Below are 72089 nucleotides of genomic sequence, written 5' to 3'. Positions count from 1 at the left end.
ATATTTTAGAAACATCAAGATAGATATTCAAAAGACCTTTAGACAGATAACTCACAAATTATCCAGCTAAATGGCAAATATGTTATATTCAGCCACTTATTCGGCTAAATTATAGCCAGATAAGTAGTTAATTTAGCCATATAATTTAGCCAGATAAAAAAGGGGTGTGTTAGGTGCATACCTGGGAGGGTTGAATAATCTGGCTAATCTAACTATGTCTGGCTAAGATAGCCAGATAACTTTAGTCTTGCTACTAAGCAGGAGTAAAGTTATCCGGTACTAAGCAGGTTTAACGTTATCTGGCCTTGTGTGGCTGAATAATGTGCTACTTAATCAGATGTCTTTAAAAGATATCCAGCTAAGTAGTTCTGTCATTAAAGAATGAAATCAGAATATATAATAGACCAGTGGGCCAATCCCTTCCTTCCCCACCAAATTATCTTATAAAGGCCTTATATGGCCATGCTCTGCTCACCCATAACAATTTCAAAATATAGAAAGTTTCCCATCCCGGTATATATAAAATTATATATCAGCCTTCCTCCCTCCTTTCCGCCCACCCACCCGCAAGGATTTAAAACATCGCAGCACTCCGCCTTCCCTTGAACCTCCCCAACTTCCTGATACCTTTTTGTGCATTGCCAGGAGAAAGTTGGTTAGCAAAACCTGCCCCTCTTGACGGGAGGTGGCGGATGTGAAGGGAATAAAGCAGAATCCATGCCATTTCTGCTCCTCCTGCCAGGGAGGAGTCTGGTTGAGAGAGAGGAAGAGCAGTGAGAATAAAGAGGAGATGCTGGGCACTGCCAGTGCTCAGATTCTTCCATCTGGCTTGTGCAGTACCATTCCCTCTCCTCAGTAATCTCCCCTTCAAAGTTATGGTGAAGCTGTTCCCTCATCTCAGTCTAGATAAGTCTGTAGAACCTTACAGGCTAAGGACCAAATTGTAAAAGCATTGCTCGCTCTAAAAGGCTCATATGTGCACCGCATGCGAGCGACATGTATTTTAAAAGCCAGAAGTTACACGCAAACATGTATGTGAGTAACTAAAAAAGGGGTGGAAAAGGGGCAGAATTGGGGGTGGGGCATGGGGGTTCCAGGGTGAGGATAACTGTTATGTGCATAAATCCGTATTTTATAACCAGAGGCCACAGTGCACAGCGGTTTGTTAGCTGCATAACTGTACTGCTTCTCCAGATGAGATGCAAGTCTGTAGATCTCGTGTTTTTTTGGCCTTACATGACAGGATGAGTGGTCCTGGTCAATTGAGGGGAATTAAGGATGAAGAATCGGAGGGTCTGGTTGATGTCGAGATTAATTGAGTTAACTGGTGGACTAATTGGAAAAACTGTGAATGTCCTTCATGCAAGCATGTTTTAAAATCTGCTTATATACATACTTTCAAGCCATCTAAGTCCTATGGAAGATAAGCGAAGTAGGTTTGCTCAAATAACCTCTTAAAATTATCAGCATAGTTATGTAGTAGGCCTGTTTTAAATATGCATGCAAGTGCATACATGATATAAAATTCAAGTGTATCTTTGCTTGCATGCCAATGTACGCATATATGGACATAGGCATTCTTGTTTTAAATTTAGCCTGTTATGTTAAAATGAGGGCATATCCACCCATACACACCCATATCAGCGTGCAAGCGGAGATATGCTTGAATTTAAATCAAGCCTTGTCTTGATCTGTGGCCTATTTAGGCCTTTCCATTGTCTTGCTTCTCAGGGCCTTCCCTACTTAAAGCTGCCATTGAGCCTTTATGTTCCATGTTCTGTGTTGACCTTGTCCTGCCCTGTCCTGTTCTTTCTTAGTCTCCTGTTCCAGAACTTGTCTGCACTGAAGCTCCATTTCCAGTCCTTGCCTACACTCAAGCCTCAGTTCTGGCTCTTACCTAAAGTCTGTTCCTGTTGAAGCCTTGCTCCAGACTCATCAGGCTGTACTGCTGCCACAGAACCCAGGGCTCAACCTGCATGAGAGAGAGCTGGTTAGGCAGAAAACTGGCCTTAGTCTTGCCCTGCAGTACTGTGCCACTCTGAGGGTGGTGTTCCCTACATCCAGCCAGGATATGAGCTATAACAAGACCCTGACAAAATGCATGGTAGAGAGAAAGGCAACCAAAATGATAAAGGGGATGGAACAGCTCCCCTATGAGGAAAGGCTGAAGAGGTTAGGGCTGTTCAGCTTGGAGAAGAGACAGCTCAAGGGGGATTATGATAGAGGTCTTTAAGATCATGAGAGGTCTTCAACGAGTAGATGTGAATCAATTATTTGCACTTTCGAATAATAGAAGGACTAGGGGCATTCCATGAAGTTAGCAAGTAGCACATTTAAGACTAATCAGAGAAAATTCTTTTTCACTCAACGCACAATAAAGCTTTGGAATTTGTTGCCAGAGGATATGGTTAGTTGAGTTAGTATAGCTGGGCTCAAAAAAGGTTTGGATAAGTTCTTGGTGGAGAAGTCCATTAACTGCTATTAATTAAGTTTACTTAGGGAATAGCCACTGCTATTAATTGCATCATGTAGCATGGGATCTTCTTAGTGTTTGGGTAATTGCCAGGTTCTTGTGGCCTGGTTTGGCCTCTGTTGGAAACAGGATGCTGGGCTTGATGGACCCTTGGTCTGACCCAGTATGGCAATTTCTTGAGCTCTTATGGTAAATTGCACCGATACCAGTTATATGGGTGTAGTAACACTGCTAAATTACAACTCACACAGCTGATTTTTTAATAGATTGTAGTGGAGAGATATGTTCATCGGGAGACCTATGAGAAGCAGGTTGCAGTAGTCTAAGCAGGAACTGAGAGCATGGATAAGAAGGGGACAGATTTTGTTGACGTTATAGAGCAGTGGTTCTCAACCCAGTTCTTAGACACACCCAACCTGTCTGGTTTTAGGATATCCATAATGAGTATGCATGACATAGCTTTTTTTTGTCTCGCCCCTTCGTAGAGCCCCTAGGAGGCCCCGTGCCTTACTCGCGGAACAACCTAAATCTTCATCAAAGGCAACAGCCAGCAAAGACCCAGATTTAACCGTCTCTGCCATAGGGAATAAAAGTCCACCTCTCCAGCAAGCGTCCAGCCTCTCCAGCAAGCGTCCAGCACGCGTCCAGCCTCTCCAGCAAGCGTCCAGCCTCTCCAGCATTCGCCCAGCACGCGTCCAGCCTCTCCAGCAAGCGTCCAGCCTCTCCAGCATTCGCCCAGCACGCGTCCAGCCTCTCCAGCAAGCGTCCAGCCTCTCCAGCATTCGCCCAGCACGCGTCCAGCCTCTCCAGCAAGCGTCCAGCCTCTCCAGCATTCGCCCAGCACGCGTCCAGCCTCTCCATCATTCGCCCAGCAAGCGTCCAGCCTCTCCATCATTCGCCCAGCAAGCGTCCAGCCTCCCCAGCATTCGCCCAGCAAGCACCCAGCCTCTCCAGCAAGCGTCCAGCAAGCGTCCAGCCTCTCCAGCAAGCCATAAACATTCATACAACATAGACCCCACAAATGGCCCCATTTTTCACAATTCCAATTCTCCAACATAATACTCCACCTAAAAGAATTTCTGTCCGACATGCCCAACAACACAACCTCAAATCCCTCTCTTCAATTTCAGTCTCTCCTTCCACACAACTTCTAGGCCTCACCCTTTTCTCTTTAAGCCTCTTCAACGCTCAATCCCTTACAAAAAAGTCTGTAATATTGAATGACTACCTCATCGAGGTAAAACCGGAGATATGTGCAATTACGGAAACATGGTTAAAACCAGCAGACACAGCAATAATTAATCAACTCCCTACAGAGGCGTACGACTTCTTCTCGCTACCTCGTCATAAAAAAAAGGGAGGAGGCATTCTTTTAGCAACTAAAAAGGACCTCAGATTCTCGCTACAGCAATCCAATCCCAACTCAAAACTTGAATTCGGCTTCTTCACCTCAGACAAGCTACAAATCCTTCTCGTATATGCCCCCCCAGGACTCTTGGAATCAGATGCCTCACCACTGGTTGAATTAACCTCTTCCCTCATCAACTTTGACTCGCCAGCCATCATTCTAGGGGATTTCAACATGCACGTTGATAACCCTACTCCATCACCTAACTGTGAAACTCTCCTCACTGCTCTCACAGCGCTAGGCTTCACTCAAATAGTTAATAAACCCACCCACAAAGCCGGCCACACGTTAGACCTGATCTTCGTTAACGCTGCAATCAAGTCAGTTTCTACACCTAATTGCACAAAGGTCCCGTGGTCAGATCACTTTCTCATAACTACTTCATTCTCTATAAAAGATACCAACCCGGCTTGCATTCCTTTGCCCTCCTTCAAATACAGGAAAACTTGCTCCCCTGAAGACCTTAATAATCACCTATCTCCACTACTCCACCAACTGGACCTTACTGATCCGAACGCAGCACTTCGATCATGGAACACAATTACCGAAACGATAGCCAACAAGCTATGCCCGCTTATTACAAAAAAACCACACCAGAATTCCTCCAAAAGACAGCCATGGTTCTCAGCAGAATTAAGAAAGCTCAAACTCCAACTAAGACAAAATGAGGCTAAATGGCGCAAAAACCCAGGAACCATCACCCTTTCAATCTACAAATCATCCCTGCATCAATACAAATCAAGCACCCTAAGATCCAAGAGGGACTACTACGCCTCGAAGATACACGACCTTATTTTCGATGCCAAAGCCCTCTTCAGCTATGTAGCCAACCTCACACAAGTAAACCAACCTGAGATTACACATGACCAAGCTCAATCAAAAGCAGAAGAACTAGCTCTTTTCTTCAACAACAAAATCAACACTCTCCTATCGCAGCTCTCCAAGAACCCCACTGTTCCATTAACTACTCCTCAACCCTCAATCAACTACACTCGGTTAGAAGAACTTGACACAACTTCATCCGCTGAGATCCAAAGAATTCTTAGGAAAATGAAACCATCCTCTCATCCCTCGGATCACATCCCAACCAAACTACTACTAGCAATTCCAGAATCTATCTCCAAATCCCTGGCAGACATCATAAATTGCTCCCTCACACAAGGACTCTACCCGGACAACCTCAAACTTGCCTCACTCAAACCCCTTCTCAAAAAACCAAATCTAGACCCAAACGATCCTAACAATTTCAGACCGATAGCCAACCTCCCATTCATAGCCAAGATAATGGAAAAATTGGTAAACTCTCAACTTTCAAACCACATTGAAGACAACAACCTTCTATTTCCATCACAATACGGATTCCGTAAAACCTTAAGCACGGAAGCCCTCCTCATCTCTATGACTGACCACATCATCCTAGGATTAGACAAAGGACAAGCCTTCCTTCTGATACTACTCGACCTCTCGTCTGCATTTGATACGGTCAATCACTCCCTTCTCATCAACCAATTATCAGCCATAGGTATTTCAGGCACTGCCCTATCATGGTTCAAAACCTTCCTCAGCAACAGAGGTTATAAGGTCAAGATTCATAATAAAGAATCCTCTCTACACCCCGCAGCCGTAGGAGTCCCTCAGGGCTCATCCCTGTCTCCTACCCTGTTTAACATTTATCTGTTACCCTTATGTAAACTTCTCACTGACCTCAATCTCAAACATTTTCTCTACGCTGACGATATTCAGGTCCTGATCCCCATCGAAGAATCGCTCGCAAAAACAATGTCGCACTGGGAATCCTGCCTCCAAAACATCAAACAACTTCTTACAAGCCTCAACCTGATACTAAACTCATCAAAAACGGAACTTCTACTCATCACTCCAGAAAACAGCTCCATCACATACACTCATCCTACCGTACTAAGCACTACACAAGTGAGAGATCTAGGAGTTCAAATTGACAATCACCTAAATATGAAAGCTAACATCAACAAAACCACCAGAGACTGCTTTTACAAGCTCCAAGTGCTGAAAAGAATACGACCTCTCTTCCACACACATGACTTCAGAACGATCCTACAATCAATCATTTTCGCAAAGCTGGACTATTGCAATACCATCATGCTTGGTCTCCCTTCATCACACACCAAACCATTACAAATGGTACAAAATGCCTCCGCCCGTATACTCACCAACACAAGGAGAAGAGAACACATAACACCGATCTTGATGGACCTCCATTGGCTGCCCATCCACTTCAGAATAATCTACAAGGCCATTCTCACCATTTTCAAAAATATCCATCAATTAGCCCCAATCGATCTCCATATTCCCCTCCGATTACACCATTCCATAAGACCGACAAGAGATGCTTACAAAGGATCACTTCAAGTACCTCCAGCCAAGACTACCAGACACATCACGCTTAGAGATCGGGCATTCTCCACAGCCGGTCCAACATTATGGAACTCCATTCCCCCGGATCTTAGAATGGAACCCAACATCTCAACATTCAAGATAAGACTCAAAACGTGGCTGTTCACACAGGCCTTTCCTAACTCCAACCCCATCTAATCTCCCTTCACGCAACAAGCTCCGCTAGTATTAGCGTTATTAGCCACCTTTCAAAATGTTATTTATACTTATATTTCAATATCTAATCTTCTTTTCCCTTCTCATTCCAAGTTATTGTTGTCCTTGTTATATGTAACTGCTCTTTTGCACTTTTGTTAAATGGTAAAGTTTCACCCCTGTTTCTTGTGAACCAGCATGATGGGACCACTGTCTTGAATGTTGGTATATAAAAAACTTAAATAAATAAATAAATAAATAAATAAATAAATACAATGTAGGCAGTGTATTAAAATCTGTCTCATGCATTTTCATTGTAGGTATCCTGAAACCTGGCTGGCTGGGTGTGTCCTGGGAACTGGGTTGGAAACCACTGAACTAGAGAGAGAAACAAGGAAACCAATATTGAAAAGTCACTGAATACTATTTAGAGAGATAAGTAGCAACTTATCTGGCTAATTTATGGTTGCTGAATATCTGGCTATGTTAAGTAGTTAGCTAGATAAATTATGGGTGGGCAGTGGGCAGATTGGGATGACACTGCCTATCTGGTTAACTTAGCCAGATAAGTAGTGGTATTCATTAGACCTAAAAGAAGCAGTTGCTAAAGTTAAAAGTTTGCATGAGTTTAGTGGGAGGAAGGATGGATGTTTTCGCCTTGTAGTCTGGATCATACAAACAAACAAAGAAAATAATGACACCTGACTACAGCTTACGTGAAAGAATGAAAAGCTATATTTACTGTATAGAATGTGCACAAAACAGACTTATAAGAATGCTTGTGACAATGTAAACAAAGTAGGATATATGTGACTGTATATATATAAAATGCACAATAAGCAAGATTAACAATTTATAACATCATCAATGATAGAATCCCCTGTGAATCTCTAATCATACACACCATAGTGAATACTAAGATTACAAAATAAAGGGCTACTAACTGTGCCTACAATGCAAAGTATACATCTAACCCAAATAAGAGATCAAATGTTTTCCATAGCAGGCTCCAAGCTGTAGAATTCTCTACGAGAGACAATATGTCTATTAACAGAAGAGCTGAAAACCTCTTCAAAAATGCATATGTTCTAACATAGTACATCAATTTGCAGAGAACTACAACAACTGAATAATCTCTGACTAATATATAAAGACAACTGAAATGGAAATTATGTAGCACAAGCTACCATATAAAATCTCAAGTTAACATGTTTTTAAATATTTTAAGTTTATTGTTGCCCTTTAATATGAAGGTCACTCTTGTAACATATAGGGGTAGATTTTCAAAGGGATATGCGCGTACCCCCTGAAAACCTACCCCAAACCCCCCCTGCACGCGCCGAGCCTATTTTGCATAGGCTCGGCGGCGTGCGCAAGTCCCGGGGCTTGCATGGAGGGGCGTGTCAGGGGGCGTGTTGGGGGTGTGCCGGGAGTGACGTGGCGTTTCGGGGGTGTGTCGCGAGTGACGCGGCATTTTGGGGGCGGCGCCGCGGCCCCCGGACCAGCCCCCAGACCGGAACATGGAGCGCAGCAGCCGGCCTGGCGCGCGCAAAGTTACGCCTGCTGGAAGCAGGCGTAACTTTGCTGACAAAGGTAGGGGGGAGTTTAGATAGGGCCAGGGGGGTGGGTTAGGTAGGGGAAGGGAAGGGAAGGTGAGGGGGGGTGGAAGGAAAGTTCCTTCCGAGGCTGCTCCGATTTCGGAGCGGCCTCAGAGGGAACGGAGGCAGGCTGCGCGGCTCGGCACTTACAGGCTGCTGATTTTGGGCAGCCTTGCGCACGCCGACCCCAGATTTTAATGGCTACGCGCGTATCTATTAAAATCCCGCGTACTCTTGTTCGTGCCTGGTGCGCGAACAAAAGTACGCATGTGCGCAGATTTATAAAATCTGCCCCATAGTATTTTGCGGACCTATATTATGAATGTTGTTTTTGTAAACCTCTTTGTATTCTTTTGGAATGACAGTATATAAAATGCTTAATTAATTAATTAATTAATTAATTGACTTGATAGATAGACAGATAAATATATATAAACAGCCTATCAATAAGCTGCCACTTTCCTGGAAAGATATTTCCTCATTTTTCCATCAGATGTTGACTTGCTAAACAGGATCTCTTTTGAGGAGAATGGACTATGCAGGGAAATCTTTAGCATTGCCAAGATTTGTCTTACTAATCTGCTTAGACTCAGCTCCCAACAAGAATCCATTTGCCCCACTGTGTATCAGGGTTTTTATGTCCTTTTGGACTGCACATGTGCTGAACAGTTTCTTTGTTTCCTAGCTCTCCTGAAATATTGCCAAGCTACTGATAAGATAAATCACTGCATGTGTCAGGACAACCCTGAAATGGTAGATGTCTTGTGGTTTATTCACTACCTCTAAACGCCATTTTGTATAGACCTTCTCTCTCACATGTGTGTGACTATTAACTTTGTAAAACACATTCTGTGGGACATCCAGGATAATAACCAAAAATCATTAGAAGTGTCATCAGTGTAATCACTACTGTGAAACCAATATAAGAATGTGTGTGCCCCAAAAGCTAAAAGTGTACTCATATCCATTAGACATGTCCAGTTTATACTGTCTATAATCTATTACTTAATCAAGAAGTTTCACCATAAAAGTACTCTAGGCAGGTGCCAAGTATTTTCCAATTCTCAGCTCAAGCAGAGTTGCTCGATGCTATTGCACCACTGGAGCATAGCTTCGAGAGAGGTTTCTCTCTGTCTTTAGCAGATATTCACATTTCTCTGTTGTTTTGAAGGTTTAACACATTTGCATAATCTGGATAAATGAGGTAACATCTTGAATTAATTTGACTTTTTGGTATTATTGATTAGAGGTTTCTCTCTGTCTTTGGGGTTTATATTAGATTTGGTCCTCCTACTCATGTTATTGTGTCTTCTTTGAGTGTATAAAATGTTTTTAATATATTTAATGAAAACATTTGATATCTTTTAAGTTCTAACTTCTTTTGTTTATGTACTTCTGTTCAGATTATATTTTAAAAGTTATATGTTTTCAATATATTTATTATATATATTATTCTTACAGCCCCTGATGCAGCCATAAAGGCAAAACTCTGCCAGAGTCGGGCATTGTTACTCTTAACCTGGACTAATTAATTTAAAAAAAAAAAAAAAGTTTACTTTCCAAGGCATCAGTCTTGTTCTTTTTCTTTCACATCTGTGGCTATGCTTGACTGATTTCCGATTTGTTTCTTTGGACCTTCCTTATTTCAGATAATGTCTTTCTCTCCTTGGAAAGATGTATTGAGCTTTGGCGATGGGAACTTGAATGATCTCTTACCATCTGAACCTTTCTTTAAAGATGATGAAGTCTTTGAAGACCACTTAAATCTTTTACTGTTATTGATCATATCTTCCCACTTTTTTATCAGGAGCAGCTTACATGCATCAACTCTATTGGAATGCTGTTGGTATAAATGGATTCCCAGAGTGTTAAGAATCAACAAACCCCCAAATTTATTTAAGGAAGATCACGTGTTTTTACGATCATGGGAAGCTATTCTAAACAAATGTTCCTTGGACCTCATGATTTTGATTATTAAGACATCTAAGAAGAAAGAAGAGGAATTTAAGGAGGAACTTGATGCCGATTTGGAATATTTAAAAAAGAATGATCTTTGTTAGGGATCTGCATTCGTTTGTGATGAAATAGGAAATAGAGATGATATTTTCTATTTCATCGCATTTTGGGGGAGCGACAAAACGATAAGAAACCCCACAAAATTTTGTGTGGTTTTCGTATCGTTTTTGGGGAGGGGAGAAAGGGCTCAGTAAAAAAAAACCCAAACCCACTCCAACCCTTTAAATTTAATTAATTGCAACCCTCCACCCTCCCGACCCCACAAGACTTGCCTGACCCTCCCCCCAAGACTTATAGAAAGTCCCTGTGGTCCAGCAGGGTCCTGGGAGCCATTTTCCCCTCTCAAAATGATGTACAAAACCTGCCACAACCCTTCAGATTTAAAAAAAACAAACCTCAAACCCATCCCAACCCTTCAAATTTAATTAATTGCAAACCCCCCCAAGACTTGCCTGCACCATCTTAAAAAATGGTGTCGGCCATCCATTGCTCCTACCATGTGACAGAGGCCGACCAATGGCACATGGTAAGGGCAAAGGGCCATCGGCTCCATTTTGATTTGTGGCAGCTGAAGGCCCGAGAGGGGGAGATCACTCCTGGGGGCCCTCTGGACCACCAGGTACTTTCAGTCCCTAAAAGTATGCCACCCCCTATCAGCCAAAATCCCAAGTGAGGAAAAGGGCCATGAGGACACCCCCCCCCCCAAGTAGTTAGCCTTTTAAAGGGTAACAGATTTCACTCAAATATGATTTGTCCAAACAAGACAGGCCAGAGTTCCTGTGCTAGCTAGATGGAAGAAGAATGCTTAGCCCATCATCACTACAGAGTTCCCGTGCCAGCTAGATGTAAGAATACTACTCACTACAGAGTTCTTGTGATGGCTTGCTGATGAGAGTGGTCTACTATCATCATGTGTTCTCCTGCTGCTTGCTTCTTATGCCTTCTACTATGCTCTGCTCATAATTCTATCTCAAACGCTATACAGTTGTGAAGGTTTCATGGAAGAGATATGCATAAAAGAAGATACTCTCCTGATGCAAGCACATATGAGTGCCGAAACGCTGCAGCATCAGGAGAATTGCAATAATATATACCGGTAAAAAATGTCAGAGAAACATTGAAGCGGACACTGGTTACACTGGAGAAATATGATGGCATTTTGGTAGGATTAAGATAAGAAACACCTGGAAGACCGCAGGAATGTGACTGTGATTGTATTTAAAGAGCAAACTGGGAGCTTCAACACCAAGAAGAAGATTCAAGGATTCTTAGAAGAAATATGATGGTTTAAACATCGACAAACCAGGCAGAGTGTTATATAGCCACTATTTGAACAATTGGGATATGAGAAGTTCTTTACCACTTGTGTTTAGGACATGATAAGCCTGCTATGTTAAGCATACAGCTCAAACATTATTGCTTGTTCTCTTTTGGAAACATGATTGATGTACTCAACAAGCTAAGTTTAAGCCTGCTTGGAACTATTTAATAACTGCTTGAACATTTGATGATATTAGGACTAAGGATCCCTTGTAGCGGTTGTTTCCATGAGACTATTAATAATATTAGAAGGATATGGATGTATTATTGTTTTGTTGATCACTATAAATTGCTGGAAGAAAATTATATTTGATGAATGAGGTGAATGTTTGGTGTGTATGTTAGGGAGTTTGTATGGGTATGTGCATTGGAATGGTATGAGAAGAGATAATTTCAGTTAGATTTAAAGTGTTTCTTGGTCTCAAATGAATTTTGCTATAATACTTTTTAAAAATGTTTTGAAGTGTGTTATACATGATGTGATATTAATAACATATTCAAGTTTGTGCTTAATAAGTTTACATATCAGGTTTATTAATGCTGTTTTGTTTTTTAGTATTGTGGGATATCTTAAGATGAACACAGATGTCAGCTAAGGAATCAGGCTGGAAATGTGGAATCTGTGATTGATGATTGTAAGTGTCAACTAGTAACTTCAGCTTGTGCCTTTAAGCAGCTGAGGTACTAGTGATTTTTATGACTTCTAGAACACTTGGCTCCATGCTCTAGACTCTGCTGGAGTTCCATCATACCTAGGTCACTGTCTCGCCAACATGTAAAAGCTAGGACAGTGTCCAGGGCATAGCTGAGGCAAGCAAGAAGGTGCCAGTTATGGCAACCTCTGTATACTGTATTGCCAGTCCTATAAAAAAGCTATGGTGATTCATTACTCTTTTAGACTGGCAGTCACTATGAAAAGATTAGGCCAGCCACATCTCTTTGGTGTTAGATTTATTTAGTATGTACATTGTCTACTATATTCTCTTGCACCTATTTCTCCATGATGACTAGGTGGCCTAACTAGGCCTAAGTGGTTGCTGTGACACACTGACCCAGACAGAGGACCTGTGAGTACAAGAAAGATAGAGATGAGACCAATTCAAAACATTCTCCTGGGCTCTCTTCTATGGAAGGGGGAGGAGTAAATAAGGACTATCAGGCAAAGTAGCGTTGGATGACGCTTTGCTAAAGCTGACTTCCAGTCCATGTGGTCTCCCCAGCTTCTGCAGAAGGTCAAATGCAGGATACTGGGGTAGATCGGGAATGACATCTACTGGGAGACCATGGTGTAAAACCAGATTATAGAATACATAGCAGAGCAGCACTATCTCAGAGACTCGGGAGGGGGAGGGGGGGAGGGCATATATTAAAGCTCCCCCTGATTTGTGCAAACAGGAAAACCTACTTTTCAGAACTCTGAAGGTACATTCTATGACACAGCGGGTATGACATAAGGCCTCATTGTACCTCATCTCCGCTGGCGTTTTTGGAGTATTGATCTCACTGCCAACACATAACATGCTATCAGACAAAAGAAGCTAGGCTCTAGGCTGACAGGAGCCTTAAAAGGCTATTGTCAAGCTCTAAGTCCATGACACCTTTTCTGTGACACAATATGAACAATCTAGTACATGCTTATGCTGCATCAGTTCTTCCTGAATGGAAAACAGCTTCTGAGGTTCCTATCCAATGTGTCCATATCACTCACAACCAGGCTTTCAGGAGCCATTTCTTGTACTCCTCTAACACTGAAACTATACAACTCAGCTGCCACGACATAAAAGAAAGACAACAACCTTGTGGTATGATTGTGCATGTCCCTGGCTGTTCTGCAATCTGTCCTCCAGAGATACACAATTTACTGACATGACACAGAGACTCTTATAGGGCCAAAATGCACAACCCCCAGCTTCTCTTTAACCTGTGTGATGGTCAAGGCTAACTGAGGCTGACATCCTGGCTGATAGATCAAAAACAGGGCACATCTGACCTGGGAGTCTTTGCACTGTGGACACCAAATGGGTTTGAATTATTAATAAACCCACAACATGGACCTTTGCAATTGATTTTGCAACACACCTGTTGGATTGTGTTTGAATTACTAATGACATTTCAACACCCCAAATGTGAGGATTTGATAAGTCACTAGTTTAAAGTAAACCAGTGAGAAGTATGTAGTCCCTGGTCACACACAGAACTTTCTGGCAAGTGTATTCTTTGGGAATTCAATATTAGCAGGCCTTTCCAGCAAGGAGAGAGAAAGGCAGGCCCTGGCTCATTGGCTTATGATCTAACTGTACAAGTCACATGTCATGTCCCTATGGTGTCACATCCCTGACAGCCCCCCATGTCATTGCAATTTACTGGAAACCAATAGCCAGAGAAAGACTAGAGAAAGAAGCATTACTCTTACCTACAAGGCCGTCTTCAAAACATTCAAAAAGGGTGAATTGCCTACATATAAAAGGAAACATACACAGCTCCCAGGAACCTGGCGACCATGAGGATGTGCATTCGAGTGACACAGACCACTTGCATGTTGATGGAGTAGAAGAGCTTTCTGTTGTGGTAGATCTCCTCCCTGCAATGGGGTGGGATGTTGATGACTACGAGTGCAGTCGATAGCTTCCAGAACATTTGGAAAGTTGGCAATGGCATAAAACCCTCTCTTCAATTCCAGCAAATCCTGCTTTTCACAAGGAAATGCTATGTATTGATTAATGTGGGTACGTATAGCTGTTATAACCTGGCCCAGACAGCGGTAAAATGAGATTTGGGTCATTCTCCTGATGGCCCTGACAGTCATTTGAAAAGAGCCAGTTGTCATGACATTGAAGGTGCAAAACGTTTGGTGAGGCCCAGTATAGTATGAGACCTTTCCGTGATCCAGAACCCCTCTAAGTTTTCATATAATTCCATGATAGCCTGAGAGCTGAGGCAATACCTGCTAACCACATTTTCCTTTGGAATGCCCAGCCAGTTCATGGATGAAAGATAGAGATGTGAATCGTGTGATCGATCGTCTTAACGATCGATTTTGGCTGGGGGGGGGGGGAGGGAATCTGATCGTCGCGGCTTTGTTTCTTTTTTAAATCGTTTAAATCGTAAATCGGGGGAGGGCAGGAAAACCGGCACACTAAAACAACCCTAAAACCCACCTGACCCTTTAAAATAAATCCCCCACCCACCCGAACACACCCAAAATGTTTTAAATTACCTGGAGTCCAGTGGGGGGGTCCCAGTGTGATCTTCCACTCTCGGGCCACGGCTGCGTTAATAGAAATGGCGCCGGCGCTACCTTTGCCCTGTCATATGAGAGGGCAAAGGTAGCGCCGGCGCCATTTTGTTTCCTGTCCCCCGACGTCACGAGCGCAGGAGATCGCTCCCGGACCCCCGCTGGACCCCCAGGGACTTTTGGCCAGCTTGGGTGGGCCTCCTGACCCCCACAAGACTTGCCAAAAGTCCAGCGGGGGTCCGGGAACGACCTCCTGCACTCGTTGCCGTATTGCACAATGGCGCCGGCCGTATGGCCGTATTGCCGTATTGCAAAATGGCGCCGGCCATACGGCCATACGGCCAGCGCCATTTTGCAATACGGCAATACGGCCATACGGCCGGCGCCATTTTGCAATACGGCAACGAGTGCAGGAGGTTGTTCCCGGACCCCCGCTGGACTTTTGGCAAGTCTTGTGGGGGTCAGGAGGCCCCCCCAAGCTGGCCAAAAGTCCCTGGGGGTCCAGTGGGGGTCCGGGAGTGATCTCCTGCGCTCGTGATGTCGGGGGACAGGAACCAAAATGGCGCCGGTGCTACCTTTGCCCTGTCATATGACAGGGCAAAGGTAGCGCTGGCGCCATTTCTATTAACGCAGCCGTGGCCCGAGAGTGGAAGATCACACCGGGACCCCCCCACTGGACCCCAGGTAATTTAAAACATTTGGGGGGGGGGGTTTAGCGTTGTTTTAGTGTGCCGGTTTTCCCGCCCTCCCACTTCCCCTTCCCCCTCCCCCGATTTTTGACGATAAATCGGGGGAATTCCTATTGTATCGCGCCTCTAACGATTTTTTACGATTTAAAATATATCGGACGATATTTTAAATTGTCAAAAAATGATTCACATCCCTGATGAAAGATGCACTCCCTGTATCACAATCATGCCATCCTGAATAGCTAGCATTTCTGTGGGTCAGGACACTCGATCTGTGGGTCTGGTGGCTCTGAATCCGGTGCTGCAACTTCTCTAGGAGGAGTTTGAATTTTCCTTGCTTGTTGTTTTTCTTGTTGCTGTCATCGCCACCAAGCAGCCCAAAACAGCCAGTATCCCACTAAAGGTAAACTTTCCCCTAACATTGTAGCTTTAGTAAGACAGGCCAGATAAGAAAAGTTGTTTTTACTGGCCCAGGAGACCTTAGTAAGTGTGTCTGATAGAAGGCCTAATTTTATTGTCGTGATAATAGCCGCATTCTGTGAAAATGGCTGCTGTCCAGTGATTAAAACTTGTTTTTGCCCTCTACCACAAAAAAAGGTGTTATATCAGACATTAAAACCCACATTATTGTGTGTTATTTTGTAATTTGCATAATTTTCTAGCTTTTGCATACTTATTATCTTATTTGCATACTAAAATGTGACACGCTAAATATTGCATGTCTAACGCATGTTAGATTCCTTTTATCGTGCCATACAGCTCTAACACAATTTGATGATTGATCCTGTTAGCAGGCTAACTCAGCTCCTCCCAGTTACGCTCCTAACTTAGCCCACTAAATTCTAACTGGTTAACTTCATTTGGCCAGATAACTTCTTTCTGTCATACTCTTCACATGCTTACAATCACTGTTTTAAATTCAGAAACTTAGCAAAGTCATTTGGTGCTTTTCAGATGTCAGACTGGTTTTGAAGCTTGGCCAGAAGCTTGTAATATCATGTGTATATTCAGTTTCATTAGAACTTTCATGTTCTGTCAAGGCATTGACAAAGTAATTGATGCAAAGTGACAGCCCTTCTCTTTTACTGTAATTGATCAGGAAATGGATAGCATGAATTAGCATCTCTATTCCTAGATGAGATGAAATTGTAGCACTAATGCCAATTGTCAGCAAATATTTTTTTTCTGTATCATCATTTCGATCACCTTACAGAGAGAATACAAAATGAAAAAATATTTAAGCTCACTTTTATGATAGTGATTTAACCTTCAGAAGGGTCCTAATATTTTTGTTGATACTATTTGCTATGTTATCTTTAGCAGTCACAGGTGATATAATTTTAGATTTTATGGTGTGTATATTACTAAAAACATTGAGTTAGGGGTGGTTCTACTGACTGCTTTACAAAAAGTATGAGTAGTAGGGGTGTGCATTCGTTTTCAAAGCATATGTAAAACGCAACGTAATTTTTTTTTTAACTTAAAAAAGTGATGAGGCAAAAACGATCGGATTTCCAACTTATTCAACCGGAACTTATTCAACCGGAACTTATTCAACCGGAACTTTTGGCCAGCTTGGGGGGGGCCTCCTGACCCCCCCAAGCTGGCCAAAAGTTCCGGTTGTGTCCAACGAGGGTCCCGGAGCGAACGCGCAGCGAATCACGTGACGTCCGCGTCACTCCGACGTGACGCAGATGTCACGTGCTCCTCGCAAAGGAATATAGAAATGGCGTCCTGACTCTCCGCTGGACCACCAGGGAGTTTTGGTAAGCCTTGGGGGGGGGGGGGGGGTGATTAAGGAGGGTGAGGGTTTTAAATTTTTATTTAGGGAATTGGTGCACGTATGGACATAGACTCAACTTATGGAATTCTACATATGTCCATATTGACCGAAATTGACCCCCCCTTTCGACTTATGGACTTATGAACATAAACTTTTTGTCTGCACATCCCTAATGAGTAGCATAAGCATGTTTAAGTTTGGGTTAAAGAGTGATATTTTTCATATAATGTAATGTTAAAAATAACTAAGGATATCTGAAGTTATTAACTTATGGTTTTTAGCACCTATTTGACTCTTGCATAAAGCAACAGAAATAAATATTACCTTTTCCTTAACAGAACATGATTATTGATTATTTGAAAATCAAGATTCCACTTCAGAGAACTATGGGTGCTTGTTAAAATGAATTTGAAAACAGGAATGTCAAAAAATGACTTGAATGTTAAACCAATACAGGAGATGAGCATTTCTGATATTGCTGATTCCTGTTTCTTGAGTTTACCTAAAGCAACAGTAAAGTGATGAGAATTTATTGCTGATGACTACCTGAGCAAAAGGCACCTTTATGGTTTTATGTAGTGCTTCATTAATAGAGGTATACATTCATTTTTTCCAAATTGGAAAATTTCAGCGAAATTGTCCAATGTTTTGGAGATCCCAAAAAATGATCGGGATTTTCCCGGTTTTTCACGAAAATTCATTTTTTGGATTAGTGCGCGCTAACGGGAGTTAGCGTGCACTAACTCCCCGTTAGTACATGCTAACTCCCGTTATTGCTCACTAACAAAATCTAACAAAAAGTAACAAAAAAACCCAAAATCTAACAGTTTTTGTTAGTGCAGACTAATGGGGAGTTAGCATGCACTAACGAGGAGTTAGCGCGCACTAACTTAAAAAATGATTTTTCGAGGAAAAAAAACCCGACCCGCAAAAAAAACGACGGAGAGTTTGGCAAATAAAAAGTATTGTATCATATGTTTATAAAATTGAATCTGGGAACTTGTGTATTTCTGGAAAAACATGTAAATTTGCAAATATTCAAATTTTTAGACTATCTCCACTCTGATGAGTAATAAATGATATAGTTCATTAAAGGGACCCATATAGGAAGCATGATCATTAAAGATTCTACCAGATTACTAGTAATCTTCATTTTTTCCATTGACCATTTAGCATTTATAGGGATTTATTAACTGCAACATCACACACAACAGTTAGAAGCAGATTACAAAACAAATCACATACCTAATAAAAGGACAAACAGATGAAAGATAAATCATAAAAAGACATGAAAATGGAAGATAGAAAAAAGGAAAAACAGCCCTGCTTTCCATCAGCCAAGTAAAGCCTGTTGGGTCATCACTTCGGGTAACTCCTGACTGTAGGCCAGCTTAAATAAAAACGTTTTCAGAGCCTTTTTGAATGGTTTGTGAGTTTCAGCCATTCCAATGTGAACAAGTAAGGGGTTCCAAAAACTGTGACTGAAAAGGCTTATTCTCTGGTGTATTCTAAGCATGCAATTGTAATGCATGGACTTTCCAGTAGACCTTTATTCTCCAACCTCAGCGATCATGCTGGCTTACATATTCATAAAACAGCACCGATCCAACAGCCAGCATTGCCTTGGAGCACTCGATGTATTATTGTAGCCAGTTTATATTGGACTCTGTACTTAACTGGCAGACAGCAAAGGGAAAATAAGAGTAGGGAGATATGTTCACAGAATAGGGTATTGGTAAGAATACGGGCAGCAACATTTTGTACACAGTGAAGGTTGGTAGTCCTGTGTATAATGCATTGAAGTAATCACTACCTGTAAGTAATGATGCATGTAGGACAGTGTGGAAATCATTGGGTTCAAGGAGGGGGTGCAATCTTTTAAGCAATCTTTTCAGAGATCTAGAACGGGTAGATGTGAATCGGTTATTTACTCTTTCGGATAATAGAAAGATTAGGGAGCACTCCATGAAGTTAGCATGTGGCACATTTAAAATTAATCGGAGAAAGTTCTTTTTCACTCAGCGCACAATTAAACTGGAATTTGTTGCCAGAGGATGTGGTTAGTGCAGTTAGTATAGCTGTGTTTAAAAAAGGATTGGATAAGTTCTTGGAGGAGAAGTCCATTACCTGCTATTAATTAAGTTGACTTAGAAAATAGCCACTGCTATTACTAGCAACAGTAACATGGAATAGACTTAGTTTTTGGGTACTTGCCAGGTTCTTATGGCCTGGATTGGCCACTGTTGGAAACAGGATGCTGGGCTTGATGGACCCTTGGTACCCACTATGGCATGTTCTTATGTTAATTTAAAATATGACGACTGAACTACAAATTTAATATGTGGTGTGAAGGACAGATCAGAGTCCAAGATAACATCCAAATTATGTGTTTTCTGCTTGATTGGAATGGAAAGGTTATCAATCTTGAGACAAGAGGGAGTGTTGTTTAACGGAAACATCAATAATCTTTTGAGAATCCCTAGAGACTGAAATTGTCATCAATGCCCCAAACAAAGGACCATTTTAGGGCCTGTATATTCATATTTATGTATTTATTTATTTAAAAGCTTTTATGTACTGACATTCACTGTGAGTATCACATCGGTTTACATTAAACATGAACTTAGCTTATAAATGCTTTACAGAGAACTCTTGATATATGCGAGTAATATGAACTAATTATAAATGCGAACAAAACATGAACTTAACTTAGTTTAAAGCGAGTAAAATGAACTATTTATAAATGCGAAGGAACATAACCTTGACTTAGCTTAAAGCTCTTTATATAGAACTTTTTGCAAGTACGAATAATTATAAGGAGGGATGTTAGGTAACTAAGAGCAAGGATGACAGAGTTTGTGTGTTTTATGTGCAGCGAATAGTTATTTGAATAACTGACTACTATGTTACAGAGTTATTTGAGAAACTGGATATTACATTTCAGGGGTAATTATCTGAAAAATTTGATAGTATGGAGTATAGGGAATTACAGAAGAGTAAAACCAGGGGAGATTGAACAGAGATTTGGAAGCAGGGGAAGGGAGTTTTACAGAAGAGTAAAAACAGAATGTTTAAAGGGAGGTCTGGGGATGGGAAGGGGGGGTGAGGGGGATGTGTAGGTATAAGACTAATGGGAAAGGAGCGGTAGTAAAGGATTCTCAAAGACAAAGTCATATTTAATTACTAACCACTGTGATTGTCAAAATCTATGTCTAGTGGAAACTCTTCAAAAACCTAATAGGAACCATTTTCTCTTACCAGGAATGAAGTCAGTTATTGAAAGGTCTCACAAATAATACAGAAGAATCAAGGTTTTCAAAACCTACACCATCACTAATACATGATTTATAGAAAACAACAATGTCAAATATCCTATTGTTATGATAGAATTAGAGGAAGCATGCTTAGAAAATTCATGATAGATGGGATATTCTGAGAATAACACGATTATTATATTATTATATTATTATTATTATGCAAATAGCTTGTTGCAGTAGGTACTATGGAGTAGCCTGTTCAGACGTGTTTATCTGTAACTACTTCCTCATAAGATAAGCTATTATCTCAAAAAAAATCTGTGATCTCTCTCCCTTTTCTGCAGATTTCTCCTGTTGATGCTTTGAAAACATGTAAATCAAAAAATGATATATAATTCAATGTAACTTGCACATGTTCAAAAGAAGTATTGATCCACTTGTGGAACTGTTTAAATTCAGTGATATCACTAAAAAAAAATTATTGCCTATAAACCTCTTCCAGAACTTGATTTTTTCCCCAAAATGGTGAGCAATTGTCGCGGTTTTTCCTGTTATGCAGTCTCCCTATGCCAAGGTTCCATCTGCTGATCAATCTTCCCAACACCAGGGGTTCTCAGTGAGCCTCGCTCATAGCACTGTCTCATTGGTCACACCATGCCTCAGCCCTATTTAACCCAGCCTGCTCAATACCTCTGTACCTCGTCATTGAGTCACCTTGGCTCTCTAATGTGGCCATTCTTACTTGGTTAACCTGTCTTGCCTAGTGGCCTATTCAGGCCTCCTGCCTTGCCTTGTGGCCTACCCAGTCCTCTTGTCTTTCCTTGTGCCCTTTCTTGGGCTCTTGCTTGCTTGATGGCTTCTCGGGCCTCCTTGTCTTGCTCTGTGACCTACCAGACCTCCTTGCCTTGTCCTTTGGCCTCCCAGGCCTCCTTATCTTGCTCTGTGGCTGCCTGTGCCTCTCTGCCTTACCCTATTGACTCAAGGCCTGCTATATTCTCCTAGCCCGCCTTGTGACCTGTTGGGCTTCCCTGTTTTTGCCAGTTCTGTCTAGTCCAGTCCTTGTCTAAGCTCAGTCCTTGTCCAGTCCTGTATTTGTCCAGTTCTTGTTCTGTCTTGTACCACCCAGTTCATTTCCTTGTATGTTTCCCAGTCCTTGCCCTTGTCCCTACTTCAGCCTTGTCTGTATCCAGTCCCTGCCTGCCCTCAATACCTGGTTTCAGCTCTCAGCCAGTACGTGGTTTCAGCCCCCAGCCTGTGCTCTCTATCCAGTCCTAGTCTGTCTTCTGCATTCAGCCCCAGTTTATGATCTGTAGCCAGTACATGTATTCAGCTCCCATCCAATACCCGAGTCCAGCCTGTGTCTGCCCTCAGCTTCCAGTGTGCACCATGATGTTCTACTGGAGACAAGTCCTACCGGCCCACAGAATCCAAGGCCTCAATCTGCGGGGGAGAAGGTTGGTTAGGTAAAAGGCCAGCCCTAGGCCAACCCTGCAGTCCTCCACTGCTTCTGCATGGGTGCTCCCTGATTCTAGCCTGCCAGACCATGACAGCAATAAACCCAAGTGGATTCAAAAGAAGACATATATAGATTGGCCAACAAGAGAGTCATACTGGCACAGATTGCTCTACCTTACAATTGTTAATAAATCATCCCTTGAAAGACAAGGGTTATAGAGACCAACTGTTATATTAATTCTGTTGGTATAGTATATGGCTGATCTCTACGCTGTAAAATGTCTGCAATAACATTCAAGGCAGTGTCCTGTGGTATATTTGGATAAAAGGATACAATGTCCATAGTTACTAAAATACAATCACTCAGAGACAGTAACTTTAAAAAGAGAGCGCAGGTGCCCATACATGCTTGTATGGGAGCGTGAACACTTATACAGTAGAATTTTAAAGCATGCACACAATTATGTGCTTATGATTTGAAATACACTTATTGTGGGTATATATGCTCCTAATTTTAATCAGTTACTCAAACAAATGTATTTTGCGTATCTTCCTTAAGACTTTGTTGGCTTTAACGAGCACAGGTAAGCAGATTTTAAAACAGGCTCATGTGAAGGACATTCCTACCTTTACCAATGAGTCCACCAGTTTGCACAGCTCATCTTGAGGTCATCCAGACCCCTCTGGTTTTTCAGCCTGCACTCCCCCCAGTTGACTCAGACCCCTCACTAATCATTTAAGGCCTAAACAGAGATTTATTCTGACTTACATCTCATCAGGAGCAGAAGTAGACATGTATGGCTAACAGCCCACTGCTCCCTGACCCACCAGATTTATGTGCGTAACTGTTGGTGCTGCACTGGAATGCCAATGCCCCGCCGCAGCTTCGCTCCTTCTTTTTTGCTCGAGCACACACATAATCGTTACGTGTGTAATTTGTGGCTTTTCAAATATGTATTCCTCAAGAGCAGCCCAGATACTCACGTATACGGGGCTTTTAGTGTGAGCAACACTTTCAAAATTCACTCTATAGTGTCTTCATTTTTTAATATAAATGAAGTTAGTTGAATCTCTGATATACAATGAAATTTGGACTACAAAGGGTCTAAGGAACTTGTCCACATATATAGACAGGTTCCAGCAAAGACAGATTCCCCAAAACTATAAGGTTTCCCGGTGAATTACACAATATTTTGTGCATATTTGGCAATATATAGATGGTTGGTAATGTACACAAGGATATTGCTTACTCAAAATCTTATATTCTAAGTTCTTAAGGTATCCTTGATATGATGCCAACATAGTTATGTCTTTAATCCTAATTTGCAACCTCTTGGTAGTATTTAGTGCTAATTATTTATAGCAATAGGAATATGAATATTGTCTCAGAACTTCATCTACATAGGCCTGATGATCTAAATGCTCATTGCCCCTCCCTTATCCACTTGGTTGATGACTAGAGAGGTGTTATTAGACAGACTGCTCAATGCATTTTTATCTTCCTTAAGTAAATTAAATTTCATGTGATTCTCTATGATTCATAGGTAGTAACGTCTCTATGAACTAACTACTGGAAGGTTTAAAGGATAGGGTCCAGCAGCCCAGACGGTACCAATGTGGATCGATCTCTCACCATTAGCATGACAGAGTCAATTGGATAATTTTGAAAATGTGTTTTAAGTGAAAGTATTTCTATAAAAACTAAAATCAACACCAAACTGAAAGGGAAATTATGGGATAACTGGAACAAATGATAGCTCTTCGGCCAGCTCATTCAATTCACAGGGACTAAACTCTTTACATGAAAGATTAAAAATAACTGTCTCTGAATATTCAGAAATACGATGTATAAATTCCCCAATCACATTGGTATATTTAGAGGATACAAGCTTGTTTACATAATTATCCTCATGTTGCTTACAACAGGGGAATGAATTTACATGACAAATTAGTAACTGCTCATATAACACCAGTTTCGGAAAGTACAGTATGTGATGGCTATAAAAGTTGTGGCAAATGTTGTATGTGTCCTTTCACTGTAGCAGTTTGGAAATTTATATATCCTATTTCTGGTCTAACTTATCCATTGAGATACTCTACAGATTGTACATTGAATTCTGTGATACATGTAATGCAATGTCCACATGTATACTTTATGTTGGTAAAACAAAACATATTACCATAACTTGACTTATTAAGCCTAGCTGTTTGACTATTATTCAATTATCACTTATTATATTGAACTGTGTAGAGAATGGAAATGTTTTTGATGATTTGAAATAGTTAATTTTGGTCCAGGTTTCTCTTCCCAGATGTGGAGGCAATGCAACTCGCTGGTTAGGTGAATGTGAATAACTTTGGATCTATCAACTCCAGACTATTCATCCTTAGGGACTTAATAAAAAATGGAAATTGTTGTTATAATTGTCATCAAATAACGCATAAGAAAGTGTTTTCATTCGTTTTTGACTGGTACATTTGAGTAATGCCCTGTATGTGATTGGTTCGCATTTGTATCATGTGACTTTCTAGAACTTAACTGATTATTTTTGTCCTAGGGACATGGAAGCTCAGCCCTGGAAGCAGGTGATGCTGCCTCTGAAACACAGCAGTGTTGGGCTTTTTCTTGGGCTTCTTCTCTTTATATGTGCCATGAAGCACAATGGACATTGAATGTGGAATCTGATTTGCTGAGATACTTTCTACTTCAAAAAGAGGTGATGACTTTATATGTTTATTTGTGATATTTTGTAGGGCTGGGCATTTGGGAGAAATAAAATAGGAAATAAGACAAATTTTCCTATTTCGTTTTATTTCATTATCAAAACAAAATGATTGAAAATCTGATGAAATTTTGTTGGTTTTTATGTTTCATTTTGAAAACAAAATTACTCTGTTGGGCCTAGGCCGAAGCCTGAAACCAGGGCCTCACTTAGGGAATAGGCCAAGGCCCAAAGCAAGGGCCTCAGCCTAGGCCCTAGCATGACGCTGGGGCCTGGGCTTCACATAGGCATAGGCTGCAGCCCGACGCAGGAACCGCAGCCAAGTGTGACACAGGGATCATGGCTGAGGCCCAGGTTTAAAGCCAGAGACTTGACTGAGACCCCAAAAATAGAAAAAATATATACTTGTTTCGGGGATCCAGCTTCATGATACAGGCCTGGGACTAAAGTCTGGACCTCAGCTGAGGTCAGGCCCAGGCTCAGACCCAATGCTGTGTCCCAGACTGGAATCCAGGACCCGATGATGGAGCCTAGGCCTGGACCCAGGCTTGACACTGGGACCCACTCTGAGACTCCTGCCATCAGAGCCTCAGCCAACCCATGCCCAATGCTGGGATCCAACATGGAGGCCTAGTCCCAACACAGGGCCTTGACCTGACATCATGACCCAGCCCAGAGGTCAAATCCCTAAGCCAGGACCTCAGCCCAGACCCAGGCCTGATGTCAGAGCTCAGCCAAGAGTTCAGTTCCCAACCCCGAGGCCTCAGCCAGAGTCAGGCCCAGGCCTGGCACCCAGACCTTGGAGATCTTGTGTCTTCGGTCTTCTTTCTTCATCTGTGAAATGACATCATCCACTTGGGAGGCACGGAGTTAATTACCTCTGGCACTTTCTCCACAGAGAAGGGTGCCATTTTGATGTGTGGCAGTACAATTTAGCTTCTATATCAAAATGGTGACATCTACTGTGGATGAAGTCTCCCAAGTGGACGGCATCATTTCACACAGGAAGAAAGAAGAAACAAGCTCAAAGATGGAAGATCTCAGAGGCCTGGGTCAGGTGATGCATATAGGGAAAAATAACCCATGCTATAGTTACACAATATTAGGTTCCATATTAGGAGCTACCACCCAAGAAAGATATCTAGGAGTCATGGTGGATAACATATTAAAATCGTCGGTTCGGTGTGCTGCGGCAGTCAAAAAAGCAAACAGAATGTTGGGAATTATTAGAAAGAGAATGGTGAATAAAATGGAAAATGCCATAATGCCTCTGTATCGCTCCATGGTGTGTCCTCACTTTGAATACTGTGTACAGTTCTGGTCGCCGCATCTAAAAAAAGATCTAGTTGCGATGGAGAAGGTACAGAGAAGGATAACCAAAATGATAAAGTCTTTCCTCATAGCTCCCCTATGAGGAAAGACTAAAGAGTTTAGGACTATTCAGCTTGGAGAAGAGACGGCTGAGGGGGATATGATAGAGGTGTTTAAAATCATGAGAGGTCTAGAACAGATAAATGTGAATCGGTTATTTACCCTTTTGGATAATAGAAGGACTAGGGGCACTCCCTGAAGTTAGCATGTGGCACATTTAAAACTAATCTGCACAAGGTCTTTTTCACTCAACGCACACTTAAGCTCTGGAATTTGTTGCCAGGGGATGTGGTTAGTGCACTTAGTGTAGCTGGGTTTAAAAAAGGATTGGATAAGTCCTTGGAGAAGTCCATTACCTGCTATTAATTAAGTTGACTTAGAAAATAGCCACTGCTATTACTAGCAACAGTAACATGAGATAGACTTCATTTTTGGGTACTTGCCAGGTACTTATGGCCTGGATTGGCCACTGTTGGAGACAGGATGCTGGACCTTTCATCTGACCAGTATGGCATGTTCTTATGTTCTTAATAGTTTTTGGCTCACAACAATAGGAAGAAATCTGGTGTCAATAGTAAACCAACAATATGAGCCAGATTTAATATTATTTATCTTTTAACTATGCAAACCAAAAAAATATTTTTTGTGAGAGAGAAATGGTTTCATTTAGCATGATGCCCTTACTGCACTCATAGTGCTACCCATCCCATCACCAGTCATATTTTTAGTGCAAACTTAAACATGAAAAATGGTGACTATGTGCACAGTTTCTTATTGTCTCTCTTCTCAAAATATTTGTTTCTCTTCAAAACATATCATATAGCTACAAATTGAATAAATACTGAAATGTATTTTGTGCTTTTATGCGATTCTTTTTGCTTGGTGCTAAATAATAGAAGCCAGACATGATTCATGTTTTGCCGCTATAGCTGTCTCAAGGTATATTCCTAAAACAGATACATTTACTTTCTTTAGTCATAAAAACCTTAGCCCTCCAATTGGATCATAAATCATCTGTTTTCTTACCAGGCCTGGTGTACCCTAGGCAGACCAATGTAACACTGCTCCCACCCTCCAAAACCCACCCACCCTGAGTTCAAAGTGGCCCTCATACAATGGTAGATATATATATATAGTCATGTTCTCAGTCATATAGTTCTCTCTCTCTCTCTCCCTCCCCTCTTGCTCTGGGACCTGTCTCATACCTTCTTTATCATTTTGAAAATAGCACGCCCTCACATACCCTGACAGTGCAGCCGCATGGTCCCACTTAATGGTGGCATTTTTCTACCTTTGCATTCAATGATTTTTTTCTCTATATATGTTTCTTACACAGAGGAATTATCTTCCTTTTCTTTTGGCTTTGTGTCCTTATTGTTTGAATAATCTCAATAATGCTTTTTGTTGCACAATATTGTATCTAATTTATTTATATGATACCAATATGATCACATTATGCAGATTATGGACTTATTGATCTTACTTATGATCTTTTTTTACTTTGGGTGTTGGTTTTGTCTTAGTCTTTCCTAACCTGGAATCAAGAATATAAATTGTTTTCCACATAGGACAGGAACTCAGCCACCAACTCTTCCATCTCCTGGTCTTTCTCCTGCCTTTCCTTCTCACTATACTTCCTGATCTGCCATACATTACTTTCATCCTCACGTGATGTGCCATTATCATTCACTGGTTTCTCACCCACTACACCCTCTGATTGCTCTAGCTGTTCCATTACCCCCTTTTTGGAGCTCCTGAGCGGTTCTGATGCTTCATTCTGATACTTCTTAGCTATTTCTGCTTCTTTATCCCATTGCTTCTTGGCTGCTTTGGCCAGTCTCTTCTTTAAGCCTCTATTTCTCTTGTAGCAGCTTTTAATTGCTCTAAAATGATATCACATAACATATTTCTTTTCTTTAATTTTTGTAATTAAAGATTTTAAATTTGGTCTGTTGCTTTTAGTAGCTTTTTCTGGAATATTCTTTTTCTTTCTTACAGTTTTTGGCTTGCTCTCTTTCTAAATCCCTTTGATTTAAATATAGTGTTTGAGGCAAAAAATTGCAGTGCATTATTTCCTTGTGGTCTTCAGGGGTCCATGTAATTGTTTCTCTTCCTCTTAGTTTTTTCATTAAATTCTGTGTTCTGTCAATAAGTTTTCATAGCCTGTAACTATACTAGGATTGTTATCTTAAATCTAAAAAATCTGCACTGTCACCTCTACCATTATTAGCCTTAGCGCTGAAGCCAAGGGTGGGCACATTTAATCCAGGGTGTCTTGTGGACAGTATGTATAACACTTTTCTTTGGAGAGGCTTGATCTGTAAAAGTTACACAAAAACATTTCTGTTTCTTGGGATTATCTTCCTCTGCCACTAGTCCCCTCTGATCCCAGGGGTGAGTCCTTTCTTTGGGGGAAAGTGAATGCTTTTGGCCCAGCCGGTGAGGTGAATCCTTTTTCAGGGTGCAGCAGTGTAGTGTGGTGCTGATGTTGGTGGGGATAAAAGATGCAGGACTCAGGTCTGGGTGTTCAAACAATAAAGTTTACTGATTTCCTCAAAAAAGATAATCAATGTCCAGATGAAATAAATAATGTTACAGATGAATGTCCTGTTTCTCTCTGTGTAAGTGCTGGTGACTCAGGTTCCTTGGGATTCCTAACCCTCTGGGAATGAGAGCTTCATTGTCCCCTAATCTGGAGGGATCCTATCCTGTGAAGGGAATCCTCTTAAATGTTTTCACAGTCCTATCTGAGTTCCAGCAGTCTTCGTTACCCAGCCTGCGCCTGTGTCCCCGGGAGAAGATCCTGTGGACTATCTTCCCTTCTGCTTTTCTTTCTCCTTAGTTGCTTTATTGAGCCTCTCTGAAGGAAAGTCCTTGATTGCACAAAGATCAGACACACTGCCCAATCTCCAAATGTAGGATGGGTGACAAAAAAAGACCTCCTCACAACCAAAAGAGAATGTTTTACAAAATATTAAAAACCTTCTAGAATGTGACTGTCACTGCAGTTCTTCTCTGGCTCTAGAAGAGTACAGGCAGATCTTCAGTGAACTGGCCTCTGGATCCGGGTGGGGGGGGGGGGAGGTGAACTTCACCAGGAGTATCAGGCTGAAAACCCAGCAAAACAATTCTCAAAGTATTCAGAAATCCTAATAAAGTATCTTTCTTTAATTGGAAGTGTACACAAACTGGTAGGGAATAGTCAGGAAGGAGTATCCCCAAAAATATTGAGTGAGGGCTGTAGGCTTCAATAAAAAGAAATCACTCTAAAAAAGCTCCTCTCTCCTCAAAATCTCCTCAAATGTCATTCTGAATCTAGCTCTAGTCCCTAGTTATAAACAGGGTCCACCCACTCCGCTGCCTCTAGAGGAGGTACGGCCAAATGGTATTCCTTCTAGCTGGTTATCATAGGGACCTATGGACATTAGTGGCCAACCTGTAGGGATGCCACATATGAATTTATTTTTTTCTTTCCTATTATACTTTAATAGTAGTGTTCATCTTGCTGAGAATTTGTCCATATTTATTCAACAAAGTTACCATGTGAAAGTACTCATCAACACTAAGACAGTGACTTTTACACCAATGCACGAGCACATGTGTATACATTTGCTGGCCTGGGCCATGGAACGTGGTTATTTTATAACCTACGCGTGTATATGCATGCTTGTTATAAAATAGCCTGACTGCATGCACTTATTCATTCAATTTTAAGTGGATGCATGCCTGTGCGCACAAATGCCGCTTCTACCTTGTAAGTAGAAGGATTTTAAAAGGCACGCATGCCGACGTCATTGCCAGTTTTCCTAATTCATTCCCAGTTCGCTCAGTTTCAGGTATAGAGCCTCCCTTCCCCTCCGTTAGCCCAGACCTTTAAACCTCGCTGATTTGCCTAGATCTTTTTGTTTTATAACTTACACAGCAGAAGTAAAGTTATGTGGCAAGGGGCCCTGGTGCGCGCCAGTCCGTACAAGTTTATATGCACAAATTTTATGTTAAAATCCTGCCCAGACTGCGCCCACCTCCTGCCCATTTTTGGAAACTTTTCATTTGTGTGCACAACAGCATGTACACACATATACGAGCGGCTTTTAAAATCTACTCGACGCATGCTGGCCCAACATATTTGTGCTTTCCATAATTTCAGCACATGGCTTTAAAACTTCACCTTTTAGTGAGAGAAACATTCAATTTTCTCATGCTTTAGAATTCCTCCTGTAATGAAGGAATTGTGTTCTAATCTGGAAGTTTCTGTATCATACCTCAAATATAGGACCTTAAGCAAGGAGTTTGGGACTCCTTAAGTAAAGCAGTGAGGGTCAAATTGGTTCTTAGCATCCCCACCCACCACCACCACCACCATCCTCACCAGTCAGGTTATCCAGACATTTCCAATTAATATACATGAGATCTATTTACATGAACTGCATTTAATGTATGAATACATAGCTTATGAATATTCATTTGTGGATGTGTTGAGAATCTGAAACTTTTTTTGGGGGGGTAGGGGAACTGAAGACTGGTTCAAGCACCACTGATCTAGATATTTTTCATCACTAGATTTATGGATATGAAATTTAAGATTATACATAAAATATTACTCTCTGTAAGGCTTTTTCGGAATAAATTATCTAACTCCCTGAAGTGTTAGCATGGTTGTGATATCCTGCTAATATTGTTCACAAAGTTTGGTCCATCTAAAAAATACAGCGTTATTAGATAGAGATAGTATGCCAGGTAGATTATTTGATGACTATAATCATTCTTTTTATATTTGATGATTCTGGTATGTGGATTGAGTTTTGAGACTTTGAAAATTCAAAGAAGGATAAGATAATGATCCACTTGCCACTACTTACTGCCCAGAGGTTTGACCTACAAGGTTCAAAATTCCTAGATCCTCCATTGTTGGAGTCATTTTGCTATGACATCCAAGTCTGTCATATGATTTGATCAGAGATGCAATAGAAAACCATTCTACCCCAAAATACTATTTGCTTATGAATTTCCCCCTCCTCTGAGACTGGTGTGGCTGCCTCTCATCCTGTTCATATAGTACCTGCTTTCTGTCACAGGCAACCATGTTGCCTCCCCAACATATGCTCCATACAGCCACTTCATTGCCTCATGTACCTGTCTAGTCCTGCATGTGGTGTGGGCACAAGTTCTGCTGCACTAATGTGCACAGCATGAACACAATTCAGCCATGCTATAGCATTCTGCAATGATGCGACAAGTGCAGAGTCAGGTCTACAACATGCATTACAATAATGCAGTGGGTGAAGGGCTGCTGCTAGGAAGAGGACTGCTTGCTGGATATCTCTCTCCCTCCATTCCCATTGGATGTGCCATCAGAGTTCTCTTTCCTCAGGTGTGGTGAAGGATGGCTTCTATGGTCATGAATAGGCACCTGCCTTCCCCTTTAAAAGTCAGTTAGCTGTGATGCTTACCATGGGGGCTGCTGCTAGGAATAGGACTGCTCACTGGATAATTTTGCCCCATTTATTGGATGTGCCATTAGAGTTCTCATTCCAGAGGTATGGTAGAGCAGTGGTCCCCAACCCTGTCCTGGGGGCCCACCAGCCAGTTGGGTTTTCAGGATATCCACAATGAATATGCATGAGAACATTTCAGATCTATTAGTTAAAATTTGTAACCTATCACTAAAATCAACCATTGTACCTGAAGACTGGAGGGTGACTATTGTAACCACAATATTTCAAAAGGGCTCCAAGGATAATACGGGAAACTGCAGACCAGTTAGCCTGACTTCAGTGCCAGGAAAAATAGTCAAAAGTGTTCTAAAGATCAAAATCACTTAGCATATAAAAAGACATGGTTTAATGGAACAAAGTCAGCATGGCTTTACCCAAGGCAAGTCTTGCCTCACAAATCTGCTTCACTTTTTTGAAGGAGTTAATAAACAAGTAGATAAAGGTGAAATGGTAGATGCAGTGTATTTGGATTTTCAGAAGGTGTTTGACAAAGTCCCTCATGAGAGGTTTCTAAGAAAACTAAAAAGTCATGGGATAGGAGATGATGTCCTTGCATGGATTGCAAACTGGTTAAAAGATAGGAAACAGAGAATAGGATTAAATGGTCAGTTTTCTTAGTGAAAAAAGGTAAACAGTGGAGTACCTCAGGGATCTGTATTTGGACCAGTGCTTTTCAATATATTTATAAATGATATGGAAAGGGATATGATGAGTGAGGTGATCACATTTGCAGATGACACAAAATTATTCAGAGTAGTCAAATCACATGAGGAATGTGATAACTTGCAAGAGGACTTTGTGAGACTGGTAGATTGGGCATCCAAATGGCAGATGAAATTTAATGTGAATAAGTGCAAGGTGATGCATATAGGAAAAAATAACCCATGCTGTAGTTACACGATGTTAGGTTCCATATTAGAAGCTATCACCAAGGAAAGAGATATGTCATAGTGGATAGTACATTGAAATTGTCAGCTCAATGTGATGCGGCAGTCAAAAAAGCAAACAGAATGTTAGGAATTATTAGGAAGGGAATGGTGAATAAAACGGAAAATGTGATAATGCCTCTGTATCACTCCATGGTGGGACCGCACCTTGAATACTGTGTACAATTCTGGTTGCCATATATGAAAAAAGATATATTTGCGATGGAGAAGGTACAGAGAAGAGCAACAAAATTGATAAAGAAGATGGAACAGCTCTGTTACGCTTGGAGGTGGACCCTTGTCCTGGAGCCATGTAGAACGGCTCCCTGGTAGGGACCAGGAAGCACCTGTCCCCAGGGGGCGGAGCACTGGAGGAGACAGAGCCTAGGATGAGCTTCACCACTGGAAGCCCCCCCCCGGGTGGATCCCAATGGGACCTGGGCCTCTTGGACTTAGGTGGGATTCGCAGGGTCTCCTGGAGAGGAAGTAGAGAGGTGTGCCCACGAGCAGCAAGGGAGCGCAGTCGGTCACTAGGCTGTAGGTCTGGAGAACCAAAGAAGGCCTGTACAGCGTAGGTGATGACAAAGCAAGGGACAAAGTCAGAATCAGGATATGTGGTCAATGGCAGCCGGGGTCATAATCCGAGGATCAGTCTGAGGAGTAATCAAAGCAGCAGGGGTAAGGTTCCAGAGGTCAAGTTTGTCAAGGAACAGGCCGAGGTCAGTACCAGAGAGACAGTCCAATGGTACTACCTGGGGAGACAGGACAGACAGACACTGGAACAGAAGGATGCTGGAACAAGACTGGAACAAGTCTGTATACGCAGAGGCAAACTAGTACACTTACAGTGCCGACCAGATTGCCAAGGCAAGGAAGAGCAGGCAGGGACTTCCTTATACCGTATGTTCAATCAGGGCGCGCCACAGAGCTAGGACCCATCCCTGGCCCTACAAGAGGCCAGGCGGTCCGTGCACGCGTGCATAGGGGCGTGGCCAACACCACTGAGGATGCTGAACTCCGGCGTGAGGCCTGGTGTGCCGCGGGATGCCGAGGCCTGGAAGTGCTTGTGGCTGCCACTGGGGAAGCCGAACCATGATCTGCAGAGGAGCTAGCAAGGTGAGCAGGCCCATGCGCAGGCCGGGCTTGGATGGGGCGCACAACAAGCTCCCCTATGAGGAAAGAGGTTAGGGCTGTTCAGCTTGGAGAAGAGACAACTGAGGGGCAATATGATAGAGGTCTTTAAAATCATGAGAGGTCTAGAATGGGTAAATGTGAACCAGTTATTTACTCTTTCGGATAATAGAAGGACTAGGGGGCACTCCATGAAGTTAGCATGTAGAACATTTAAAACTAATTGAAACAAATTATTTTTCTCTCAAAGCACAATTAAACTCTGGAATTTGTTGCCAGGGGATGTGGTTAGTGCAGTTAGTGTAGCTGGATTTAAAAAAGGTTTGGATAAGTTAATCAAGTTAATCAAGTTGACTTAGATAAAAACCACTGCTATTAGTAGCATGGGATATGCTTAGTTTTTGGGTACTTGCCAGGTATTGGATTGGCCACTGTTGGAAACAGGATGCTGGGCTTGATGGACCCTTGGTCTGACCCAATATGGCAAGTTCTTATGTTTTTATGTTCAGGATGCCTATGAGCGACTGAACTTCTGCCAAAACATTTTCTGTGATGACATCACCTGATCCAGCCTGTTCTGTATTTCAAGGAGTTTGTCTCGAGGGAGTATGGATACCATCTGGTTGGAATTGAGTTTGATGCCCAAAAATTTAATTACTGTGCTAGGGCCCTCTGTTTTCTCATGTGCTATCGGGACTCCAAATTAAGAGGTGAGTCTGTGCAATGTGTGCAGCAGGCAGGAGCAAGTCTGCGAGTCCCCTGGAAAGATGAAGAGGAAGTCATCCAGGTAATGTACTATGTTGTGCATCCCAGCTTGCTGGGCGGTATCCCAATGGAAACATTTACTGAACGACACGAAGTATGAGCATGATACCGCACACCCCATCGGCGTGCACTTATTGAAGTAATACTCACCTTTGAAATGGAATCCCAATAATGGGAAGCTGGTGGGGGTGTACTGGAAGAAGCCAAAACCCTGATTCATTGTCAGTCTTGGTGCAGTATGTCTATGGCGCTATCAAAATACAAGTACTGTATGGAACACTCGCCTTCCAGTAATCTGTCATTCACAGAGGCACAATAAGGTTAAGACAGATTCTGAATCAGCCAGTATTTTCCATGTTCCTTCTTCAGGATAACAGCCACGGAGAGAGCATCATTCTACCAAAGGAGGGGATTCATATGTTCCTGCAATTCTGCCTCTTAGCAGTTCCTCATCAGTTTTCTTCTGAATTAGAGCCTCATTTTTTGCCACTGATGTAGCATTCTCTGCTTGTATTTCCTCAATGTTACCTTGAAAAGGTATCTTGAATCCTTTGCGAAAACCCTCTATCAACTTCTTGGCTTGCTTCTTGTTTGGGTAACAATCCAGCTAATCCTGCATGGCTTCAAGATTTATTGGGGATAGCACTTTTGTAAATGCACTGTCATTACATTGGGTTGGGATTACTCCCCATATTTGTCTTCCTAAGACACTTTGTGGCTGGATGAGGGGCCAAACAGATTGAGCAGAGATGCTTATGGGCAGATTTTCAAAAGCTACACGCCTAACCTGAGAAAATCTGCCCCTGCGCGCGCCGAGCCTATTTTGCATATGCTCGGCAGTGCGCTCAAGTCCCGGGCCGCGTGTCCGGGGTCAGGGGCGTGACGACGGTCCAGGGGCATGTCTTGAGCCCTCCTCCGTTCCAGCTGTGCCGGAGGTTCACGCAAGATACGCCTGCCAGAGGCAGGCGTAAGACATAAAATAAGGTAAGGGGGGAATTTAGGTAGGGCTGGGGGGTGGGTCGGAAAAACATTTCCCTCCAAGGCCGCTCTGATTTTGGAGCAGCCTTGGAGGGAATGGGGAAAGCCATCGGGGCTCCCCTTGGGCTTGGCGTGCGCAAGGTGCACATGTGTGCACCCCCTTGCGTGCGCTGAGCCCGGATTTTATAACATGCGGCGGCAGCGTGCACATGTTATAAAATCGGGCGTAGATTTGTTCACGCGAACAAATCTACACCCACACCTATGTTTTAAAATCAGCCCCTTAATTTGCAGTCTTGAAAAGAACACAATGATTTGTTATATCTTCAGCATGTTCCATTGCTGTTGGTGGTCTGTATCATTTGTCTGGCCTGAACAGTTTGCTGACTTGACCTGAATGATGACTGCGTGCTTTTTCCTGCATTGGGAGCTTTGCTCTTTATCTGTCTGAGCCACAGATGAACATCCTGCATGCCCCAACACAAAGTGGTTCTCCTTCATTTTGCCTTTGAAGCACTCAACACAATTGAGCCATAACCATCCTTCATGTTCCCTATATGCTTCCAATATGGTGTCTGCATAGTTGAGCATAGGGCCATACTGAGATGGGTTTTCATGTCCCACAACGTTTCTCATCTGGAGGAATACCCTCATCCAATTAACTATGTTTCTTGCAATCGATTTCACTGAGCCTGGTGCGTGGTCAAGCTTCTTTTCTCCTTTTTTGTCACTCGGGTTCCTTCTCCCTTCTAGGATCCTGAAGATATCTATGTATGTCTGTTTCTTAATTTTTTTCCTCAAATCTTTATGGATACTCTCCCATAATTGTGATAAAGTCAGAGCTGGGGGTGCCTTTGGATGCATCGGCTTCTGCAGCTTCAGGCTTGTCCTGGTTAATGTCGGATGAGGAATTGCCATTAGAAGAATCCAAGGAACTGGATGCACTGGAGTCTGATTTGGTCTTAGCTCTTGAATTTTTCCTACTTTTATCTGACTTCCTAATTTAACCCCTTTTTTATTGCAGCAGTTTGCTCTTGAGGCACCCTCTAACTCACCCATAATGTCCCTCGCTGGATCACCTGCACTGCCTCCTGAATTTGGAGGTGGTGGGTCGGCTATCGGACCTCCATCTTTGCTCCTTTCCAGGGGGGTATACTCTGATGCATTCTAGATCGATGCTGGGATCGCCAATGTTTCATGCCCAGGTGGAGTGTGTTCTTCATGCTGTGCTGCTCTAGTTGCCTCTGTCCTACAGTGGTTGACTTCATCCAAAGGCTCGGCTCTGGGTTGACCTGGCATGCCCCAGAATCCTCATGGGTGAGTCAGCATCATATTTAGAGCTATGCCAGCATGGCCAGGATAAAAATTGACTTGGGTTCACCCCTGGCCATGAATAATTGAAAGGCATGACCGGGAGCATGTTTTCCTGGGGCCAATTCTGCGTGGTGTTAAAACATGTGTGTCTCGTATCTGCCCACTCCCTGCTCCCACCCATGCTGAACCCCATCCTGGAATTATGTGTTGTAGCAAGCGAGGGCCACACGATCCACTCGTGGTGGTCCCAGTGCTACCAGAAGCAATTTCAATAGTCAGTGGCCGAAGAATGGTCATCTGCTCTCTGCCTACATCGATCACCCTTAGACCTTGTTAATGCATCGACGGGCCCTGTCCGGGCTGGGGAGGCATGGGTGAGGCCCCATGAGCACCGAGAACACTTGAGCAAGTGGCCACAAAAATCGCCTTGTTCTGACATGTCTCTTGGTCCCCTGTCCACGACCGCGGGGCCCGATCTCACCTGCCAGCGCTTCGAGCGACTTGAGCAAGTTAATGTACCTGGCTCCACTGTTGTAGTAATATGGTCTTGAGTGGCCATTCCCCTTGTGTTCAGTCTGAAGGCAGCCATGTTAAGACTGCCTGAGGAATTCGTGTTACCCGCCCTTCTCCCTTGTGTCTAAGTCCGAGCCTATACTGAGAAGTTCAATCTGCCACCTCTGTCACTTAACTCCCTCCCTGTAGGCCCACTTTCAGTACTTGTGCTTTTTTGTTTCACGCTTGGTTGCGATCACTGCTTGTTGGTGTGCGACTCCAAATGCCGGGGAAAAAGGAAGAATTCTGGAGATTGCTGGTATTTTATCAGGGCTGCGACATGGATTTTGCGTCCACGTCGCACCCTAATGACGTCACTCGCACTCGCCGGGATACTGAATCCAATGTCCAGGACTGCACAGGCATGTAGCCCACATATCGGCGCACGGACATCGAGGTGAGTGAGTGCCCCCATAGCGGCTTTGCTGTTAATAGCGGGGCATCAGGCAGAGAGTGTGAGCCCTTGTAATTTTGTTTTGTTTTTGAAGGGATTTTACAAGTTTTACATTTTCATTTATTATTTCATTTAAAAAATGAAATAAACATTTAAAAAAAAAACCAGAAAAAAAAAAGAAATGGGGCCTCCCGTATCACCATCCCTCCCTCCAACCCAAAAAAATGCCAGGACCAGAATGCTCCTAGGTCTCCACTTAACTGGTCCAGAGGGGGATCTGACAATGAGGCCTAGGCTCAGGCTGAAGCCTGGAACCTGCAATAGCCTAAGCTGTGGTAGGTTTCAGTAACCTTAGCATAGGCCTAGTGTAAGGCCCAAGTTTGGAGGGCCTGGTCCTCAAACTGGGGCAGAGGTCTAGGCTTGACACCAGCCTAGGCCTGATGCCTGGGCTGCAGCCCAGGTGGTGACTCATGAATCTCAGCCCGGGCTTAGGCCCTATGCTGGGCCCGGTTCAGAGGCTGGGTCCCAGGCTTAGTAGCGGGAGTCCAGGCTCCATAGGCTCAACATCTTTCTTCTTCGTTTTCTTTCTTGAAATAACGCCATCCACTGGGGACATTCTGGAGTAAATTAACTCCAGAACATCCTCCTCAGTGGAGGGAGTCATATTTTGTACTGCAGTTTAAGTACAGTAAATGTACACATCCCCAGGAGATGGTGTTATTTCAATAAAGAAGAGGAAGAAGGAAGAAGGTGGACCTTCGAGATCTGGTCTCTGGTGACTGGGCCTGGGCTTGAACCCAGACTGAGCGTCCAGGTGTCAGAACCTGGCCCCTGGGCTGGGCTCCTGTGTCAGGCCTGGGCTTGGGCTTAGGACCAGGTGTCAGAACCAGGCCTCTGGGCCTCACCTTGATGCTGGGTCTCTACCTGGGCTCTTGCCAAGGCCATGGCCCATTTGTCGGAACCCAGCCTCCAGATTATACCCACTCATCAGGCTATGGCTCGAGCCCTGCCTAAGCTGAGGTCCACTTTACAAAACTGTATCTATATATGATGTATAGTCATCTCATGTATTCAAAACAGCATCATATGTGAAGACGGGATAAACGCGCTATTCCCATGTAGTCTAGAAATTATCTCTTGCAGAGTTAACCTCATATGAATTTTATGGCGGGCTCATGTTATGAAGCCTCATGCCATCAATATACAGGTGGTACATACATTTGTCACCAAGAATTTATCATCATTGGTTACTCTGCGAGAGTGCAAATATAATATACAAACAATCTCAAACAATGTCCAGGTTGTGCAGTGAGCTAGTGTAGCAGGAAAAGAACAGCTCTGAAAGTGGCCACGGCCCGACACGATTCGTGTTTCTGTTATGCTTCCTCAGGGGCCAGCATTTGCCATGTGTAAATTTAAAGAGACAAAGTTTACCTTGTTGTTACCAAGAGCTGACTTTCACAAGATCTGTTGCATACTGTTATACATACGATTTCACAGTCTGTGCCAAGGTTGCTTCTGCTACCAGGGTATAGCTATCGCCGGACAGCAGGATCCGCCATTTGAGGTGCAGGTTTTAAACCTACTTGCTTCTTGAGAAGGAACCAAGCAGAAGAGAAGTTAGGTAGAGTGGGAGCCAATAGGATACTAGAACAATGAGGACCATTCGACTGTATCATTTAATCCTCTGGGAAATTCGGAAGCTAATGTGAATATCCACCATTGTTCTCGGTAGTTTAATGTAAAACTATGATCGCCTCCACGTGGATGTTTATTGATTTGTTCTAAAATCGTCCAACACAGTTGATCAAAGGTGTGTCCAACGTTCATACAGTGACCCACCATAGGTGCCTCTGTGTTGCCTGTGTTGAGCCGGCTCCTGTGTTCATGGAGTCGGGTTTTGATTGTTCTACTCGTACGGCCCACATAAAGATAAGGGCAGGGACATTGTATGACATAAATGACCGAAGAAGAATTGCATGTGGTGATCAACCTTTTGTAGTATGTGTGTCCTGTTATAGGATGATGCCATTCTGTGCCTTCCATGGTGGTGGCACGCATCGCACTGTTCACATTGTTTGTGTTGTCCTACTGTCTTGTGTGGTATATGGAGATTCTAATCTGCTCGTACTACGTGATCTTTAAGATTCTGACTCCGCTTATAAGTGAACATAGGATATTCAGAAAATATGGAATGCAGCTGCAGAATGTGCCAATGCTTTTTAATGCTTTCCATAATTAAATACAACTTGTCAGTGTGGGTGAGTACACATATATCTTTCGTCATAGGATCTTTTGACATACTGTAAGAGGGCTTGCCTAGGGGAATACCACGCTCTCTTGTACGCTCTGTGTACTACTGAGAACGGGTAACCTCGCTCAAAAAATCTTGCAGCTAGAATGTTGGCTTGCATTTTGAAATCACTGTCGGATGAGCATAGCCTTCTGATTCTAAAAAATTGGCTCACCGGGAGGCTATGGTACATCAACAGGTTGTTTCTCTCTATTTTCTTGCGAAATACTGTAGTAGACAGATGAGAATTTTGAATGGTAATAAGTATATCCAGAAATGCTATTTGCTGAGAACTGTGTTGCGATGTGAATTTTAAATCGTCAGTAGTATTGATCCACTCTGTGAAGGCTATCAGTGATGTGAGATCTTCTGCCCAAAATATCAGAAGGTCGATGTATCTGATCCATAACCGAACTTGATTGAACCATGTTGATTCATATATTTGTTGTCTCTCCAACCTGTCCATTACCAGGTTGGCTATGGATGGAGCTGCTGATGAACCCATCGCAATATCATGAGTTTGCAGAAAAAACTGGTCCAAAAAAGAAAAATAGTTGTGCTGTATGACTATTTTGGCTCTCTCGTATACAAAGGAAAAAGGAATCCTGGATCCAACCATGGAGTCTCGGAGACATTCTTCAATAGTATGGAGAGCTGTTTCATGGGATACATTGGTGTACAGGGAATGCAAGCCAACATTCTAGCTGCAAGATTTTTTGAGCGAGGTTACCCGTTCTCAGTAGTACACAGAGCGTACAAGAGAGCGTGGTATTGCCCTAGGTAAGCCCTCTTACAGTATGTCAAAAGATCCTATGACGAAAGATATATGTGTACTCACCCACACTGACAAGTCGTATTTAATTATGGAAAGCATTAAAAAGCATTGGCACATTCTGCAGCTGCATTCCATATTTTCTGAATATCCTATGTTCGCTTATAAGCGGAGTCAGAATCTTAAAGATCACGTAGTACGAGCAGATTAGAATCTCCATATACCACACAAGACAGTAGGACAACACAAACAATGTGAACAGTGCGATGTGTGCCACCACCATGGAAGGCACAGAATAGCATCATCCTATAACAGGACACACATACTACAAAAGGTTGATCACCACATGCAATTCTTCTTCGGTCATTTATGTCATACAATGTCCCTGCCCTTATCTTTATGTTGGCCGTACGAGTAGAAAAATCAAAACCCGACTCCATGAACACAGGAGCCGGCTCAACACAGGCAACACAGAGGCACCTATGGTGGGTCACTGTATGAACGTTGGACACACCTTTGATCAACTGTGTTGGACGATTTTAGAACAAATCAATAAACATCCACGTGGAGGCGATCATAGTTTTACATTAAACTACCGAGAACAATGGTGGATATTCACATTAGCTTCCGAATTTCCCCGAGGATTAAATGATACAGTCGAATGGTCCTCATTGTTCTAGTATCCTATTGGCTCCCACTCTACCTCTCTTCCGATTGGTTCATTCTCAAGAAGCAAGTAGGTTTAAAACCTGCACCTCAAATGGCAGATCCTGCTGTCCGGCGATAGCTATACTCTGGTAGCAGAAGCAACCTTGGCACAGACTGTGAAATCGTATGTATAACAGTATGCAACAGATCTTGTGAAAGTCAGCTCTTGGCAACAAGGTAAACTTTGTCTCTTTAAATTTAGACATGGCAAATGCTGGCCCCTGAGGAAGCGTAACAAACACGAATCGTGTCGGGCCGTGGCCACTTTCAGAGCTGTTCTTTTCCTGCTACACTAGCTCACCGCACAACCTGGACATTGCAAATATAATATACAAACAATCTCAAACACTCTTGCAGAGTAACCAATGATTATAAATTCTTGGTGACGAATGTATGTACCACCTGTATATTGATGGCATGAGGCTTCATAACATGAGCCCGCCATAAAATTCATATGAGGTTAACTCTGCAAGAGATAATTTCTAGACTACATGGGAATAGCACGTTTATCCCGTCTTCACATATGATGCTGTTTTGAATACATAAGCTGAGGTCCAGGCATAGGGACCTGGCTTCCTGTTTGGACCCCGGTTTTGTCCTGTGGCTTGAGCCAAGGATCAGGCATTAGGACTGGGCCTCCAGGCCTGGCCTCAGCAACGGGTATGGACCCAGACCTTGGCCTAGGCCGAGGCTCTGGGCCTTGCATAGGGATTAAGCTGAAGTTGCGGTGACCTACCTAGCCTCCAGACCAGCCTCCGGCGTTTGTCTGAGGCCCAGGCCCTGGACCTGGCCTTGATTGAGTGCTAGGCCCTGGCATCTGGACCGAGTTTCAAATTCCCAACAGATAAGGTAAGTGGTAGTTGGGAAATTTCATGGACCTGGGCATTTGCTTGGGTCTCGGTCAAAGGCCCGGCATCAGACCAGGGCCTTGGCTGAAATCCCAGTGTCACACTCATGCAAAGACCACAGCCCCTACATTAAGCCACAGCCTATGCCGAGGTAAGGCCTTGGGTTCAAGCCTAGGCCGAGGCCCCTGCATCATGCTCAGGCATAGGCTGAGGCCCCTGCTTTGGGTTTCGGCCTACTCAATATGTAAGTCCCTAGCTTCAGGCTAGGCCTAGGCCCAAAGGGGGCCTTTGTTTTGTTTTAATCAACCTTCAAAACAATTCTGATGAAATTGATAGAATTTAAATCGGTCCATTTTAAAAATAACCTAAAATGAAATAGGAAATTTCATTTAATTTCCTTTTTTGTTTCTCCTGAATGTCCATCCCTATTGAGATGTAAATCATGGCTGTGTTAAAATGACCAGATTAAACTGAACATAGCCATTTTAATGCTGCAACCTGCAGCCTGTATTAACTGGCCCTGAGATTAAAGGCCCATTGAATATAGTCTGTAAAGGATGAGGTATGGACAAGGCAGTTATGAACATGGGGGCTCATGTCACACTTGAGAGTCCATTGAGCTCCAGTGATATCAATAAATCCCCCCAACTGCCAAATATTCCTCTAATATCTGTGACCTCCTATAGCTAGACCCCACCCCAACATCAGCATTTCCACAAGCAAAGATCCCTGTCCAACAGCCCCTTACTAATCCCACCCCCTCCTCATGACTATGGAACTGGCAGTAGGATGAGGAGAAGTCTTTATGTCTCGTGCCCCTTCATCAGTCCTCTAATGAAAAGCAACTTTGTGGCCTCATTCTTTGACCTGCATGTGCACGCAAACATGCATTAACGAGGATCACATCTGCAGGCCATTTAATGCAGCCTGCAGGGGAAGATCATATTTTGTTTAACCAGTCATTTGAACATGGCTGCGATTTGCATCTCAGTTTTCTGAATACCATGTCAAATGGAACCAAAAGGGCCAGTTTCATTAAGGCTTTTCTCCCACTTTGTGCCTATGGGAAAAGCCCTTAGTGAATCAGGTACTAAAATAAATACTTGCTGATTTTAACACAGCTTACTAAATAGACCCCTAACACTGTTAAGAAATTGGCTGTAATTAACAAGCGCAAATGCTCTTACAGCAAGCACAGCAAGTTTGAAGGAAATCAGACTTTTAAATCTGTTGGAGCATTATCATATAAAAAATACTAAATAAAACTCTCATTATTGGAAACATTGTAATAAAAAGGAATATAATATAGATTATGTCCTGTTGCTAATACCATTATGAATAACAGGAAGACATGGTTCTTCCCTAGTTACCCAGTCCATATCTTTAGCCCTGTTCACCTTCCTCCCTCCCCCTCCCCGCTATTCAAATGTTATTGTTCAATATTTGTTAAGGCAAGTAGCATAATTTATGCATACAATATGAGTGTAGCTTCAGAAAATAAGAACAGCAACTATAAATAATTACAAAATTAGGTTATTCTTCTTTTACTTTGAAAAGCACTGAAACCAAGAGATAAGACAAACATTATGGTGTGATCATCTCTTTGAAAGGCTCATTTATCACCAGAGCCTGCTTCATCATCAGAGCTCAGGCAGCTTGGTGTGATTGTCTTAAAAATGTACCATCCTGACAGCACCGTTTGCTATCAAATGATGGTTGATGGGCCTTTTGTGTTCTCTCTACTTTCATGGAAGGAGACTCATAACAATTATTTCATGAAGGCTTATTCTCCTTGGGCACATTAATGACAGAAGTAACATAATTTATTACTTCAAGCAGAATAAGTCATGGTGAAAAATACTGTAGAGCTCAGTGCATCCAGCTCAGTTATTGTAGAGAAAAGACCTTTGTTCTGCGTTGTAAAAGTAAAAGTGTCTTAAAATCTTTGCATTAAAAAAGAAGTGGTGCAGTTGTTTTAAAAATATTCTTTTAACATCAGTGCTGCTATTCATGCCAGTCATCATGACATAAATTAGTCTGACAGGTTTTTTTACTTTCTTTTTAAAAAATAAAGCTTCAGCCCATGTCATGCTAAAACTTATCACTATGAACATGCTCATTAACCGCTTCTTTTCAATGAAAACCCAATTTCCCATGTCATTAATGACACTTCACTTGATCAAACTCACACTAGACTGTTTACTGCCATAGGAGGTCCTAGATTTGATCATAGAATAGACAAATTTCAACTACTTCTTCTTTGATATCTCTCAGTCAATAGGTAGGCAAATCTCAATAGGTCTATCACCTCTTATTTTGAATTAAGGTGCATTATTATTTGTATCTGTATTTATGGAGAAGTGTGTCATGCTTTTAATTAAATAAAGGATAGAATAGGTAAATACAGACAGAAAACAGTTTAATTTGTTTCATTTTGTATGTAGCATGCTTCTTCACATTGAATAATTTATTCTGCATTGGAAGAGGAGTTTAAGAAGGTTGACCTTATGTTGAATTCCTTACCCATGTGGGTGATTCTTAGTGTAGAGGTATGCATGGAAAAAATATTTGGTATAGTTCCAATTTTATTTGTTCCAGCCTTTTCAGTTCTCGAGGTAGTTTGCTTCATTCATTTCCATTAATGGGGTAAGTGATTCATGCAATCTTGGACTCAGGAGCAGTAAAAGCTAAAGCAGTTGGAATGGAGTCAAGAAATCTGCAATGCAAAAGAGGAGCAAAGTAGTAAGAGCACTGACATCAAACCCCCAAAGCACAGGTGTAGAGTAAGGTAGGAAGCACAGTGGCATCAACTACTGAAGGCATCGTGAGAGAGGTATGACAGGAAGCAATGAGGTATTGAACCCATAAAGCACTAAAAGAGAGGAAAAGGGCACCAAAAGCAATGGGGGTGAATTTATTTTATGACTTTAAATTTAATTCAACACCTATCCAATGGCTTCAGGCAATGCATACACAGATTTAGCAAATAATATTAACATAATTAATCATAAAATTAATAAAGTACACACAAATACAATTTAACAAGATGTAATTTTAAAACAAAAGTAACAAAAAAAGATCATCCTTAAAAGTGATCTCTATTCTAAGTAACCTAGGTCTCTCCATGAATAGGGAGATGGTATTTAAAGGTAAATGCTACTTTAACATAAAACATTGTATATTAAGTAAAACAATTAAGGAGTAAAATCAATTACTTAAACTTTAAACTATGAACAGAATATAATTATACTGGAATACAATCTATTCAGAATGGGAAAGAAAAGACAAAATGTGACAATATATAGAAAATAATATTAAAGCAACAGAATTGCTTATAAGGTAAGGAGTTAATCCACTGTGGGTTAATCTGGAAAAAGAAAATAGAACATCTATTTATACTGTTGTAATATACACTAAGGATATACAGCCTCTAAATTTTGGTATGGTTTGTTATTTTGATTTGATTTTATTTTTTTTTACTTTTGTTTTTTTTATTCATTTGGATTTGGTTTGTTTAATGTTTTTTTTTTTATTGTTTTCTAAACCAACCCCCCCCCCCCCCCCCCAATTAAGCTAGAAAAAGAAAACCCAGAAAAGAACCCCCAAACCTCTACAGGTCCTGGCTGGGTGAGATCCTGGCCGGTATAGGCCCTGAGGCCTGGTCATGGCACTAAAGTCTAGGCCCAGCACTGAGGCCTTGCCCTAAGGTCTAGTTCCAGTGCTGATATCTTGTCCTGGCCCTGAAACCTGGGACCATACCAGGTCCTGGCCCTGAGAGTGGGTCTGGTGCTGAGACTTAGGATTAGAACCAGGATTCCAGGCATCTTCTCTGTGTCCTGACACTGAGAAAATTATGGGAGCTTTGTTTCATTTCTCTTGAGGGAGTTGTTTGTGAACTATTCAATTTTTGAGAGTTAAAATTTTTTTTTTAAATTATTGATAATTATTGTCTTTAGTTTTTGAACAATATAAGGGCGAATGATATTTCTACATACCATTCGGCTTGCTGACACCTTACTCTATATAAACACAATTATAAGGCACAAATGTTGCATGCAATTATACTATTATTCCCCTACATGTGTCTCTTTCTTCTTATAGTGGGAAAATTATGCCATCCAAGTAGAGTATGGTACCAGTGTGACATCATTTTGAAGCCTTTAACTTATGTGGTCAGTGCCTTTTTTATATATGGTCATAGATTTCTATGGCTGTATATCAAAGTGGTACAGTCTGCTCTGGAGGAAAGCACCGAAGAGAAATCACTTCAGTGCCATCCTCCAGGTGGATAACATTATTTATCAATGTCTGGGTGGATGCCCACATCAAGACCAGAGATCATCAAACTGTATGGTTTGACATCGCAAATATGATACGGAGAAGTCACACAAAGACCCGAGTTTTGCATTTCAAAAATACAGGCTTTGACAAAATGGGGGACATACCTGGAGGTGGAACTAGAAGACTGGGAGAAAATGGGAGAGGTGGAACAACAGTGAGCCAATCTAAAAGTAGCAACTAAAAAAGCAACAAATCTATATGTTAGTAAAGTAAACAAAAGAGAAATAAGAAACCAATCTGGTTTTCAAAGGAGGTGGCTGACATAATAGCAAAAAGAAACATGTTCTAGAAATATAAAGGATCTCAAAAATAGGGACACAGAGAAAAATATTTGGTGAAACAGAGAGAAGAAAATAATCAAATAAGAAAAGATTCAGATGGAAGAAAGGATTTCCAAAGAGGTAAACAGATGTGGCAAACATTTTTCAGATACATCAGAGAAAGGAGAAAAATCCAATGTGGTATGGTGAAATTGAATGGTGACAAGGATCAGTGAGTGGAAAGAGATGCAGAAATTTTAACCAGAGACTTCAGTTTGTTGTTCACTAAAAAAAAAAAACCTGGAGAAGGAATGTCGCTAGTTAGCAAGACTGTGGACTATTGCGGTATATTATTTTGGGGCAGACGCAATACGGTGCACTGAGCCGAGCATTTGTTAACCTGCAGTTGGACACAGGTAGAATAGGGGTTAATCAATCCCCTAATGCAATAAGGGGATTAGCACATATTCAACGCACGTCCAACGCTGAGTGAATCCAATAGTGCTCTTCACATGCAAATGCATATGAATGAGGCTATTAGGCATTCACTCCTGATACCAAAAAAAAAAAAAAAAAAATGTGCATCTTGGATGCACAGGAGCAGGCGTTAATAGCCGAGTGCATGAAAAAAAAAGATGAAAAATAGAAGAAATAAAAGTAAAAAAAAAAAAAAACCTGACAGTCGGACCCATCACGAAAACTGACGCCGAGTTTATCGGTGTCGGTTCACCTTACCAGCGGACAGCCAGGAAAACCAATGTTGATAAACCCGGTGATGGTTTTCGTGACTACTGTTCACCGCTAAAAAAAAAAAGCCGAGTTTATCAGTGTCGGTTTACCTTGCTGGCGGACAGACCAGGAAAACAGACGCCGATAAACTCGGCGTTGGTTTTCAGCAGCAAAAGGTTACGAAAGACAACGCCGGGTTTATCGTGTCAGTTTTCCTGGCTGTCTGCCGGTAAGGTAAACCTGCGCCAAACTCAGCATCGGTTTCCATTACTGCCATACGCCGGTCACGAAAACCAATGCAGGGTTTATCGGCATTGTTTTCCATGGCTGTCTGCTGGTAAGGAAAACCGGCGTCTATAAACTCGGTGTCAGGTTTTGTGACCAGCGTACGGTAGTCACGAAATCCGATTGGGTTCACGTTAGCAAGGAGGCACCTCCTTGCTAATGCGACCCCCTAATTTAAATATTGCATGGGGCCCCCCTTGGGCGCATCAAGAGAATGGGCGCTGACTTCAGTCCCCGCTTTCTATACGACTTTATTGCATTGGCCCCTTTGTGTGTATGAATGTTTTGTTTTAAATAGGTAATCAGAAAGTCAGGCAAACAGAAATTTGTATTTCCCAGCTCTCCCACCCACCCCTAGCTTATCCTTTAATTTATAGGCAGATGTCACTTTCACACTTAAAATAAAAATAAAATATAAAAAAAATAAAGAAAAATCAGCTTTTTAACTTAAACTCAGAAATTCCCTGTACCTTATCCAACGTGTGATCATTCCCTTGTAGGTTACTACCAGATATATAGTAGATACACTTATACAGTTAAAGGACCCTAATTGTAGGCAATCCTATACCCATAGCAACCTAAAACTTAACTAGGAACTGAACAAATTTAAGATGAAGGCAGCAGTCCAGCAGCAAGAGGGGGGACTCCCAGTCTTTTGCATCGAGTGTCACATGTATGATTTTTTACCCGCAGGTGAGAAGTTGTACATGTTCAAGTGATTCAACGAGCTCCTGTCTCTCAGAGAATGAGTCTAATCTCTGGAGGCTAGAGTGGCAGACCTGGAGGAGCTGAGGCAATCATAGATGTATATAGATTTATTTATTTAAAATATTTTCTATACCGTTGTTAAGCTAGATGCCATCACAACAGTTCACAATAAGGCACAAATTAATGTTGCAAAATGTATTAATTCTATCAACTAAACAGGTGCCATCAAAATACAGTAACAGTTTCATAATAAATACTGATTGGTGGGTGAGATAAATCATGTCCATTCTTATCCGTATCAGCTGTAAAAATGAATTAATAATTATATCTCATCCTTTGGTGTTGAAACTAAGATATAAAATAAAATACACACATGTTGTATAAGGTGATGTGTGTGGGTGTTCTGTTGACCGCATCCTACACTTCCCTGGATTCTACTCTCCATTCTCTTTGTGATATGCTTGCATAGACATGTTTTTAAACTTTTTCTTAATGTTTTGATGTCCCTTTACAATCTGATTTCTAAAGGCATGGTGTTCCACATTATAGGTCCTGTTAAGGATAGAGCCCTTTCTCTTACTTGGGTTAGTCTTGCTGTTTTGACTGAAGGAATAGTTAGTAGTGCTTTGTTTGCTGATCTCAGGTTCCTGTGAGGGACGTGTATGCGAAGGGCTGTGTTCAGACATTCTGCTTTTTTGTTATGTATTAATTTATGTATGATACATAGTGTTTTGTATTGTATTCTTTGCTCAATGAGTAACCAGTGTAGTTCAGCTAGGGTTTCGGTGATATGGTCTCTTTTACCAGTCAGAATTCTTGCAGCCGTGTTTTGCAGTATCTGGAGTGGTCTTATCGTGGTGTATGATAAACCCAGTAGAAGGGTATTACAATAGTCAGTGCTTGCAAAAATTAAAGCTTGTAACACTGATCGGAAGTTGGTAGGCATTAGCAGTGGTTTTAGTCTTCTAAGAGTCATAGGTTTGGCGTATCCTTCCCTTACTTTTAAAGATATATGTTGTTTCAAACTTAGTTCCATATCAATTATCACTCCAAGGTTTCGTACTCTCTCAGCTAATTCTATTTTTTGGTTGTTTTTGAGTGTGATTGGGTTTTGAATGATCTCTATGTTTTTACATTCTAAATGTAGGAATTCTGTTTTCTCTATATTAATAACTAATTCCATTTGCTTTAGTAGCTGTTTGATGATATCTAGATACATGTTGGCTATATTTAATGTTTTTTCAATTGTGTCGTCGATGGGAAGTATTAATTGAATATCATCAGCATATATGCAATGTGAGATGCCCAGACCAGCTAGCATGTGACATAATGGCAGCATGTATATGTTGAATAGTGTGGCAGATAGGAGTTCTACAGGGATCAGCCCTGTTTATTTTTTCTGACATTACGTCTTTGATCTGCACTTGGAAGTATCTGTTATTTAGGTATGATCTGAACAATTTGATTGTTTTGTTGCTTAATTCTATTTCTTCTAATCTATTATCTATAATAGGATGCCATGATCTACTGTATCAAATGCCGCTGACAGGTCTAGCATCACTAAAATGTAATTTTTACCTCTGTCGAAACCTCTCATGATGTTGTCTGTTAGCGCAAGCAATAGTGTTTCAGTGCTGCAGTTTTTGCAAAAACCATGTCGTGATGGGTACAGGATATTATTGCTCTCTAAGTGTTCTGCTAATTGATTTTGTATAGTTTTTTTCTATTAATTTTGCAATTAGGGGTAGGTTTGACACTGGTCTATAATTGCTCAGGATGAGTTGATCGGTGTTTTTCTTCTTTAAAAAGACTTTCAGACTCATAGTAGCTAAGTCCCAACTCCAGTCTGGCATCCCTGGTGCTGCTCTAGAGGAGGAAGGCCTCATGATTGAAGAAAATCAACCTGGAGCAGCAGGAAATAAACCTGTAGCAAGGACCTGGTCTGCAGGTGGTGCACTGTCCTCTTGCATAGAGGGTATGTCTCCCAGGGCTTCTGCCAAGGAGGGAAAGGTCAGATGGACCGTCACAGTTGGTGATTTGATTATTAGGAATATAGATAGCTGGGTGGCTGATGGGTGTGAGGATCACCTGGTATCATGCCTACCTGGTGTGAAGGGGGCGGATCTCACGTGTCACCTAGATAGGATTTTTAGACAGTGAAGGAGCCAGCTGTCATTAAATGTGGGCACCAATGACATAGGAAAATATGGGAGGGAGGTTCTGGAATCCAAATTTTGTCTCTTAGGTAGAAATCTTAAATCTAGAACCTCCAGGGTAGCATTCTCTGAAATGCTTCCTGTTCCATGCACAGGTCCCCAGAGGCAGGCAGAGCTCCGGAGCCTCAATGCATGGATGAGATGATGGTGCAAGGAAGAGGGATTCAGTTTTGTAAGGAACTGGGGACCTTTTGGGGAAGGGGGAGTCTTTTCTGATGGGATGGGCTCCACTTTAACCAGAGTAGAACCAGGTTGCTGGTGCTAATCTTTAAAAAGGAAATAGAGCAGCTTTTAAACTAGAACAAAGGGGAAAGCTGACAATTGCTCAGAAGCACATGGTTCAGAGGGAGGTATCTTCAAAGGATAATAAAGAAGCATTAGAGTTAGGGGATCCCAACAGAGAGATTCCACTAATTACAAAAGTAGTCCAAGTGTCTGTAATTAAAAACTCACCTGAGTTAAAAGATTCCAGTTTATCCCTGACAACTGAAAAGCAAGATGTTAATACAAACAAAAAACACACTTTGAAATGTTTGTATACTAATGCCAGAAGTCTAAGAAGTAGGATTGGAAAATTAGAGTGAATAGCAATGAATGATGACTTAGACTTAATTGGCATATCAGAGACATGGTGGAAAGAGGATAACCAATGGTATAGTGCTATACCGGTGTAAAAATCATCACACAATGTCAGAGAGGAGCATCTTGGTGGCAGAGAGGCACATGATGGCATAGAGTCAACAGGATAAAGATAATGCATGAGACCAAAAGTACAATCAAATCTTTATGGGTAAAAATCCCTTGTGTGTTGGGCAAGAGAATAGTGATAGGAGTATACTACCGTCCACTTGGCCAAAATGGTGAGATGGGACAGTGAAATGCTAAGAGAAATTAGGGAAGCTAACCAAACTGGTAGAGCAGTAATAATGTTGAGATTACTTACCTGATAATCTCCTTTTCCTTAGTGTAGACAGATGGACTCAGAACGAATGGGTATAGTATGCTCGTGCTAGCACGTCAGCACGGGTATATATACCCCCACAGGAAGCGTAGCAACTTAGTAATCTTCCTTGCAAAAGCTGTTATGGATGTGTGTACTGATGCTCAGTGAAATAGTGAAACAGGATTCCCCTGACCGATTGATAGTAGCTGGAGACCGCCAGCAGTCACAACCGGAAGGCGTTGACACCATGTAGAGTGTACGCTCTTATGTAAACAAATGACATGGCTTACCTTGAATCGGTGAAACCCATGTACACAGGCAGCTGGGCGGGATGCTGAGTCCATCTGTCTACACTAAGGAAAAGGAGATTATCAGGTAAGTAATCTCAACATTTTCTGGCATGTAGCCAGATGGACTCAGAACGAATGGGATGTACAAAAGCTTTACTCCCAGCCTGGGCGGGAGGCTGCCTGAGGACCATGTGGTACCACCCTCGCAAATGCCGAGTCCTCCCTGGCCAGGACATCCAGACAGTAGAACCTGGAAGAGGAATGGAGGGAGGACCACGTCGCCGCTTTACAGATTTCTGCAGGCGACAGCATCCTGGATTCTGCCCAAGATGCCGCTTGTGCTCTGGTAGAATGAGCCTTGACTTGTAGAGGCGGAGACTTCCCAGCCTCCACGTAAGCTGCTCTGATAACTTCTTTAATCCAGCGGGCGATGGTGGGCTGCGAGGCCGCTTCCCCTTGCTTCTTCACGCTGTGCAGGACGAACAGATGGTCCGTCTTTCGTAGTTCTTGTGTCACTTCCAGATATCTGGGCAGCAATATGCCAATGTTGAGATGGCACAATAAGCACCCTTCTTCAGATTTCTTCAAACCCGCCATGGTAGGCAAGGATATGGTTTGGTTAAGATGAAACTGTGAAACCACTTTAGGTAGAAAGGAGGGGACCGTGCGAAGATGGATACCCTCAGGAGTGATCCTGAGAAATGGATCTCGGCAGGACAGTGCTTGTAGCTCTGAGATGCGGCGTGCTGAACATACAGCCAGCAATAACATCATCTTCAAAGTTAGAGAATGGAGAGACAGGCCCCGAAGGGGTCTGAAGGTGGATCCTGCGAGGAAATCCAAAACGAGGTTGAGGTTCCATAAGGGCACAGGGCACTGCAGTGGCGGCCGGATATGCTTGACTCCTTTCAGGAAGCGAGAAACATCTGGGTGCTTGGCGATGGTCTTGCCATCCCTCCTAGGGCCGTAGCAAGACAGCGCAGCCACCTGAACTTTGATGGAGCTGAGGGAGAGACCCTTCTGAAGTCCATCTTGCAGGAAATCCAACACAATAGGGATTGTGGTCACATGTGGATTGGTGCCATGAGTGTCGCACCATGCTTCGAATACTCTCCAGATCCTTGAGGGAAGTGGAAAACTTGCGAGCTCGGAGGAGTGTATCTATCACGGGCTCCGAGTAATCTCTTTTCTTCAGTCTAGCCCTCTCAATGGCCAGACCGTAAGAGAGAATTGAGCCGGATCCTCGTGGAGGATGGGACCTTGACATAGAAGGTCCCGGAGAGGAGGCAGGGGAAGAGGCTCCCCTGCCAGTAGTTTTCTCATGTCCGCGTACCAGGACATTCTTGGCCAGTCTGGTGCCACTAGAAGAACTAGGCCCCGATGTTTCTGAATCTTGTGGATGATGGCGCCCAGCAGAGGCCACGGAGGAAAGGCGTATAGCAGAGTCCCTGGAGGCCTTGGCTGAACCAGGGCATTGATTCTGTGTGCGAACGGGTCGCGCTTGCGGCTGAAGTATCTGGGTACTTGAGCATTGGACTTGTACGCCAGTAAATCCATGTCCGGAATCCCCCAGTGATCCACAATCATCTGGAAGGCTGTGGGTGACAGCTGCCACTCTCCCGGATTTAGGCTCTCTCTGCTGAGGAAGTCTGCCGTGATGTTGTCCTTCCCGGCAATGTGGACGGCGGAGATGTCCTGAAGATTCGCCTCTGCCCAAGCCATCAGTAGGGCGATCTCCAGCGATACCTGTCGGCTTCTGGTTCCGCCCTGACGATTGATGTATGCCACCGTGGTGGCGTTGTCGGACATCACTCTGACTGCTCTGTTCTTCAGTCTGTGAGCAAATCTAAGGCATGCCAATCGGACTGCCCGGGCCTCTAGACGGTTGATGTTCCATGCTGACTCTTCTCTGTTCCACCGCCCTTGTGCGGCGAGTTCTTTGCAGTGTGCTCCCCAGCCACTCAGGCTGGCATCTGTGGTGAGCAGAGTCCACGTAGGGGAGGACATCTTCGACCCCCTGCTCATGTGGTTGGACTGCAACCACCACCGTAACTGGGTCCGCACTCTGGCCGGCAGAGGTAGGTGCGTGGAATAGTTCCATAGCCGGGGGCTCCAGCGAGAGAGCAGGGAGTGCTGTAGAGGTCTCATATGGGCCCTTGCCCAAGGTACCACTTCCAGGGTGGATGCCATGAGACCGAGAACCTGCAGATAATCCCAAGCTATGGGCCGACTGGCTCCCATCAAGTACTGGATACGCTGCTGAAGTTTCAACTTTCTCTTGGCAGTGAGACTGATTGTGTCTGCCCGGGTGTCGAACTGTACTCCCATGTATTCCAGTGACTGGGAAGGCTGATTACCCAGCCCAAGCTTTCCAGAAGGGCGATCACTCTGTCGGTTGTCCGATGGCTCTCCTCTCGAGATTTCGCCCTGATCAGCCAGTCATCTAGGTAGGGATGGACCAGAATTCCTTCCCGCCTGAGCGCCGCTGCTACCACTACGACCACCTTGGTGAAGGTTCGCGGTGACGTGGCCAACCCGAAGGGCAGAGCCCGGAACTGGAAGTGGTGTCCTAGAACCTTGAAGCGTAGGTAGCGCTGATGATCTGGATGGATCGGGATATGCAGGTAGGCTTCTGACAGGTCTAACACCGTGAGGAATTATCCTGGCAGTACTGCGGTCTTGACGGACCGCAGAGTTTCCATGCGAAACCTCGGGACCCGTAAGTATCGATTGACTGACTTGAGGTCCAGTACAGGCCGAAAGGTGCCCCCTTTCTTGGGTACCATGAAATAAATGGAATAGTGTCCAGAATTCACTTCCCAGGCAGGTATGGGAAGGATGGCTTTCGAGGACAGGAGTCTCGCCAGGGTAGCTTCCAATGCTGCCTTCTTGTGTGTGGGACAGGAAGATTCCACAAACTTGTCCGGAGGGAGATGATGAAAGTCTAGATAATACCCCTCTCTGATGATGGTGAGGACCCACTGGTCCGACGTAATCTCGACCCATCTGGGGTAGAAGAGGGTTAACCTGCCCCCTATGGCTCCGTCCCCCAGACGGATCGGCGGATTCTCATTGTGAGGTGCGGCCGGGACCAGAGCCCGGGCCTGCTCCCCTCTTGCGCTGCTTGGTCCGAAAGGACTGGTTCCTGGCATCGACTCCTGTAGGGAATGAAGCGCTGGGAGCTTCTACCCCTGGAGGGCCTTGGAAAGGCGCGCGCTGATTCCTCCTGAACCGGTCTTCCGGCAGTCGAGGTACTGGAGAAGCGCCCCATGTGCTGGCCAGTTTATCAAGGTCGCTGCCAAAAAGGAAAGAGCCCCTAAAGGGCAATCTGGTGAGGCATGTCTTTGAAGGTGCATTGGCTGACCATTTCCGGATCCAGAGCTGCCTCCTGGCAGCTATGGAGGATGAATTCCCCTTGGCTGTTCGGACTAGGTCTGATGCAGCATCCGTGAGGAACGAGAGAGCGGACTCCATGTCTGCTGCTGGAGCGTTGTTCCTGACCTGTGACAAACAGGCACGCGTCACCACTGTGCAGCAGGTTGCGATTCGCAAAGATAGAGCTGCCACCTCAAAAGTCTGTTTCAGAATGGTGTCCAGTCGCCGGTCATGAGGCTCCTTGAGGGCCACCCCCCCTTCAACTGGAATGGTAGTGCGCTTGACCTCAGCGCTAATCAAGGCGTCCACCTGAGGGCACGCCAGCAGCTCCTGGATAGCCGGCGCCAGTGGGTACATGCCCGTCAGGGCCTGACCCCCTATGAATGCGGCCGCCGGTGCAGCCCATTCTAAATCTATCAGTTGTGCTGCTTGCAAGAATGGAAAATGGTGGGCTGTAGGACGAAGACCTTCCAAGCAGGGGGTTCTGCGCAGAGGGCACCGTAGCACTGGGACCTGTAATATCCAACTCCGCCAGGCACTGGGACACCAGGTCAGAGAGATCCTCCTTAGGGAAGAACCGCCTCATGGTTCTACATGGCTCAATCCCTGGGGGAAGTTCCCTCTCGTCCGGGAGTTTAGACTCGTCCAGTGAAACCTCCTGGTCTGACTGATCTGGACTGTCCAGCGGCGGGAGGTCCCGCTCACGATAAGGGCGTGAGGGTCCAGGAACAGGATCCATGGGAGCCGCCACCGCAGTGGCAGCCGCAGGCACCGCAGGAACCGCAGGAACCGCAGGGCCTGGATGGGACGCCGTTTGCATCTGTACAAAGGCATGAATCCCCTTAAAGAGATCCACCTAGGAAATTGAAGCAGCCTCTAATCGCCAGGGTACAAGCTCCCCCGGGATTCCCGATTGGTCGAGACTGACCGCTAAATCCGGGGTAGCCCCTGGGGAACTGTCAGCAAATCGTGGCTGAGACTGGTCCTGGCCCGAGGGTCCCACGGCCTCCTCACATTGGGCACATAGGGAGTCTGGCTCTTCACTGTGCGTGGCTCTAAGCTGGCATGCGGAGCAGAGGCCAAGGGCTTTAATGCCGGAGGCAGGAGGCACCCCCGCTGAGGCGTTCTGTTCCATTGAATAATATGCGGCAGCAATATGCGCTTACTACAACAGGCGCACAATAAGAATATGCGGCAGCAATATGCGCTTACTACAACAGGCGCACAATAAGAATATGCGGCAGCAATATACGCTCAGTGTAATTCAAAATGCTCTCAGCAATAAGCGGTTAGCAATACGCGCTCAATGGTATGCAATATGCTCTCAGCAATAAGCGGTTAGCAATACTCGCTCAATGTCATTCAATATGCTCTCAGCAATAAGCGCTTAGCAATAAGCGGTTAGCAATACACGCTTAAGGAGGAATAGAATATGCGCTTAGTGATAGAACTGCGCCTATCACGGGCGCTCAATACCTGAACAAGGCCACAAAATGGCGCCCTCCACGGCGTGCCACGCCGCCGATCCTCGGTTCCTCGGAGACCAGAAGTAAAAGCCATACACCTTACCTGATCCTCGGCACTTCCCGGCTGGAACCCGGGCGGTCTCCGGCTGTGGTGGGAGAGGGGAAATACCTTCACTGCCGCGTTTGAGGATATGCACCCGCTGCCTCGTCCACGCCGGGACCGAGGCGCCTCGTAAGCCTCACCCGAACTTCGCCCGGGGGCTGTGTCCCTGCTGCGATTCGGCCACCGGACCGAGGACTTAAACCTCCGGGGGATCACGGAAATCACCCCGGGAAACTCTATTGGGGGAGGGACCTTAGGGTATCACCGCAGGAGTGCAGGGCTCGATGCTGTAGAAGTTGTTAGAAAAAGAAAAGTATAAAGTAGATTTGGAAAACACGCTCCACAAGCGTGCAGGCACTCCAAACTGCTTTGGAGACGGAAATTACTAAGTTGCTACGCTTCCTGTGGGGGTATATATACCCGTGCTGACGTCAGATCCGTCTCCAACCGCTAGCACGAGCATACTATACCCATTCGTTCTGAGTCCATCTGGCTACACGCCAGGAAATGGGAGATTTCAATTACCACAATATTGACTAGGTAAGTGAAACATCAGGGCATGCTAGAGAGATAAGGTTCCTGGATGGAATAAAAGACAGTTTTATGGAGCAATTGGTGAGGAACCAATGAGAGAGGGAGCAATTTTAGATCTAATTCCCAGTGCAGCACAGGAATTGGTGAGAGAAGTAATGGTGGGGCCACTTGGCAATAATGATCAGAATATGATCAGAATAGAATTAATGACTGGAAGGGGGACAGTATGTAAATCCACGGCTCTAGCACTAAACTTTCAAAAGGGAAACTTTGATAAAATGAGAAAAATAGAAAAAAAACTGTAAGGTGCAGCTACTAAGGTAAAAACTGTGCAACAGGTGTAGACGTTAAGAAATACCATCCTAGAAGCACAGACCAGATGTATTCATGCATTAAGAAAGGTGTGGGAAGACAAAACGATTACCGGCATGGTTAAAAGGTGAGGTGAAAGAGGCTACTTTAGCCAAAAGTTCTTCATTCAAAAATTGGAAGAAGGATCCTTCTGAAGAAAATAGGATAAAGTATAAGCATTGGCAAGTTAAATGTAAGACATAAGACAGGCTAAGAGAAAATTTGAAAACAAGTTAGACATAGTGGCAAAAACTCACACTAAAATCTTTTAAAAATATATCTGAAGCAGAAAGCCTGCGAGGGAGTCGGTTGGATCGCTGGATGATCAAGGGGTTAAAGGGGCACTTAGGAAGATAAGGCCATTGTGGAAAGATTAAACAATTCTTTCCTTCAGTGTTTACTGAAGAGGATATTGGAGAGATACCCGTTCTGGAGAAGATTTTCATGGGTGATGATTCATATCAATTGAACCAAATCACGATGAACCTGGAAGATGTGGAAGGCCTGATTGACAAACTAAAGAGCAGTAAATCACCTGGTTCAGATGGTATACACCCCAGGGTTCTGAAAGAACTTAAAAATGAAATTTCAGACCTATTAGTAAAAAGTTTTAACCTATCATTAAAATCATCCGATGCACCTAAAGATAGGTTACATTGGCCATCTTCCAATTAGTCTATGTAGTCTATGAAAAATGGATCCAGGGGTGATCCGGAAACTATAGACCGTGAGCCTGACTTCTGTGCTGGGAAAAATCATGGAAACTGTTATAAAGAATAAAATCACAAAATATTTAGAGACATGGTTTGATGGGACACAGCCAGCATGGATTTACCCAAGGGAAGTCTTGCCTCACAAGGGGTTAATAAACATGTGGACAAAGGTGAACCGATAGATGTGTTGTATTTGGATTTTCAGAAAGTGTTTGACAAAATCCCACATGAGACTTCTAAGAAAACTAAAAAGCCATGGGATAGGATGTGATGTCCTTTTCTGGATTGCAAGTTGGTTAAAAGACAGGAAACAGTAGGATTAAATGGTCAGTTTTCACAGTGGAAAATGTAAATAGTGGATTCCCTCATGGATCTGTACTTGGACCAGTGCTTTTTAATATATTTATAAATGATCTGGAAAGAGGTACAATGAGTAGGGATGTGAATTGTTTGACGATTTAAAAAATCGTCCGATATATTTTAAATCGTCAAAAATCGTTAGAGGCACGATAAAATAGGAATTCCCCCGATTTATCGTCAAAAATCGTAAATCGTGGGAGGGGGATGGGAAGGGGGAGGGCGGGAAAACCGGCACACTAAAACAACCCTAAAACCCACCCCGACCCTTTAAAATAAATCCCCCACCCTCCCGAACCCCCCCAAAATGTTTTAAATTACCTGGGGTCCAGTGGGGGGGGTCCCGGTGTGATCTTCCACTCTTGGGCCATGGCTGCGTTAATAGAAATGGCGCCGGCGCTACCTTTGCCCTGTCATATGACTGGGCAAAGGTCGTATTGCCGTATTGCGAAATGGTGCCGGCCGTATGGCCGTATTGCAAAATGGCGCCGGCCGTATGGCCGGCGCCATTTTGCAATACGACCCAAGTGCAGGAGGTCGCTCCCGGACCACTGCTGGACTTTTGGCAAGTCTTGTGGGGGTCAGGAGGCCCCCTCAAGCTGGCCAAAAGTCCCTGGCGGTCCAGCGGGGGTCCGGGAGTGATCTCCTGCGCTCGTGACGTCGAGGGACAGGAACCAAAATGGCGCCCGCGCTACCTTTGCCCTGTCATTTGACAGGGCAAAGGTAGCACCGGCGCCATTTCTATTAACGCAGCCGTGGCCTGAGTGGAAGATCACACCGGGACCCCCCCACTGGACCCCAGGTAATTTAAAACATTTTGGGGGGGTTCGGGAGGGTTTTAGGGTTGTTTTAGTGTGCCGGTTTTCCCGCCCTCCCCCGATTTACGATATAAACGATTTTAAAAAAAACCAAACCGTGACGATCAGATTTCCTCTCCCCCCAGCCAAAATCGATCATTAAGACGATCGATCACACGATTCACATCTCTAACAATGAGTGAGGTGATCAAATTTGTGGATGACATAAAATTATGCAGAGTAGTTAAATCTCAAGCGGATTGTGATGAATTGCTGGAGGACCTTGCGAGTGTTGCGACCGGCGCTGCCCGACGTCTCTACTACGTCCACCTTACCTCTTTGTCCATGCCGCGGCAGCCAAACTTCCAACAGTCAAAGAGGGAGTCATCATGCTGTTCTCCGGTGTCCCCGGACCTGCTAGACGCCGCACTCCGCCATGTTTCCCAGCAGCCTAAGGGCATGCGTGTGGCACGGCCCCGACTCAAGTACCAGCAGTGGTGCGAACCTCAGGGGCATCCCCCTGAGGTGACATCTCCACCGGATATTTAAGGTCTCTGAAATTGCTAACTAATCAAGTTAGAAAGGAGTTGGATTATAAGGGAAAGGTTTCCTTACGCTCCTAGCTACTCTGCCTCCTCGGACTTATCAGGGGTACCCACTCCTCGGGGGCCTCATTTTCTCTTTGCCTTTCAGGTCACAGTCTGGAACCGGTACTCGCTCCGAGGGCCCACGTTCCCGGACTTGCTACTGAATACCACTTCTGCCAGGAAATCATTTCTGCCTACACCACCAGTGAGTTACCATCTCTCTCTCAGAGCGTTCCCTGGAACCAGGTACTTGCTCCTCGAGGGCCTACTTCTTTCCAGCTCCTGGGCTGCTTCTAAGAGACTATTGTGTGAGAGTTACCATCAAGGTTCTGTTCCTGAACTTTGAATCCCCCTGCCTACTCACTATATTCAGTTTCTCTACAGCTCAGTTATCCAGGATCGCTGTTCCAGTATCTGAGGGACTACAGCCCAGCCGGGCATTCCAGCTCACTACTGCCACATCTGGTGGTTCCATATACTGTCTAATAAAAGAACTAGTGTGTGTGTCTCCATACTCTGAGCCTGACCGGTGGTCCTTCTAGGGATCTTCCCCTGGGGGCGTGGTCATCTGCCACCGGCCCAAGGATCCAGCCACAACTACCTCAAACACCAACAGCGAGACTGGAAGATTGGGCTTTCAAATGGTAGATTAAATTTAATGTGGACAAATGCAAAGTGATGCATATAGGGAAAAATAACCCTAGCTGTAGTTACACAATATTAGGTTCTATATTAGGCATTACCACCCAGGGAAGAGATCTAGGCATCATAGTGGATAATACATTGAAATTGTTGGCTCAGTGTGCTGTGGCGTTCAAAAAAGCAAACAGAATGTTAGGAATTATTAAGAAGGAAATGGAAAATAAAACAGAGGATATCATAATGCCTCCATATAGCTCCATGTTGAGACCGCACCTTGAATATTGTGTGCAGTTCTGATCACCGCATCTCAAAAAGTTTATAGCTACACTGGAGAAAGTGCAGAGAAGGGCGACCAAAATGATAATAGGCCTGGAACAGCTGCCCTATGAGGAAAGGCTAAAGAAGTTAGGGCTCTTCATTTTGGAGAAGAGACGTCTGAGAGGGAATATGATAGAAGTCTACAAAATCATGAGAGGACTTGAACAAGTTAATGTAAATCGGTTATTTTCTCTCTCAGACAACAGAAGGACCAGGGGGCACTCTATGAAGTTAGCAAGTAGCTCATTTAAAACAAATCGAAGTCAATTCTTTTTCACTCAGCACATAGTTAAGCTTTGAAATTCATTGCCAGAGGATGTGTTTACAGCAGTTAGTGTAACTAGGTTTAAAAAAAGATTTGGATAAGTTCCTAGTGGATAAATGTATAAACTGCTATGATGGTAATTAATAAGCAATAGTAGCTTGTAATCTAATGTTTGGGTACTTGCCAGGTACTTGTGACTTGGATTGGCCACTGTTGGAAACAGGATACTGGGCTTCATGGACCCTTGGTCTGACCCAATATGGCATCTTTTATGTTCTTATGTAGTCCTGGGAGAATCAGGTAGGACATCGCAAGTTTGAACCTAATCATATAGCTACATGCCCAGAGTTACCTAAGAAACAGAAACAATTTAAAATTAATCACCTAGCCATATCTGTTATACAAAAAGTTAATGATGATTTAATCACACAGGAGGTCTTGATCCAAAAATTCAGTCCTATGAATGTTAGTGTTTTTCCAGTTCATAAGCCAAATGGGGCTTGAATAATGACTTCAGATCAGGGGTGGGCAAGTCCGGTCCTCAGGGCTGCAAACCAGTCGGGTTTTCAGGATACCCCTAATGAATATGCATGAAATAGATTTGCATACAACTGCAGTGTGTATGCAGGTCTCTCTCATGCAGTATACCTCATTTTGTTCAAATAATTATCCAAAGGTTGAAAACAGATCAAGCAGCCAGGGGATGCAGGCTATGCTTGAAACGTGTGATAGCGCAGTTTACTTGTCCTGTGCAGAATTTTCAGAATTTCTTGGTATTGCGACCCATTGGCGGCAAGTTCCTATTGATTCATACCAACCACCTTCCCCTTACCAGTGATTTTGGCTTGGACACTGACCACTGTAGGGTGCAATGCCTACGAATTTGGGATTTATTGCTTTAGAATTGAAGAGGCCACCAGTGTGGACCAGGCCGAATTGCACATCAAAATTATTCAAAAAATCTGCAGATGGAGGTCCAGTGCTGTTTACTCGTATATCAAGATGGACAGGCGTGAACGATAACCTGTTTTTCTTTCTTTTAACCTCTCTCTACAGATTCGTCCCAATGGCAGAGGATTGTTTGGATTATTCGATACTCCTTTGTCACTGGGCCGCAAAGAGGGCTTTAGTTTAGTCATATGGATCTCGCTTGGGGGTGGCCTTGCGAGACGTGGACATTCTATGGATTGCAAAAGAGGCATGTCCTGGGACCAGATTCTCCCATTTGTTTATCTCAAGAGGGACACACTGGCCAAGCCTAACGTCATTGTGATACATCTGGGTGGTAACAAGATTGGGTCCTGGACCTGCATACTACTAATTTGCCGCATGAAGACCAATTTGCCGCATGCATGATAGGGTCAGACATTATCCACTAAATAAAATGGAACAATAGTAAACTATGGAAGCAGGGCTGCAAAAAGATCAACTGGCAGGTAGGCCAATGGGTGAGGAAGCTCGGCAGTTGTCAGATAAAGCATGACTAGGCAGACGACCAACGCGACGGCCTTTATAGGCCTGACTGGGAACATCTGTATGGCATTGGCTATGACCTATTTAATAACGCAATACAGGAGGCATTAGAATGTTTATTCAGGTGAAGAGGCGGCAGCTTTATGGGGGAATGAGGCAAGCTATACTACCTCATGCTAGTGTTGGGTGCACAAGTCTGTGGGATGACTGTTGGCCCGTGTGGCCCCCTTGCTTGGAGGTCAAGGTGGGGGGGCTGGGCCATACTGGATTGATGTTAGGAGTTTAAAGGGGCTCGTGCTGGGAGTAATTTTTGCAAGTTATGACAACAATAAAGCTGCAGCCTCTTCAGCCACATTGGTCTCTGTTTTCATTTGTTGTGGGAATGACCCTGGGGGCAGGACGGGTGTGCCCATGGGTGATCATAGCAGATGTTATTGTAAGGGCTCGCACCGATATGCTGATGGCCCGCCACTAACATCAAGGCTGTACCACCTCGGCTCCCTGTTCCCAACACTGAGATTGTTTCCTGAGGGGGGAGGGGGTGGCACATGGAGCATGCGCGAGTCATCCCCCTGGGTGATGGCATCTTTGTGCATCATTGGCCTGGGTTGGGTGCCCAATGATTGTCACTGACCTGATTTAAGAGGCCAGGCCATGCATGCTTGCCTTTTCCCCTTCCTGACTAGTGCGCTTCCCACCCATCCAGCCCCACACTGTTGAAGTTAAAAAAAAAAAAAAAAAAAAAAAGTGTTTAGCGACATGAATGGGCAAGTTTAATGTTGTTTACCTTTTGTTCTAGTGAATAGTTAGATGAGTTATGTTAAAACGGGTGTGCATTTGGTCCCTACGTATTGGCAATCCGCAACGGATGTGGCCATATTCGTTGTATTTGTGGGGAAGCGAAACGTATCGCGATGCCCCACGAATACACGAATCTTCACCAAATTATTTGGCAGCCTAAAAAAAAACAATTTAAACAAACCCCCACCCTCCTGACCCCCCCCCCAAGACTTACCAAAACTCCCTGGTGGTCCAGCAGGGGGATCCAGGAGCCATCCCCCGCACTCACACCCTCGGTCCCGGTTTCAAAATGGCACCGATAGCCTTTGACCTATTATGTCACAGGGGCTACCGCTGCCATTGGTCAGTCCCTATCACATGGCCATCGTCACCATCTTGTGCTCCTACCATGTGACAGGGGATGACCAATGGCACCGGTAGCCCCTGTGACATAGTATGGGCAAAGGCTATCGGTGCCATTTTGATTACTGGCAGCCGACGGTCCGAGTGTAGGAGGTCGCTCCCGGACCCCCGCTGGACTTTTTTCAAGTCTTGTGGGGGTCAAGAAGGTCCCCCAAGACTTGACAAAAGTCCCTGGTGGTCCAGCGGGGTCCGGGAGCGACCTCCTGCACTCCAGCTGTCAGATGCCAGTACTCAAAATGGCGCCGATCGCCTTTGCCCTCACTATGTTACAGGGGCCGACGCCTATGGCACAGGGGCTACCGGTGCCATTGGTCAGCCCCTGTCACATGATATAAGCACAAGATGGCACCAATGGCCATGTGACAGGGGCTGACCAATGGCACCGGTAGCCCCTGTGACATAGTAGGTCAAAGGCTATTGGCGCCATTTTGAAACCAGCAGCTGAGGGTGTGAATGTAGGGGATGGCTCCCGGATCCCCCGCTGGACCACCAGGGAGTTTTGGTAAGTCTTGGGGGGGGGGGGGGTCGTAGTTAATTTAATTTTAGCAGGGGACGAATAGAAATCAACATATTAATGTATTGGGGCGCCATACGGCTGAATGCAACATATCTGCCCCCCAGATGAATCCGAATCCCGAATGCAATGGATGGCATCCCTCTGCACATCCCTATATGTTAGATTCACTGTTAATCTTGTACTATACTTTAAAACTGTCACAGACTAGGTGGGTGCACAAGCCTGTGAGATGACTGTCGGCCCATGTGGCCCCCTTGCTTGGAGGTCAAGTCGGGGGGCTGGGCAATACCGATTGGTGCCAGGAGTTTAAAGGGGCTCATGCCAGGAGTAATTTTTACACGTTATAATGACACCAATAAAGCTGTGGCCTCTTCAGCCACTTTATCTCTGTTTTCTTTTGTTGCAAGAGGGACCCTGGGGGTGGGATGAGTGTGCCCATGAGCAAGTGTAGCAGATCTTGATGTTAATAGTTCTGTAGAGGTTCCCTGCCGAATACTAGGGGTGTGCATTCGTTTTGAACGCATATGTAAAACGCAACTTATATATTTTTTTTATATTCTTTATTTATGAATTTTCCAATATAATTACAAGAATAAGCCTTGACTGAAATTACAGAAATTATTTAAACATAAGAAAATATAACTACCATTAGCATATATATTCATATCCAATGGATACATCAACAGTTTCATTTGTTTTTCATAGGAAAAAGGTGGGGGAGGAAACCAAAGGAAAAATAGAGAAGTACATTCTTGAAATAATAATCACTTAAATATTGGTATCTCTCTATATTATTGACTCCGAGCATTTAACTTAGGCTCTTCCATCCAAAAACTCTCTCAATTGGTCTGGCATGAAGAAAACATATAAATTTCCAGCAGATTTTACAATGCACCTACAGGGAAAACGGAGAACAAAGCTAGCCCCTTTGGCCAAAACCTCTGGGCGCATAGCTAAGAATAATCTCCTTCGTAGTTGGGTAGGGCGTGATAGGTCAGGATATACCCTCACCACCCCTCCCATGAAATCATTATTTATGTTTTGAAAAAAGGCTTTCATCAAGAAATTTTTTTCTATTTCAGTGTAAAATTGGACAAACAGGGTGGCCCTTTCCGTGATTTCCATTTCAGAATTCTCCAAGTATTGTGTCAAATTATTGGAATCCTCTCCTTCTCCTCCAATGGAAATTTGTGAACTACTCCTTAAAAAGAAGAGTTTTTTAACAGTTGGAACTTTTGCAGCTTCAATCTTGAGTGTTTCCATAGCAAAGCGCTTGAAAGTCACTAAAACAGGCTCACCCATTACTTTAGGGAAATTTACCAATCTTGCATTAGAGCAACGTAAATAGTTCTCAACTGACTCCAGTCTCCTTTGTGATGTTAAACAATCCTTCATAATTAAGGAATTTTGAGACTGTGTCTGGTTTACCTTAACAGTTAAATCTTGAATGCAGTTTGTATGGTTTTGAATCAACAAAGTATGCTCTGTTTTTACAGACTGAACTTTTAGTTCAAATTTGCCAATCAATTGGGATTGAGTGTTCAGAGTACGAGCCATGGTAGCCATTAATTCCCAAATGGCTTCCAGTGTTATGACTGCTGGTTTCTCAAACTCCAGGGGACGTAGAATGTTTTCTCCCAATTCCCCCAGTGGATCCACTCTCGATGTCCCTTGTGATTCCTCATTGCCCACGTTTACCAAAGTCCCCGCGGGTCTTTCACATACCTCCAACAAATGGGGGAGGGGAAGCCCTGCTCCGTGTAGAGGAGTAGATCCCTCTCGTTGTTCACCCGCTGCTAAGTTCGCATCCGGGGTTGCAATTCCACTGCTCGTACGAAGGGGAGAGCTACTCAGCAGACCTCGGGGTACTGGTGGGCTCAGGCTGATCTCGCCAGGCGATAGTGCCGCTTCTCCCGGCTCCACCGCAGCGGCGCTTGAGGTTCCCACCACCGGAGATACCGACGCGAACTCCGTGATATATCGTTGTCCCACTGGACTGGGTAGGCTTGAGGGATAAACTCTCACCCTTCCTTTGCGCTTATGAGGCATTTTGAGCAAAATTTGAATCTCTAGGCGAAATTTAAGCAGGAAACTTATAAGCGCAGTGCGGAGCAACTCGGTTCAGCGTCTGCTGGCGGCGGCCATCTTGGCTCCTCCTCCGCAACTTATATTTTTAAGAGAGAAAAAAAAGGTTTGAGGAGAAATGCATCGCGAGTTACAACGTATTCAACATAGCTATGTTGAATACGTTGAACCTAAATAAACACTTAAACCCCCCACCTCCCTGAGGACGGCCGACGAGGCGGGGTGCCATTCGTTCCCCGTACGGTCGCCGCACTCGAGGGTGCAATTAAAGTCACCCTCGAGCACGACCTCCTCGTCTGCATCCAGGGTGTCCAAGTAGGCTGACATCTGGCGAAAGAATACTTCACATTTGGGTCCGGCGTTTGGGGCATTCACGTTAACTAGGTTAATCGTGCAGTCCTCAATCCGGGCCCGGAGGTGAAGCATGTGACCGGGCACGACAGGTCGGACATCCAGCACTTTGGCCTGCAGGGATTCCGCCAGCAGGATGACCACCCCACCGGAGTGGTTGAGCTCCACCCTGCCGCGCCACCCCAGGAGCCCAGCTGCCTCAGTCTCTGGGGGTGGAAAAGGGTCTCCTGGAGTACCCCCCCGCCTTAAGGAAGGAGAGCACCCAGTGCCTCTGGAGACCCCTCCTGCAGTCGCAGACGTTCAATGTGCTGAATGTCAGAGCCATTCTCTATCAGCAATACAAACGGTCACATGGGGCGGCAAATTACAAGGGGTCACCTGCCCCATTTGGTCCTGTTTCTCCAACCCATCAAGCTGGCCGAGCACCTCCTCTGATGACAGGAGGAGGGTCGGCCTAGCCAAGGGAATGAGGGGTCCTGGGACTCAGCGGAATTCGCCAGCCCTCCCATCTGGGAATGACCCTCATTCCCTACCTCCCTGTGATAGGAACTGGACCTCCCTCTGAGGTCTGGGGCAGTATCCACCTGTCCAGCAGGCAGAGGTGAGCAGCGAGGAGGGGTTCCCATGTCCATCTCCTCCCGGATGGAAGCCTCCACAGCAGAGGGAACCAAACAGCACCCTGGAGGGTGGGTGGGTGGGGGGGGGACCACCTCCCCACCTGCTTCCTCTCCAGTCCAGTATCCCTGACCAGAGACCCTTCTAAGTGTTCTGAGTCGTTGCTAATCCCTGCCTCTGGCTCCGGAGGCCTCCCTCTCCCCACCAGCACCTCCATGGAGGGAGTGCTCACCTCAGGCTTCGGGTGGGGAGAGGTCGATGTAACAGTAGGCGCCTCATTGGAGCCGTCAGCAGGGAGTGGGCTATACAGGGGGAGGTCCAGAAGAGGAGTGAAAGGGAAGGGGGGACTCCAGTGGCCCACCGCAGACAAGTTCTAAAAAAAACTGTCTGCATCCCAGATCTGCTTAGGAGCCCCTGATGATGCGTCTAAGGCAGGCCTGGGATGTGCGGCGGGGCTCTCCTCTTTGGGCTGAGGGGCCAGCCTCAGGATGAAAGGACCAGGCCGGCCCCTCTGCAGTAGCTCTGTGGCTCAACCTGTCCTCCGGAATTCCCCTCTTCCTGAGAGAAGCAATGGGCGGAAGGGGAGCAGGCAGAGAGACATCCTGCTCCACTGTATCCGATGAAGGCAGGTTGTCAGATACCACACACCCCTCACCCACCTCTCCCTTCAGTACTGCCTTCCCGACCCTCTTCTGTTTCAAATCCCTGGTGTCCTCCTGTGAACAGGGAGGGCCCCGTTTCACATCTTCTCCAGACACGGCACCTTTCCGGCAAGCGTGGGTTCCACTCGCCCTATTCGGTGGGGTCCCCGCAGCCGCAGACTCTGTGCCAGAGGGGGGTGGAGCATCATCCACTCCACCAGCACTGGGCGGTTTGGTTCTCTTCTCCCGGCCACCATGCTTAGTGCTGGGGTCGCCTGTTGTCTCTCCGGTACCAGAAGATGCACATCAAGGGCTAGCCGCCACTGGCGACGGTGGAGAGTCCCTTGAGTCCCACCGAGGCGATGCAGCTCGTGGCAGCGGAGGCTCAGCACGTGGAGCAGGAGCGACAGACTGCTTCTTCAAGGGTGAGGGGGCCCTGGCATCCGGAGTACCGCTCTGGAGCGCTGCGGCTCCAGGAGGACCTGCTGCAGGGGTGGCACTCACACTCTCCGGCGGGACTTGTCCTTGCTTCCGAGGACGATCCTTTCGAATGTGCCTCGCCTCCTTACAGAAGTAGCACCAGTCCTCCAGGGTGGTATAGTAGATCTTATAAGAGCGGCCCCCATCCCACACAGGGAACCACCCCTCAATTTCGTCCATCCCCCTGGGAAGTACAAGCCATGCCTGCCACCTGAGGGACTCCACGTGCTTCATCGCCTTGGTCTTAAACCCAGGGGCAGGACCGTGATCGATGTACGCACATCCCCCAGGCCACTGAGCTGCTGCCTCAGCCCGGCCTCGGTGAGGAAGGGCGGGACATTAGATAACACCACTCACACCGTCCAATGGTTCCGGAAAGTGATACAATCCATCAACTACAAGCCCGGTGACCAGGGCTTCATGGGTGGTGGCCAGGGAGCAAAAATAAATTATCACCCTGCCGCTTTCTTTGCTGGCAGAGTGGATGTTCTCCACCCCCACGACCTGTGCCGCCGCCAGTGCATACTCTTGTATGCCGGACGTGGCCAACATCTCGCACTGGACGGCGTGCTTCTGGCTGAGGCCACAACGTCTCCCCGTGATGACACTTGAGGGCGGGGGGCATGGCCTACTTGCTCCATTGCCAACAGGAGGGGTGGAGAGGGGACCAGCTGTGACAGCCACATATGAACAGGCAACTACAGGAGGCATACCCGGAACTGGCTCCACCCACTTGGTCTTCCCTTTCTTCTTCCTCCCTCCTTGGGCTCCATCACCAGCACCCTCTGCTACTGGTACCATGGGATGCGACGGTGGGAGGGATAGGGCTACCGCCAGCCTTCATGTCCCCCATTGGGATGCCAGCAGCCAATGGGAAAGAAAATACTGGAGCACTCACAGGGGGCTGTTGGTGGAGAGGCCCCTCGTGATTAGGAATGTTGCTGGCTGAGGGGAGGTTTGCAGCCGACCCACCCTCGCTATTAATGCCAAGGTTAGTATGAGCTGCTCCTGCTTGGGCATCACACACAGGTGGCACTGGCTGTCCGTGGAATGGTGTTTGAGAAGTGACGTCACCCTTGGAGTCCTCCTTCACAGGAGGGGGTTCCTCTGCAGTGGGCGCCTCGCCTGTGCGTGCAGCAGAGGGAGTCTTTTCTGCTGCAAGCTGTCCCAGATGATGGGCCCACTGCACTTTAACGAGCTGTGCAGCTCCAGTCTATGAAAGGTCAAGGAGGGCCCTTCCCCCGGGCTCCCAGGCCCCAGCTCATCACAGGGACCTCCAGCTGGCTTCCCAGGCTCCTCTATTTTCTGGAGCTTGGGCTTCATGGAGTTCTTATTGCACCACCTTGCTGGGCCCTTCCAGGGGCATGATAACTTTCAAGGTGGTCCCAACGCACTGATGGTGTGGCCGGTGATGACAATGGGGGGGGGGGGGGGGCATCTCTGCTCTAACACAGCCTTAATGTTGCCGGTGAAAACGTGCCTCTGCTGTTACCCGCAGCCTTCTGGGTTGGTATGAGGTGAGAAAAAACTAAAATAATAAAAGGAGGGGGAGGGGGGATGGGGAAAGAGAGGGGGAGGGCAGGTCCTGGCAGTGGGGTTGGACCAGGAAGGGAAGAAAGCTCAGGAGACTCAGAGAGGCCAATTAAGGCTTAGTTGGTGAAGCTGTGCACAGGCCTAGAGAGGTTCCGTGCACGGTGGTGAAACCAATATGGGGGAGGGGAAAACAAACAAAAATAAAAAATAATAGGGAGGGGAGGGGAGGGGAGGGGGAGGGGGAACTGAGGAACACATGAAAAGATAAACCAGAATAACCAAAAGAACATAAAAAGCACAAACAATACAGTAAAAGAACAAGGAACAAAACAACAAACAAACTGACAAACAAAAACCACAAGCCTACAGACAGACAGACCAGGGACAAACAAATGAACAGAACAAACTATCAAATTAGACCCTGAAGATAGAAGAACAAAAACAAGAAAGAAAAATGGAGAAGGGAGAAGGAGCAAACTGCAGCTACTCTGCCACACCCAGGCGCCTTGCCTTGGAAAACCTCAGCTAAAAAGTGAAGAAAAAGGCTTACCTGGGGTGAGACAGAAGCAGCGGCAGCAAGCTCAAACTCCTGGGGGGAAGGAGGGAGATTCTCCCCTGCCTCGGGGAGAAAAACCAGGGGAAAATTCCCCTGAAGGAAGCAAAAGAAGCAGCCCTCTCTCCTGAGAGAGAGAGCTCAAGCCTGCAGTCTCCCGGCACCAGGTACCATAGAAAAGCTACAATACCCAGCATTCCAGAGCAGCAATGGAACGCTCAACCCCAGGATGAGGCTGAAGTGGCTGCTGAAGGTGATTGGGGTGAATTAGATTCAGCTAAGTCCATGCTATAGGAAGAAGAGGGTGTGTCCCTGAGTGAAGGGGAACATGAAGAGAGCTGTTCATCTGACACGGAGGTGGAGGAGATGGACTGGGAGTTGCCCATGGAGGACTCTTCGGTATCCAGCATGGAGATAGAGTAAGTGTTGGAGGAAGGAAGGAGGGAATGGAGAGAAAACCTACAGGGGGAAATTGTTTGTTTCACCTGTTTTTCCAACAAAGCACACTAACTAAGTAGAGTGCTGGCTGTTTTATGTGGTAGAGGTATGCCATTACCTGAAGCACAGCTATAGGGGAGAAGGGGTGAGTTGTGCTGAATCCCCAATCAAGATGGTGATAGGCAGGATGAAAGCCTGACAGCAGACATTTGGATATAGGTGTTTTGGCTGCAGTTTTTCTGTTGATGGACATTAGAGAAGGATTACTGCACAGCCTTGAGAAAGAGGAATGGACTTGGACTAATATTGAACTGAACTGTTCTTTGTTGTTGTGGTGTTTTTTTTTTTTTTTTATAACCATTTCCCTGAGGGGCTGGTATTCCCCACCTGGGGGGAGCCTGGAAAAGGGGATTTGCCAGGGTGGTGAGCAGAGTCATGGACCCTAGCTGGTTTTGAAAGACTTGCAAATAACCCCACCAGGGATAAGCCATAGCTACTGGGACTGCAACAGACTCCAGGGGTCACAGCATTGTTATCTGGATTCGAGTGCACGCAAGGCTCCAGAGGAGGAAATTGTGCACGGCTGTGGATCCAACAGGAGGAGGTCACGACAACAGGTTGCAGAATGTGCAGGGGTTGGAGATGGGAGGACAGGTGGGCAGGTTATACTGGGGCTGGAGGGCAATATATAGAGCCTCTAGAGAATTTCCATGGGTGGCTGGGCTATTGCTGGGGCTGTATACTGGGCTGAGTTGAGGGAAACAGAAGACAAGTTTTGCCATACTGGGTCAGACCAAAGGGCCATCAAGCCCAGTATCCTGTTTTGAACAGTGGCCACTCCAGGTCAC

At 44.5% G+C, this 72089-nt stretch overlaps 1 long non-coding RNA gene across 1 annotated transcript; it reads right to left on the bottom strand.

Annotated features, from left to right (window-relative positions):
• Window positions 1-44470: 44470 nt before the first annotated feature.
• LOC115073495 lies at window positions 44471-71068 on the bottom strand. Its single transcript, XR_003852039.1, has 2 exons — window positions 70801-71068; window positions 44471-44788 (listed from the first exon to the last, which is right to left on the bottom strand). It is a non-coding gene; the product is annotated as an uncharacterized LOC115073495 (long non-coding RNA).
• Window positions 71069-72089: the final 1021 nt, after the last annotated feature.

This window comes from Rhinatrema bivittatum, chromosome 1 (genome assembly GCF_901001135.1).
Source record: "Rhinatrema bivittatum chromosome 1, aRhiBiv1.1, whole genome shotgun sequence".
Taxonomy (NCBI): domain Eukaryota; kingdom Metazoa; phylum Chordata; class Amphibia; order Gymnophiona; family Rhinatrematidae; genus Rhinatrema; species Rhinatrema bivittatum.
Note: the sequence above shows the minus strand (reverse complement) of the source record. Positions and strands in the feature narration are given on the sequence as shown.